This window comes from Amphiura filiformis, chromosome 11 (genome assembly GCF_039555335.1).
Source record: "Amphiura filiformis chromosome 11, Afil_fr2py, whole genome shotgun sequence".
NCBI classification, from domain to species: domain Eukaryota; kingdom Metazoa; phylum Echinodermata; class Ophiuroidea; order Amphilepidida; family Amphiuridae; genus Amphiura; species Amphiura filiformis.
Genome location: NC_092638.1, coordinates 43832827 through 43904915, shown reverse-complemented (window position 1 = coordinate 43904915; position 72089 = coordinate 43832827). Strand labels below are relative to the sequence as shown.

General features: G+C 37.4%; 3 protein-coding genes and 1 non-coding gene across 4 annotated transcripts in view; 2 read left to right on the top strand and 2 right to left on the bottom strand.

The window, feature by feature from the left end:
- Positions 1-10875: 10875 nt before the first annotated feature.
- On the bottom strand, positions 10876-12201 carry LOC140163702 (uncharacterized). Its single transcript, XM_072187018.1, has one exon. It carries the CDS (start codon positions 12199-12201, stop codon positions 10876-10878), a length of 1326 nt encoding a protein of 441 aa, XP_072043119.1.
- Positions 12202-20300: 8099 nt separating this feature from the next.
- On the top strand, positions 20301-50004 carry LOC140164878 (uncharacterized). The gene is made up of 18 exons (XM_072188255.1): positions 20301-20801; positions 25369-25601; positions 26292-26468; positions 27894-28032; positions 30628-30778; positions 31096-31233; positions 32944-33026; positions 35012-35200; positions 35563-35747; positions 36289-36421; positions 37814-38050; positions 38581-38715; positions 38983-39173; positions 40285-40390; positions 40960-41151; positions 43243-43433; positions 44518-44695; positions 44965-50004. Exons 1-18 carry the CDS (start codon positions 20723-20725, stop codon positions 45063-45065), a joined length of 2838 nt encoding a protein of 945 aa, XP_072044356.1. The 5' UTR covers positions 20301-20722; the 3' UTR covers positions 45066-50004.
- Positions 48793-48865, bottom strand: Trnav-uac (transfer RNA valine (anticodon UAC)). Its single transcript has one exon. It is a non-coding gene; the product is annotated as a tRNA-Val (tRNA).
- Positions 50005-71371: 21367 nt separating the features above from the next.
- The window catches only part of LOC140164877 (uncharacterized), a 36508-nt gene continuing 35790 nt past the window's right edge, over positions 71372-72089 (top strand). The window contains exon 1 of the mRNA XM_072188254.1: positions 71372-71520. Within this exon, the coding sequence (XP_072044355.1) occupies positions 71513-71520 (8 nt within the window). The 5' untranslated portion in view covers positions 71372-71512. The remainder of the gene's footprint in view (positions 71521-72089) is intronic.

Below are 72089 nucleotides of genomic sequence, written 5' to 3'. Positions count from 1 at the left end.
TATCCTGCTAGGATGCTGAATGACCTGGATTTTGCTGACGATATTGCCCTGTTGGAATCTTCCACAGCCCGGGCCCAGTCGCAGCTTACTAGGACTGCAACTGCAGCAGCAGATCTAGGCCTTGTCATCAGCGCACCTAAGACAGAATATATGACTGCAAACTGTAATGCCCAACCAGCACTTGAAGTTTATGGTAGTACCATCAACCATGTCACAGACTTTAAGTACTTGGGTTCCAAGATGGGCTCTAGTGCTGGAGACCTAAAAAGAAGAAAAGCACTAGCCTGGGCAGCTTTCTGGAAACTGGAACGCCTTTGGAGAAGCCCATCCCTGCCAATCGGAACAAAAATCAAGCTGTTTGAGACAACTTGTGTTACTGTCTTTCTGTACGGGTGTGAGTCATGGGTAATCACCAAGGACATGGAAAACAAAATCAATGCCTTTGCAACATCTTGCTACAGAGTCATGTTAAACATCAAGCGTGTGGATCGGATTCCAAATGAAACCATCTACAATCTGACCAACACCACTCCACTGGTTGCCAGAGTCAGGATTCATCAACTCAAATTTCTCGGCCATATACTGCGTCTTGAAGACGACGAGCCTGTGAAAGAATATGCCCTTTATATACCAACACATGGGAAGAGGAACTGTACTTACAGTATGTCCAGCACCTCCTGGGAGATACTGAAGGGATGTTGCAGCCAAACAAAATCGTTTCGCTTGCCCAAGATCGCAATAGTTGGAGAAAGCTTGTAGTCGCCTGCTCCGCAGCCGACTGATGATGATGATATTTCGTGTACCAGTTGGTTATAACAAAAAATTAGAATCATATTAAATATATTAAGTGTATAAACTTTGAAATTTACATGAATTTGAAGAGCAGAGCTTCGAAATCTAGCTAAGTCAGGTGATGTGAAATTCTTCTGCGTGACCCCCTCTGCGTGGTAGAATTATATTCATAAAACATTGAATTTTACAGATACCATGGGCAGCCAACCACGATTTATCAGCATTTAAGATATATGTTAATTAACAAAGATAAATAATAAAGAGTACAAATGGCAATTAACTAGTAAACAAGCCTGAAATCTTAAAATGTTGCCACGTGATTTCCCGAACACATGATATTCAACATGTGACCACTATTCAGATTTACCGTAAATATTTGGAGTATTGTTGCACGGCTTGCATAGTCGTATAGTCAACTGTGCATTTCTTTACCTCCGTATAAAATCAATAATTCATGCTGGGAGCCAAGTAACATTCTGTCTGCTTACTGCAGATTGGTGTTTTATTTTACTTGAGAGCATAATAGAAATACATAAGACGAATAAGGCGCCATGATGGAAGGTCAGGTCGGGTATCAAAGGTTATTATAACTTCAAATACTACTTGTATTTCACACCTTGCCTCTGTCACATATTTCCTTCATATTATTGACAGCAAGTCCTAATTTTGACTTTGCTATTGCAAAATGTCATTTCATATCAAAATAGTAGACTTTCTTTGAAAAAACATATCACTGGTGCCTGATGGGAATACCCGTCCGCCATTTCATTAAACTGGATCGTTTTCGCCTGGTTTGTGCCCAGATGTATTGAGGGCGCGCTATACTCTCATTGAACAGGCAAAGTTCGCAAAACTAACAACGTTGTTATTTGCCAATATCAATTAACATGATCCAAGGGGTCGAACATGAATTATTCATAACGGATCGATAACTGGCCTCACTTTCTACCTAGTAAACCAGCTGAATTTTTCATAGGTTTTGCGTTGCTAATAGAATAACCGTGAATTTAGTGTCACCCCCTTGAAGCAAGTATAACACACCTACGCAAGCAACAAAAGGACTAAAGTACACTACAGTACCAAACACAGGTCAATCATACTGGTGTATCTGTCAATAAAGGCGGGATAAGACAAGATTATGACTTAATATTGCACATTCTTGGGCACCCGAGTATTGAAAGCAACACCAGTGTCTGTTATTGCACATTATTGGGCACCCGGCCGTTAAAAACAAAGCAACACTAGTATTGCACATTCTTGGGCACTTGGGTATTGGAAACCCAACACTAGTATATCAAATTTGTACATTGTTAGGCATCCGGTATTGGAAAAACAACACCAGTATCTGTTATTACACATATTATACATTATTGGGCATCCGGGTATTGGAAAAACAACACTAGTATCTAATATTATATATTCTTGGACACCCGGGTATGGAAAACAACACTATTATTAGGCATATCACCTCAAATATAAGCGCAGCAGAAACACGTTATATAATGATTCTACATTATTGGGCTTTATTAAGGGCTGGGGTATGAACGTTTGGACAGTATTTATTTTGGGACATTAGAGCACATCAGACATATCGAATTGCATTCTGAATACGAAGAATGTCATTCTGATATCAAATAATTTTGATTTTTGAAATTCGCAATTTAATACACATTTTATGGCAAATCATTAAAATTGATATTTTGATATTTAACAGTACTTGAAGTAAACTTTATAAATCTGATGATTTATACTTAAAGTGTATGTAGGTGGGATGAAAAGCCGACGATCAATTGAAAATTTTGACCTTTCGTATTGAAGATATAGATTTTTTCCCAAAAACACCAAAAAAATTAGGTCTTTTTGGGAAAAAATCCATATCTTCAATATGAAAGGTCAAAATTTTCAATTGACCGTCGGCTTTTCCTCCCTGCTACATACACTTTAAGAATATATCATTAGATTTATATAATTTACTTCGAGGACTGTTATATATCAAAAATTTGAAAAATATCAAATTTTTATAATTTGTCATAAAATTTGTATTATATTGTGATTTTCAAAAATGAAAATTATTTGGTATCAGAAAGACATGCTTCGTATTCAGAATGCAATTCGATAGGTCTGAGGTGCTCTCATGTCCCACAAAAAATACTGTCGAAACGCAATAAACGCTCATTTTAGATCCCTTAAAGCATCAAAAATCAAAAAATAGAATTGAAATCGGTCAATGCATTGTGATGTAGTGTCAATTTAAAGATGCTCGTAGATGGAATGAAATCCTGCCACAGATGGCTGTAATGACAAAATTGGCACATTTCGAGATTTTGAAGGTTTATTTGGATGCTTGCTTGAAAAAGCAGCGTTAATTTAAATTTCACATGTTAAATGCCTATCTTTCCTGACTTCAATAAAGAAAACAAAATTAAAAAATATATCACTGAATAATTATAATAAATTAACCAAATATACAATTTTAGCAATTTCAGCCAATCTGCAGACAAATTAAACCTGAAATAATGACTAAGTTCAGCTAATTAATATGCAAAATTGATGCCAATAGAAAACCGTACATGATAAAGGTGCGGTTTTTTTTGCACACATATGTATACAAAGTTCTTTCAATTGATAAGAAAAAATACACAAAAAGTAATTAATTATGCAAATTAGGTCATTACAGCTAATTATGTATTCATGATATTATTATGCAAATTAGAAATGAGTAATATTTTGTTTTTTCAATATTTAATGAACGTCTATTCATTCATCATAAATTTGTCAAGTATGAACCTGTTATAAGATTGAATAAATGAACTGCAGTTAATTACTTTAAAATAATACAAAAAAATACAAAGTTTGCCATTTTGACGGTGTCTGGAATAGAATTTTTATTTTTACTGTAAACATGGTATGTGTCACCATTACTCAAAGCCAAATCCGAAAAGTAAAAATAAAAATTCAGTTGCAATGAGACTTTAAATTAACATTTTGTTATCTGGATTAACATGGGAGGACAATCGGTAAAAGCAACCGCGATTACGCTGTACCGCGTATACAAAAATAGCGTGGCCTTGGGCACACACAATGGCTTACAGCAATTGTGGTTTGAAAAACTACTCCCTGCGAAATATTTTTGATAATGTTTTGTTTCAAGCATTTTTCCTCAAGTGCTTCATTCGTTGTCGACTGAAATAATTTACATGCTAAAAAAGATTAGTATTTCAGCTAAATGGTGGTAGGTCAGACTATTTCAAGTCGTAAATCGGTTTCTGCCAGGTCGACCGTAAATTTAATATCTAATATTTAAGAAAATAAAAGGGTAATGCATTATCCTTTACACCCAAATAATGTGTCCGAGGCAGTAAAAACGTAAATAATGGGTGAGGCGCAGCCGAACCCATTATTTAAACGTGTTTACTGCCGAGGACACATTATTGCGTATAAAGGATAATGCTGCACCCTTTATTTCTATTCTATTACCAGAAAATAGTGCAATTTAAAGAGAAAATGTCATTTTTTGGCACAAATATTTTGAGTTGTTTACTTCAAGGTGGAGCGCGTACGCGTAAGTGACAGCTATAGGCCTAACCCTAACATCCACGTAACAATTCAACATTGATTTTTAAGCGGATTTAATCTACCCATTTGGGCAGTAATAACACCAGTTTGGTGCAGTCGGGACCCAATAATGGCCGAGTGAATCCTGACCATGATTTGGCTTGTTGGATTCGTCTATAGTTACATTATTTTTTTGTTTCTGATTCTCTGACGTGACATGTCCTGACATAAAATCCGACGTGTCAATTTGTCATCACTGAGCTATTTAAAATATGACTACATGTACAATGACTGAAATTTACCCAATATTGAGAAATTGGTAATTGCTTTCTATTAAGGGTATGATTTTTCGGAGTTTAAGTATACCACATCTACTCCAAGTAGATAATCAAACATCAAAATAGCATTAAAAATGCTTAGGACACTCATTTTAGAGATAAAATTTGGCCAAAAGGACCAGAAATGTAGTAATAGTTCCTTACTAGTTTGTTAGTAATTTGTTTCTGACTCACTGGCGTAGCCTGGTGAACATGATGAAGTTTTGAGCTTTGGATATATTGAGAAATATCACCTATTACCAAAAACTACTCAAATTGAATTTAAATTGACAATATAATAATACAATCATATTGCCTTCAATGTTTTTCTCGTTTCGGTGTCACAATTTACTCTTTGTAGATACCAGTCGATAAATGACATTAACATGTTTACAAAATCCTCTTTTGGGGCACCAAAATGACCAAAAATAACCCAAAAGACATAATAGTTAAAAATGTATTTTTAAATAGTAATTTAAATAGTAATTTAATTTTTAAAAAACAGTCATGTAAGATGGTTGTATTTGTTACTTTTTTTCCGGCCTACGCTACTTAAAATTTATATCATTCCCAGTAACTAGTAGCCATCAACATTAAACGGCTTATGAGAATAATTTTAGGGCCAAAAATTTGTAAACAAAATCCAAAATGTGTAATCGTTAATTTTGATTTTTAAAAGGTTATAATCGCTAGTATCGTTGCAATTCCTTTGTTGGTCCTGATCCTCTGACACTGTCTTAGAATGAAATTCTGGACCTTGACTCGCTTGTCATCATTGAGTAATTTCAAAGCCTACCAAAACACTGTGAAATGGGCGTAACATTTTTAAAATGGAAAAGCAGAAGGCTGTGTATTTGTTACATAGTTCAACGGTTGCAATATGTAGTCACCGAGTCGAAATATCTCTAAAATAAGCAAATTTAACCCATATCTCGGCAAATAGATATATTGACAAATCCAACGAGCCAAGTGAAGGTCAGAATTCAATCGGCCATTACTGGGTCCCGTCTGCACAAAACTTGTGTTCTTACTGCCCAATAATTGGGTGTATTAAATCCGCTTAAAAATCGATGCTGAATTGTATTACGTGTAACACGGGTGATGGGTGATGCAGCTTAATATCCCCGCCAAGGCCACATCATTTCACATTTTAGGTGGAATAGACCTAAGGGGGCCAGCTATGGCTGCAATTGAGGTGTAGGAATTCGTGAAATTGGATTCGTCTCAGTGAGACATTGGTAAAATGTTTTGAAAACGTTCTAAACATATGCTATAAACGCGTTTTGGTTTTGGTCAAAACTTTTTAATAGCATCTAGATTTTTAAGATGGCTGATATAAAAAAATAATCAAGAAAAGCGAAAAAAAATTGAAACTAGGCCTATACTCCAATTCCAGGTTCCCGACCAAATCTAATGTTCCCAATCCCGACTATATGGTTTGACATAGTTTAACAATATTTAAGCAGTAAAGCCATTTAGACCATGTTGAATAAACTAAACAATTTTAAAGAAAATAATGGTGTGAAAAAACAGCCTAACGCCTTGAACCAAGGCTAAAAGTAGGTTACCTGTGGTTTCTTTTCAGGATCTAGATCTTTTGTGCACAAATCCATGTATTCTTCCGTGATATGACTATGCGTGGTTTGGAAACAAAATAGTGGGGATTATGTTGTCAGTAATAAACACCTCAACAGAAGAAAGTTCTTACTGTTTGAGTGAATAAAATAATTTTTAACTCAATGAATTAAACCAAATTATTGTCTACACTCACCGAAAAATAAGTAAATATCGTATGATATGATCAACTTGTAAATCTCGAAGGCGTTATTAAACGACTTCAAGAAAACGCTTTCCAAGTTAATCATGAAAACTTAATAAAACATGATGCATCATGTCTACAGTAGAATTCACCTCGACCTTTGCAGGACTTAACCCCCATTAAAAGCTATTAAACCAAGATAACACTCATTGAAAACAGCTCGACTGATTAAATCATATCTTATCTGGTTAAATACACACAACATATGTTTCTGCTTTACACGTACAATGGAGCAATGAGCTGGGATTATATTTTCAGTTGGGTGAACGATTATAAAGCGAGCGCTAGAGAACAATTCTGTGTGGTCTTTGTTTACGAAATGAGACAATACGTGCTTATTGTTAACCAGCGTTCTTGAAAATGAGAAGCATGGTGGTTTGCAGACTTAACACGGTTTGGAAATAATTTCTTCATATTTTTTGGTGTTATCTGTCGTTTACATATCCTTCCTAAAACACCAAAGTACGCATATTTCAAAACATTTAAATTAGCTAAAATTTAGGACATGTTACAAAACTATATTTTCTAGAATTTTAGAAGAGTACTTTTAATATTGGCCGGTTATTTTTCACACAGCGACGTTAACTAGGCAAATCCCCATACTTTTAACGTATAGGCTATTTGTAGAGGTCACGCGTCAATGGTAAGAGCACTGTGTATTGTGTATAGGAAAACGGACAGTAACTACAGTATGAAAGGCCTTTAAAAAACTCGTGAGCTTGAGACTCTACTCCTTGCCCCAGCAAGGGGCTTTGACGATGGATTCCACCAAAGGATCTAAGGTGGATCCTTGGACCCCACCCGTTTGAGCTAATAACATTGATAACTTGCCAGTAAAAATAGTCCTAAACGCCCTACAAGTGAGAAAAGCGTTTGACTGCAGTATTTTCCCCTCTAAAATCAATATGTTAGACCTTCGGCCAAGTTGCTTTTTTATTCAAATTTTATTCAGACCTGTTTTGCACTTTTGTTTGCAGATTAAGTATTGCTATATAATGAGTGTCAAGTGTCCAATCAGGTAAAGTCAAAAATGACTAAAATGCATGATTTTTAAAAATCGCCAAAGCTGGAGAGGGACTAGCCCTCCACCCCTCCCCGTAAGCTCGTCACAGCTGGTTGATCATCGAGACTTTACATTTGCCAACGTGCAGTGACTTTTTTCTCCAAAAATAGCCCCTGCTATAATAGGCCTAACCCTAACATCCACGTAACATCATGAATGCAAAGTGAGTGTAACCTTAATGCAACATCATTCAATACAGGGTAGGTACACTTCAGACACTTAAATATACAAAACAAAATTACATTTTAAAAGCAAATACATAGAGGAAAAAATATAGTAACACTACTAATTTAGACATCAAAAAGTTTTAACCCAAAGACAAACATAGCGAAGTATAGGAAGAATACAATTATTATAATTATTAAATATACTCAACATTGCAATATAAAGTCAAAAATCTCTTATTTTTTTAAACACAATATGTACGAAGGTTTGATTGGAAATTATTAACTTTGGAACTCCTCTAATTTCAATATGTGAATGAGAAAAATAAGGTCTTTCATTTGATATCAATTATTACATGATCAGGATGCTATAATCATTAATAGAAATACTGAAGACTGTCGGACATAGTCGTCAAAAAAACGTGAATGAATGCTCATTACTGGTCGAACACGATAGGATTTCGGTTAATAATAAATGGACGGTTTTCTGATAGCGCTCTCATAGGTCTTTGAACCTGTCTGCAGCCCTCTAGCTTTTGATTCAACAAGTTACTTTTTTTTTTTTTTTTGGGGGGGGCGGTGTACAACCTTCAAGTAATTATTTTGTGTAAACTAACCATAAGCCTATTCATAACCCTAATCCTAACCCTAACTCTAACCCTCATCCTAACCCTAAACTAAGCCTAACCAATCAATGACAGTGGCTGTTTCAAGTCTATAAGTCTCCATGCATGATCGCCTGTCGAATTCAACTACCTGCCTCGACCGGAGACTAAGTTCAAACCCCGGGCCTATTGGGTAGCCGTGTTAAGGCGCCTAAGACTGAAATCCTATCGTATTCGACCAGTAATGCGGCGGCGACAGGAATGGAAGAAGATGGCTATGCCGGTCAGCATGATCTTGTTTGCATTTTGGCAACCAGTGTTTATCTGTTATCGATGATGGATCGATTGATAATCGATAATCAATATTCAGTCAATATAATCGATATCAATCAAGATTAGGTCTACTATTCAAATAGCATTAAAAATGATGTGGAGGGGGGGGTGATTTTCAAATCAGGCTTTTTCCTTACGTACTGTCTATTTGTATGGAGGTGTCAATCAACAATCGATAATCGATAATCGATAATCAATAATCGATTATCAATTATCAATATCAATCATGATTGGGCCCGCTATTCAAATAGCATTAAAAATGATGTGGAGGGGGGGGTGATTTTCAAATCAGGCTTTTTCCTTACGTACTGTCTATTTGTATGGAGGTGTCAATCAACAATCGATAATCAATAATCGATAATCAATAATCGATAATCAATAATCGATTATCAATAATCAATTATCAATATCAATCATGATTGGGCCCGCTATTCAAATAGCATTAAAAATGATTGGGGTGATTTTCAAATCATTCCTTTTTTCCTTACGTAGGCCTACTGGCTATTTGTATGAGGTGTCAATCAATAATTGATTATCGAAAATCAATAATCGATTATCGATTATCAATAATCGATTATCAGTAATCGATTATCAATCAAGATAATCTCAATTTTCAGAATGCTAAAGAAATCATTTAAAAAAAAATATTGAAAAAAATTTGAACTTTTTTAAAAATTTCTAAAATTCCCATTTTCACCTTCATGCGTATAAAATGAACATTTTGTGCAAAATTTTGTTCAAATATTTGTTCTGAACTCGAAAATTGCAGGGCTTGTATGGAGCACATTCCAGTGTTGAAAAAGGGTCAATGCCAGTTTCAATTATATCAATCTCCATGACAACACCCACGTGATCGCAGATTTTCAAGGGTGAAATACATTCGGTTTAGGAGAAACATCAAATTGAAGTTTGCATATAATACAGCATTGAATAGGGATTTCTTTCATAAAATTGCGATTATCTCCAAAACTGTGTCAACAACAAGCAATGAATTTTTGTTAAATTTATTTTTTGAAAGCGTAATATGTGGTTCTCAACTTAAAAAAAAAAAAAAAAAAAAAAAAAAGAAGGAAAGAAAATAGAGCTTTGACAAGCGGATAATTTGTTACATTAGAATCCTATGAACACATGATTAGTAATTAAAACGATCAAAATGAAACAAAAGAGGAGAGAAAGGGCCCGCTATGTGGGCCTAGCATGATCTTCTCTGTATATCATTACTGGTCGAACACGATAGGATTTCGGTTAATAATAAATGGACGGTTTTCTGATAGCGCTCTCATAGGTCTTTGAACCTGTCTGCAGCCCTCTAGCTTTTGATTCAACAAGTTACTTTTTTTTTGGGGGGGGGGCGGTGTACAACCTTCAAGTAATTATTTTGTGTAAACTAACCATAAGCCTATTCATAACCCTAATCCTAACCCTAACTCTAACCCTCATCCTAACCCTAAACTAAGCCTAACCAATCAATGACAGTGGCTGTTTCAAGTCTATAAGTCTCCATGCATGATCGCCTGTCGAATTCAACTACCTGCCTCGACCGGAGACTAAGTTCAAACCCCGGGCCTATTGGGTAGCCGTGTTAAGGCGCCTAAGACTGAAATCCTATCGTATTCGACCAGTAATGCTTGAAGTTGAAAGGGACGATGTTTTATACGTAAGTTTGATTCGATTTTCCAAATAGTTAGTTAAATATACACAAAGACCAGATGGAAAATGTCTTGTGCTTTCACCAGCGAGATCATCAATTGATTGCCACCTGTCTTGGGGAGTTTCGGCCCTCTTATAATCAAGACTCCCTCGAGGTGGGGGCCGGCAGTGAAAGAAACACCACCTCCCGCTGGTGAGCTACTAAATAAAAATAAAACTCTGCTTCTAGCATCTGTTGCTAAATAAACAATCTGCTTCTCAGAAAATAAAACCGGCACAGGCCAGCTAACCAAAATAGAAGATCAAGCACCAGTTAGCACCCACACTATGTCAGCATGACAAAGCAAGACGCTTTGCCCATCACCGTCAAAAGGGGGATCTGTGTATATGTACCCCCAGATGACCAAACTAGTGTGTAGTAAGCAGACGGGATAAGGCGCCTCTAACCCTACCATGCAGCTGGAATCACTTAACCCTAGCTAACTGGAGTTGATATGAAGGAATGAGAACAAGTAAAAGATATGGCTAGCTGGTCTGCCTGCTCTGGCTGAGGATACTGATGTACTTCACTTCCAGATTATCTACTCCTCTGAATGTACTTAGACCACACCCACGACGATCCTGATTCTGCAGCCTCTGACGCTGCCCTGCTAACTGACTTTAGCTCTCTCCTGTTGAAGCCTAAATCTCGCAGCCACTTCTGCAAAGAGTGTGCAACAAAACCACGGCAGCCGACTTCGAAGGGGTAGCAAGAAGCCTTCCAACCTCTATCCTTGCATTCTGCTCTCAATTCTGAATACTTGGTCAATTTTCTCTCATGAGCTTCATCAATATTGTCTTCCCATGGAACAGTCAGCTCTCCGATGATCACTTCTTTTCGAGCTTCTGACCATATGACAATATCTGGACGCAGTGTGGTGATCAATATCTCTCTTGGAAATCCTCCTTTGCCATCCAGATCAGCTCTAATGCACCAGTCGTCTGCTGAAGAAAGGATGCTCGATCTTGAACTGGAACTATATGACCTGGACTGAGAGCCCTCCTTCACAAATGATATGTAATGCTTGGTATTGGTTGGAGCTTGTGAAACATTATTTTGATCAACTTGCAGCTTGACTGCCTCCACTAACACTCCAAGAACGTTATTGTGCCTCCAGGTGTACATACCACTCGCAAGAGCAGGTGTACATGCACTCAGAATATGCTGCAAAGTTCCCTTCTTTCCACACGCATTGCAACAATCCGTCTTGTCCTCATACCAGACGCTCAGGTTGGCTGGTGTTGGTAATAGGTCATATGTTGACCTGCACAGAAATGAGATGCGAAGAGGTTCCATCTGCCAGAGCACGCTCCAAGACATGTTGCGTTGTTCAACATTCTCCCACCGTGTCCAAGCGCCTTGCTTAGCTTGACCTACTGCTGTAGCCAGTCTCTTCTCCTCTTCTGCCTCTCTGATCTCCTGCGAAACCAGCTTGCGACGTTCCTTCAGGTTGGCTGGTGTTGGTAATAGGTCATATGTTGACCTGCACAGAAATGAGATGCGAAGAGGTTCCATCTGCCAGAGCACGCTCCAAGACATGTTGCGTTGTTCAACATTCTCCCACCGTGTCCAAGCGCCTTGCTTAGCTTGACCTACTGCTGTAGCCAGTCTCTTCTCCTCTTCTGCCTCTCTGATCTCCTGCGAAACCAGCTTGCGACGTTCCTTGTCAGAGGAAGATGACCACCATTTGTGCGTAGTCCAACCAAGCCCCTGACGGCCTAGCTGGGTAGCGCCAACCATCTCCTTGTGCTTCAGTCTTGACTCTGCCTCCTCAACTGCCAAGTTCGCTGTCCACTTTCTCCCTGACCTAACATCCGGCTGGGTGTTCTTGATTACCGGGTCCTTTGAGTCTCTCAGGGTCATAAATGATCTTGCCTTGGCCACCTTCAACTCTTCAACAAGGGAACGCACTGGAAAAGTCAACTTAGTCCGGCTGCTATGGATTGCGATGTTTGTTAAGCTGCGTGGAGCTCCAAGCCACTTTTTTGACAAAATTGTTGATCTTCCGCTCCATTGCCTCTACATGGGTTATTGCTACCTCATAGACTGTGAGTGGCCACATAATCCGTGGCATGAGACCATATTGCAAGCACCACAGCTTCAACTTCCCGGGCAAGCCGCACTGGTCAATGGCTTCAAGACCTTCGTTGACTTGCCGTGCTGTCTCCTTGACTCTTCTTGTATCCTTCAGATCCTCTGTGTACCAGCGCCCGAGGCTCCTCACTGGTTGTTCCTGAATAGTTGGGATTTCCTCTCCACAAAGGGTGAAGTGAAAGTCTGTCAACTTTCCTCGTCTGAGTACAAGACTCCTCGACTTCTTGGTCTTAAACTTCATCCTACCCCACTCCATCAACTGCTCAAGCTTACATAGAATTGCTTCAACTGCCTCTGTACTTGGATTAAGGAGGGTAAGGTCATCCATGAAAGCTGGTATTGGGGGTAATTCCTCTGCACCTCCCAATTCTACACCTGGTCCTGCTTTTTCCGCAGCTCTAATGACAACTTCCATTGCTAGCACAAACAGGATTGGAGAAATTGCACAGCCCATTGGTATTCCAACTTCCAGCCTCTGCCACGTGGTTGTGTACTGTGTTGTTGAAAACCGCATACGGAAATCACTGTAGTACTGCATGATGAAGCTTCTCACCTTCTCAGGAATCCACATGAATTCCATGGCAAACTCAATCAGTGCATGTGGAACAGAACCATAAGCATTTGCCAGATCGAGCCATACAACACTCATATCCTTTCTCATCTTCTTAGATTCCTGTATGGTATGCCATATCATACTGGTGTGTTCTAGGCACCCTGGGAACCCTGGTATTCCAGCCTTTTGCACAGATGTATTAACGAAACCGTTCTCAAGCACAAATGATGAAATTCTCTCTGCTAGGATTCCAAACATGATCTTTCCTTCGACATTCAGCAGCGAAATAGGACGGAACTGGCTCAATGTATTAGAGCATTCCTCCTTTGGGATGTATACGCCTTCCGCTGTACTCCATGACAGAGGGACCACATCCTGCCTCCATACAACTCTCAGCAACCGCCACAGGAATTTCCTTAGCTCACCACACTTCTTATAGACTTTGTATGGAACTCCATTTGGGCCAGGTGCAGAAGCCGATCTAGCTTTGTTGACGAACTTCTCAACTTCAGCAAGTTTTGGTTGCGCAAGTTCAAACTGCACGCCTGGTTGAGTTGGCTTCACTAAACCTGCGATGTTAGGCATTGGTACCTGACGTTGCTGGTTCGAATAGGTTTCCTTCAAATGGTCCTCTCTCTCTTCCTGTGGGACACTAAGCTCTCCACTCTTGCTTTGCTCGAAGAGCTTCTTCGTAAAATGGTGAGGATTCATGAAGAAAGATCTCCTGGACTGTTCTCTTTTCTTCCTCTTCTTCCTTTGTGATTCTGCACGCCGGAGTGACATGAGTTTGGTTCTTGCTTGCTCACGGAATTGTGCCAGTCCTGGTTTTTCTTCTGGCCCAGCTTTATTCCATTGATGCTTAAGTGCTCGTAACTCCTTCCTCAGCCTACTGATCTCCTTTTGGCGCCTGTTCGGTGTTGGTTCAGGACGCTGCTGCCGCGATTCCACTTTTCCAAATCTCACCTTTCCAAAGTCATAAATCAGATCGCCCATCACTTCTAACTTCCTCTTTGATGTTCCTTTCAGAGTATTTTCCAGCATCATGCTGATATCTTCATCAAATTCACGCCAAGCTTTCTCATCTGCCATTGTTGGCCACTTGACCTTCTTCTTCCTCTCAACCACTTCCTCGCTACTTTCTTGCGGGGATCTACCTGCGTACTGTGGTCTGAAACCTGACCTTGGTTATCTCTCGTCTGACCTGGAGACTGTTGACTTCCTCCAGAGCGATCCGCTTCGGATAGCAAATTATCTGTGCTTGATGAAGGTGAAGAACTCTCCTCTGCTGCTTCAGAAACAGCATAACACTTCATTCTTGCTTGGTGAATTCGTATGCCTCTGATGCTGCTAAATATTCTGCCACACCAACAGATGGGACACTCAGAAACGCTAGTTCGTGGTCGAAGCCGTTTCCGGTAGTTATCCTTGTTGTCCGTCCCTTCGGGTCTATCATCCTCCCCTCCTCTCGGAAGACCCTGGGGTATGGTTCCTTATAGTTACTACAAGCAATATGAAATGGGTGCTCTGATTATCAGAGCTGGTGCCCGAACCGCCAATCCCGGCACCCCCTGTTACTAGTCTTTCCTAGTTGTCCGCTGTCTTTCCAAGCTGTCACCAGTCTATTCCTGGTTTGCCAGCCAGACTATTCCTGACAGTCACTGGTGTCCAGAAAAAACAAGTTAAATATACACAAAGACCAGATGGAAAATGTCTTGTGCTTTCACCAGCGAGATCATCAGTTGATTGCCACCTGTCTTGGGGAGTTTCGGCCCTCTTATAATCAAGACTCCCTCGAGTCTTGAAATATAAATTACATCAGGTCAAATTTTGAGGTTCCCCATCTACAAACCTTTTTGCTGAACCATGAAATGGTATCAGCCTATATCATATGTTACTAGCTTACTAGCTTACTTACTAGCTTATTAACTGACTAACCATTTGGTCTGAAATGGACATATCTCTAAATACCACAAAGGTATGACCAATGAGTGGTGTCATATGAAAGAGGAAAACATAAAGAATATAATAAAAATATTTCCACAGCCGGGGGTGCCACTCATCATAAGTCCCGGGTCAATATTCATATGGGTCCTTTTTATATCTCAAAATGTCAAGAAGGTATAACCCCCCCCCCCCGAGTGGTGTCAAAAGAAAGGGAAATGACACCGGGGATGACACTCTTCATAAGATCTGGGTCAATATTCATATTTTGGGTCCTTTCCATATATCTCAAAATGCCAAAAAAGGTATGACCCCCTGAGTGGTGTCAAACGAAAGAGAATAAAGTAAAGAATATAATAAAAATAATTTCCCCACCGGGGGTGACAGTCCACATAAGATATGGGTCAATATTCATATTTTGGGTCCTTTTCATATCTCAAAATTCCAAGAAGGTATGACCCCCAGAGTGGTGTCAAAGAAAGCGAATAAAGTAAAATATATAACAAAAATCATTTCCCCACCAGGGGTGACACTCCTCATAAGACCTGGGTCAACATTCATGTTTTGGATCCTTGTCATATCTTAAAATGCCAAGAAGTTATGATCCCCAAATGGTGTAAAATGAAAGGGAAAGAAGTATTAAGAATGTTTCATGATATAAAACAAATATTACATGCCAATATTCGTGTAATAGTAAAAATATATCATTTGGTCGAATTTTGACTGATCTATTTCACTCGGCTACGCCTCGTGAAATAGAAAAGTCAAAATTTGACCTCATGATATATTTTGTACTATCACACTCATAGGCATGTAATATTTGTATACTATAAATTATTATATTGTACATTGTTATGCACCCGGTGTTGGAAAACAACACTAGTACACTAATATTGCGCATTGTTAGGCATCCGGCTGATGGAAAAACAACACTAGTATCTAATATTTTACATTGTTAGGCATCCGGCTGTTGGAAAAACAACACTAGTGTCTAATATTTTACATTGTTAGGCACCCGGCTGTTGGAAAAACAACACTAGTACACTAATATTGTGCATTGTTAGGCATCCGGCTGATGGAAAAACAACACTAGTGTCTAATATTTTACATTGTTAGGCACCCGGCTGTTGGAAAAACAACACTAGTGTCTAATATTTTACATTGTTAGGCACCCGGCTGAAGGAAAAACAACACTAGTGTCTAATATTTTACATTGTTAGGCATCCGGCTGTTGGAAAAACAACACTAGTGTCTAATATTTTACATTGTTAGGCACCCGGCTGTTGGAAAAACAACACTAGTGTCTAATATTGTGCATTGTTAGGCATCCGGCTGTTGGAAAAACAACACTAGTGTCTAATAGTGTGCATTGTTAGGCATCCGGCTGATGGAAAAACAACACTAGTATCTAATATTGTAGATTTTTGGACACCCGGTGTTGGGAAAACAACACCAATATCTAATATTCTATATTCTTGTACATTGTTAGGCATCCGGCTGTTGGAAAAACAACACTAGTATCTAAAATTGTAGATTTTTGGACACCCGGTGTTGGGAAAACAACATCAATATCTAATATTCTATATTCTTGTACATTGTTAGGCACCCGGCTGTTGGAAAAACAACACAAGTGTCTAATATTTTGCATTGTTAGGCACCCGGCTGTTGGCTAATATTTTACATTGTTAGGCACCCGGCTGTTGGAAAAACAATACTAGTATAGTACATTCTTGGGCGGCCTGGTATTGGGAAAACAACACTAACTTCTATTTTCCACATTCTTGTACATTGTTAGGTACCTGGCTGTTAGCAAAACAACACTATAACCCTAACATCCATGTAACATCATGAATGCAAAGTGAGTGTAACCTTAATGCAACATCATTCAATACAGGGTAGGTACACTAAAAATATACAAAACAAAATTACATTTTAAAAGCAAATACATATAGGAAAAAATATAGTAACACTACTAATTTAGACATCAAAAAGTTTTAACCCAAAGACAAACATAGCGAAGTATAGGAAGAATACAATTATTATAATTATTAAATATACTCAACATTGCAATATAAAGTCAAAAATCTCTTATTTTTTATGCCTCCACCGCGAGGCATACTGGTTTTGCAATGTCCGTCCATCCGTGCTTCCGTGCCTCCGTCCTTCCGTCCGGATGCGATATCTCGGGCATGGATGGGCGGATTGACTTCAGATTTTCAGGATAGGTGGGTCATGGTCAAAAACTCTGGCCACTTTTGTTTGGGTGAGATGTCAAGGTCATATACTGAGGTAAAAGGTCATTTGAGGTCAGAGGGCCCATTTTCCTTATTTACCTCTTTTCTCGGAGACTGGGGGTCGCACGTTCCTCAAACTTGGTGGGTGGGTGCATCTTGACCCCAGACAGAACAAGTTTTTATTGGTTAGTGGGTCAAGGTCTCCTGAGGTCATGCAGGGGGTCATCTGAGGTCAAATTAGCAAAAATAGTCATATGGCCATGAAACTTGGTAGGTACAGTCAACATTTAGAGCCAAATTTTGGAAGGTCATTTTGGGGTCATCTGGGGTCACCCAGGGTCATCTGAGGTCAAATTAGTAAAACTGTCGTATGGGCATGAAACTTGGTAGGTACAGTCAACATTCAGAGCCTAATTTTTTGAAGGTCATTTTGGGGTCATCCAGGGTCACCCAGGGGTCATATGAGGTCAAATTAGTAAAAACTGTCGTATGGGCATGAAATTTGGTGGGTATAGTCAATATTCAGAGCCAAATTTTGGAAGGTCATTTTGGGGTCATCTGAGGTCATCCAGGGGTCATCTGAGGTCAAATTAGTAAAAACTGTCGTATGGGCATGAAACTTGGTGGGTACAGTCAACATTAGAACCAATTTTTTGGAAGGTAATTTTGGGGTCACCAGGGGTCATCTGAGGTCAAATTTGTAAAAACTATCATATGGGCATGAAACTTGGTGGGTACAGTTAACATTTAGAGCCAAATTTTTGGAAGGTCATTTTGGGGTCACCATGGGGTCATCTGAGGTCAAATTAGTATAATTACTATATGGGCATGAAACTTGGTGGGTACAGCTAACCTTTAGAGCCAAATTTTGGGCAGTCATTTTGGGGTCACCCCTCATCATTGAAAGGTTGTTTTGGGGTCATCCAGGTGTCATCTAAGGTCAAATTCAGTCTCCTCTTTTAGGCTTGAAGCTTTGTATCAACTTGTGAATTCCACATCACTCCCTTTGGTGGAGGCATCACGGTCGACGCTGTGCGTCGAAAACCGCGACATCCGAGAACCGCGGTCCATCTAGTTTAAACACAATATGTACGAAGGTTTGATTGGAAATTATTAACATTGGAACTCCTCTAATTTCAATATGTGAATGAGAAAAATAAGGTCTTTCATTTGATATCAATTATTACATGATCAGGATGCTATAATCATTAATAGAAATACTGAAGACTGCCGGGCATAGTTCGTCAAAAAAACACGTGAATGAATGCTTGAAGTTGCAAGGGACGATGTTTTACGTAAGTTTAATTCGATTTTCCAAATATAAATTACATCAGGTCAAATTTTGAGGTTCCCATCTACAAACCTTTTTGCTGAACCATGAAATGGTATCAGCCTATATCAGTGTATGTTACTAGCTTACTTACTAGCTTACTAACTGACTAACCATTTGGTCTGAAATGGACATATCTCTAAATGCCACGAAGGTATGACCCATGAGTGGTGTCATATGAAAGAGGAAAACATAAAGAATATAATAAAAACAGCCAGGGGTGCCACTCATCATAAGTCCCGGGTCATCATATGGGTCCTTTTCATATCTCAAAATGCCAAGAAGGTATAACCCCCCCCGAGTGGTGTCAAAAGAAAGGAAATGACACCGGGGATGACACTCCTCATAAGATCTTGGTCAATATTCATATTTTGGGTCCTTTTCATATAGGCCTATCTCAAAATGCCAAAAAAGGTATGACCCCCTGAGTGGTGTCAAATGAAAGAGAATAAAGTAAAGAATATAATAAAAATAATTTCCCCACCGGGGGTGACACTCCACATAAGATATGGGTCAATATTCATATTTTGGGTCCTTTTCATATCTCAAAATTCCAAGAAGGTATGACCCCCAGATGTCAAAGAAAGCGAATAAAGTAAAATATATAATAAAAATCATTTCCCTACCAGGGGTGACACTCCTCATAAGACCTAGGTCAACATTCATGTTTTGGATCCTTGTCATATCTTAAAATGCCAAGAAGTTATGATCCCCAAATGGTGTAAAATGAAAGGGAAAGAAGTAAAGAATGTATTAAAGTCATTTTGACACCCCTCAGAAAACCAGGGTCAATATTTCTATTTTGGGTCCTTTTCAAAATCCGAAGAAGCTATGACCCGCCCAGTGTCAAATGAAAGAGAAAAAAGTAAAAATATAATCCAAATAATTTCCCCATCGGGGTGCTACTCCTCATAAAACTCTGGTAAATATTCATATTTTGGGTCTCTATCTTGAAATGCCAAGAAGGTGTGTCCCCCGGGTGACAGTGGTATAGGCCTAACACATACTACCAAAGCCACATGGTTCAGCTATGGTGCGGTTATGGCTCTAGTTTTTAATGGTGATTATGATGTGAGCATAGCGAGCAGGAAATTTTGCATATTTAAACGTTTCTGTACTGTTTCCCCTAAGCCTTTTTAGAGCGTGTTAGGGGCTGTGTAATAATTATGTGTACCCCTAGGGTGGTGAATTCTCAAAATGGTCTGCCAAAAATTGCTTGCACCCTCCCTTTGGTCGTGCCAAAATCTGTGCCCCCCCTTTACTTGCCAAAAAGCTTGCCCCCCATAATTCACCACCCCGGGGTACACATAATTATCCCTTATTTACATGTTGCCCCGTAGATGTATATGCCAAAATTGCTCCCCCTCCCCAACCTCGGCTGGCTAAAAAATCTTTGCCCCCCCCCCAATTAAAACAAAGTATCATGAGAGGGTAACCTTCCAACTCACCTCTAACTGCATTGTTTCGTTGTGCATTTATTCTCAGCCATTTGAGAGCAGCACAGTATTGGAAGGAGGGAGGGGTGAGATTCCTTAAACAAAAAGGTGCCAAAACTTCACAACCCGGCTTCACAATCATGTGAATCAGAAGTGAACCGAGCTTCATATACTAGCTTATACTGATAAGCTAAACAAGTTTTCAAGAATTTTGAAATAAGCTTTTGACATGAATATAACTTGTTTGTAGGCCTATTATATTCGCCTATATTCACAATTGTACGATTGTACGCCCTCTTTCCAAATTTCATGCTATTTCCCCAAAGTGCAAGAGTAGTTCACTAAGCGACTGGACTACTACAGTAAATGTTGTATGCGGAAGTGTAAAACATTTCGTGATCAACAACAATCATTCGGCAATTTTAGGGATCGTGCATGATTAGGTTGCAGATTCGGTCAGCACCTACCTGTCACCATGCTTTGATGAAAAAGTACCTCCTAGCTGGATTTCGAATTCCTTCACCATCTAGACAAATGCTAGATGTGAAAGTTTACCAAAAGAGTCAAAGCTCAAGTTGTGCGCTAGTGGTAGTAGTACTAGTAGGCATAGGCCTATCATACAGTCAGTTGCGTCAGTTACATTCATGCTAGCAAGGCTCAGGCTGAACACAGTGTCAAGCTTCGCATGCTTCATTCATTGCAGCGGGAACTTGTAAACTTCCACTGCATGAACACCCCGGCATGAACACTTGAATTTTAACCCGGAATTTTATCTTGAATCAGGCTAACCGAGTAAATGGCTTTCTCAACAGCCTTGGCAACATGGTGGTTGTGTGCAGTGATTTGCAGTTTGACAGGAGTGTGGTCCCAATCAGGTAAAATATCACCTTCATTCGCTAAGAACTTCCGAGAAGTTATTATTATGGCCTAAATGAAAGGCGACGTACTGTTTCCCATAACATTTTATTTTCACATCAAAATGAGGGAACTATTTCATTATTCATTATTTTCCAACATTTCATTATTTACAAAATTGTGGCCATTTCAGGCTCAAAACGTCAATATTGTGTTTAAAAAAATGCAGCCTAAATCAAGGTGGCCTACATGCTACACAGATTTGTATTAATTTTATTAAAATATCTTTCACCACCAGGTATTTATTACATATTTATACCAGGATTTTATATAAGGCCATAAATTGTTAAATGCCTGTTATAATGGTAATGAACTGACCACATTATTGATCCCAAAGTACCGGTAGCCCATGGGGGTGGGCACTTACACAAATGACCATACATGTATGTTTCCATGGAAAGACCCCACTTTTTGGATTTCGCAACTCCAAAAGACCCCCTATACTTGACTAAAATAGAGCTCTGAAAGACCCTTGATCATTTGATAATTTCAGCTCTAAAGACCCCAAATTGCTCATTCCTTGTATGTTTTATTTTTTTCAGGCAATTTTCAACCAGAAAGCCAAGAAATGCCCTTGATTTTGACTGTTCACAGCTCCAAAAGTCCCCATTTTACTTGTTCGCAGCTCCAAAAGACCCCCTTTTACTGGTACGCCATCAGCTCCCAAAGACCCACCACCTCAAAATTCCGGGGGAACATACCCACCAAAATTGTTTGATGTGCAACCCCCCCCCCAGAAACTCGGCCCAGTGAAAAATCCAAACACCGGCAGGTTAATACAGGGAAACATATTAACATCCACTTACATTAGCTTAGTACTTTATCATATTTATTATTTATCAGGCTCAGTAATACATGTATACGAGGGGCATTCAAAAAGTTCTACCTCCACTTTTATAACTTTGGTTCTGTAAATGCTAGCTTCTTTAAACTTGGCATAATTATAGGCCTACATTGGAATGTCACCTACACTTGGAGCTACTTGGTTGCAAATCTATATTGATACTTTTTCCAGTTTTTCCAGATTCCAAAATAAGATTGATATATACTGTACACCGGAAATGGTAAAAAGTTGTAAAACAATTGAATCATCGGTCACAACACATATATATATAGTGGCCATTAGCGCTAATCTGGAAGGAACTGTGGAGGGCAATTGGCCTGAATTGTCAAAAAGTGGCTGAAAAGAACAAAAAGTGGGTCATTTTGCCGAAAGGAAACACATCCCCCCTGTCCCTCACCCCCACTGGATTGATGCCCATGATAGTGGCGTAGGGTGATTTTGGTCATTTTTATGAAATTTGGCCCAACAGTTTTAAATATCAAGTTCTTCAAGTACACCAAATAAGAAAGCTCAACTGTAAATTAATAACTTAGATTAATCAAATCAAATCAAAAAGTGCAAATTTTTGTGCGTTTCGTGGACATTTATTCCACTTTTGCACCATATTTCATCAGTTTAGCTTCAAAATAGCAAAACATTTCACGCGTGATGTCGCCAAAAGGTGCTGGATTCAAGAATTTTTTCCAACCCCATCCCCCCATGTCAAAAAGAAATCTACGCCACTGGAAGGCAATAATATTCACATAAAACATAAAATATAATAACAATAAAATCCATATATAAATCTGAAAAGCCATTATGCACTGACAAGTTCATACCTGTATTGTATTTATGTAATCAGTATCAGTTACTTATGAACAGCAGCATGGGGGGAAGCCAAATTTCACTCCCCATTTCAATATTTTGTCCCATTTTTAGCCATTTTAATGACACTTTACTCTTTGCCATCCCCATTTTATTGCCCAGCCTCCCCCACTATGCCACTGATAATGAATGTATCAAACTGTTCATGTGCAAACTGCATGCTTGAAACTATTATTACTGGTAGTCAATTTATCAGTGCAAGTTTACAAAAATAAGTTTGTGGTATTTTATATCTAGTTTCAGTTTTAGAATTTCAGACAGCAATGTTACACTTATTCACTCTACACATTAAGCTCTGATCCCGGATCTAATCCTGAGTCAAGATGACAGGCCAGTTCTTTTGGGGGGTGCATTTTTGAAAAAGTGGACCTTTTTTCCAGGAGGGGGAAAAAGTTGTGAAAAGTGGACCTTCTTCACAAAATGTGGATTTTTTTGACCAAAGAACCTGATTTTTTGGCTTGATACACTTGCAAAATTGGGATTTTGGGGGATTTTTTTTATACTTTTGCAAAGTTCATAAATCTAATGATATGCATTTAAGTTGAAAAATGAATTTTCAAAGGGATTCAAATTGCAAATTGCCGCTGACCTACTATCAAAATGGTTTTACTGAGACAAATGCACAAATGTTTGTCAATTTTCTATCGATAATTGGAGCCGGGGACACATCTTCCCTCTTCCGACAGTCAGTATGATATGTTACAGTAGTAGGTCGATCACTGACAATAATGAATGGTGCGTTGCATGTTGACAATATTGCATACCGGTACAAGAATTTAGCTCTATGTTGATTTCATACAACCAGTGGCAGCACCACGGATGAGGGGGCAAATTCCCTCAGTCAGAACTCTTTCCCCCTGTTTCCCCCTAGTAAAAACACAACATTATGAAAGTTTCATCTTTTTGCGGTAATTTTGCACAAAATTGGTTGATTTTGCCCCCGGAAAAAAAATTCCTGGCACCGCCACTGCATACAACCATGATTGCCATCCATAACATCCTTCATAGAATAGATAATAACTGTTCTTCTTCATCTGACTCATTAGCTCAGTTGGTAGAGCCAAAGGTCCCAGGTCATGCATGGTCAGTGAAATTTTCTCACCGGCTGCCATTATGTGGAGACTTAATGTGTTAGAAAACCTTTCTCCAAATTGAATATAATATAATTTGTTGTGTAATAAATGGGAACTTCTTTGATGTATTTATTATCGTTAATATATAATGTAAATAATAGGGGTCCAAGAATTTACCCTCGTGGTAGACCTGAGCTTATATTTTAAAATGGTAGGTTTCATATAAAATGTCAATCCACTTCTTGAAAGTACACGTCCATGTCTGGTTCACTAATGTATTTCATTAATTCATTTAATTGAATTGTCATTAATTTTATTTACCTACAGCTCCATGAAATTACACACTAGGATCATTAATGTCATTAAGTTTAAGCATAAATTTAGTATTATCTTCAAACAATGCTAATCAGAATTCAAAAATGAATACAAACTCTGCAAAAATGCATAAAATGCACACAGGTGCCTACAATTGCAAGAAATTAATATCTGTAAAATGTAATAATAATAAAAAAAACCGTTTTGATTTACTTAGAAGGGTAGTTTTCATTTAAAATGTCATTCCATTTAATTGAATAATAATTTTTTTCATCGGTGAAATTACACAGAACCTCTTTATTAAATGTTGAATGAAATATCACAATGTCCCTATATACCATCTCTTAACCTGTCTCACAGTAGCGTAAAATTCTAAAAATGTGATAAGATTTCTACAACTTTGCAAAGGTGCATAAGTTGTTGGCAAATTGTATAAAAAAGTTGCATACAAATTTCATTGTAAACAAAAGATTAAACACATTCTTCATGAAAAGTGGGCTTAGGTGGGGGGGGGATTTTGAAAAAGTGGACTTTTTTGACCCAATAGGCATAAAAAACCTCTCATTTTTCTTTCGCTACACTTGCAAATAAAACTTTTTACATCCGCCCTCCCCCCTAGTTATGGACCTGTTTAATAAAATCATGCAAAATATTATGATTTGTATCAGAGGTAGGTAGGCCTATATCCCGGGGGTATATCAAGATTGCGGCAGAACTTTTTAAATGACCCTCATACCAACTATCTATTCTATGAGCTGACAAGGTTGCTATACATACATCCTTATTATCCCAGTTATTGCTACAGTGTCACATAGTGGTCAATGGGAAGGAAATAATGTAGACAATAAACCTTGTTACTGTCCTGAATTTTATTTGTCTGTGTGGATAGGGCATATTTTACTTTTTACAATTAAAAGCCTCTATTCAGTGATTTTCTCATCAAATTTGTGCACCTTTCTTAGTAGCATAGATCACAGACCATACTAACATATAGCTGCTTGTGGTTAAGCCAAAAGTCAAATTGCTTTCTGCTGTTTTAGGGTATAGTAAACTCAACTAAAATATGTGTACTGTAATCCTACATTGAATGACTTTTAAAGTACCAAAATTGATCAACAAAATATTACTCATTATGGGGTAAGTAACAGATAGTATTTGTGTGACATCTAGTCATTCTGAATGCTTCAGAACATGAAGATAAGGTGTTAAATCATTAAAAACATGTTTTTTTCTGGCAAAGCACACATCCAGGTAACAGATAGATACATTGTTTTTGTATCTGTATAAAGGAGGTCTTGATGAGAGAGGTTGGACTGTGTGAGTGTGATATCTACCTCAGATTACAAGTGCCCACACCCCACGCGAGGTTCTAAGCATTGGCCTAACCACTGTAATACTACAAATGTTCTTTCTCATCTTCTTTCTGTTCAGAGATGATAGCATTCCCAAGTGGCATCCGTTACCCAACAGTTGACCCAGATAACACCAGGACTCCTAAAGATGCCTATTTGTTTGATGCAACAGATGTAGAGAATAAGAAGTTATCATTGAGTTTCAAAGTTGGCCAATTCAAGCATGGCTCACAGAGTCAATTCCGAGCTGATCCAGTGCTCTTTACTTGCATACAAAAGGTGCAAAATGCTATGCAAAAAGAGAATGAAAGGGTAAGCTGTGGTTGGGCTATTCTAATTGAAATCCATGCCCCCTATGGAAAACTTGATCTTAATTCTGAATGGAGTCACCTATTCAGGTAACCCAATTTAAAATACACACTCCCTGCATGAAGGATGGATTTCAACTGGATTAGCCCATTTTTATTATAAAGTATTTGGAGTGCCAACCAAACAGTATTACAATTTTTTTGAAATTTATCTCAAAATGTACTCACTGTGAATTATCATCATTTTCACAGCGAAATCCACTGATGCATCATATGTGCATTAACTGTTGTAGTCGCAGTAACTTATGCGATGATTTTGTCAGTTGATGGTACATGTACACCGCCAGTATACACAAAAATGTATACCCCCACCAAATGTATAAACATGTTATGAACATGTTAAAACTTATTTTTGGTCAAAACATTTTAATAACATTTAAATGTCAGGGTATATAAAGTTCATGGAAAACATTTTTTAAATTTCGAATTTTCCGTAAAATATTTTGTGTTTGCTGGCTAACACTGGTGTCCCACACAGTGATGGACAGGCATTGTTTATCACACAAAATAAATCCATGAATTAACATAATTTTGTGACTGACCAACTCTACTTTTTGACCAACAGAATCCTAACCAAATAATTATTATCTTTTTTCTGACCTACACTATATGCTATATTTTGTCTCTGTTTTAGGTGGAGATTGTTTCTGGTTATGTGCCAGCATCTTCAATGACCCCTACTACCACTCATGATGATTACCAAAGCACAGGTAGAGCCATCAGAATAAGGATCAAAGCTGGGGGCTCAGGAACAAAGACCAAAAATGACTTGATTATAGCAGCAGCTAAATATTGTGTGCCTGTTTTGGAGGTTAGTAAAATTTCATGTATCAATTAATTTTGTGAAAGTATGCTTTATAAATTCAGTTTCAGTTTGTTTTCTAATTGCTGATAAAATGTTGACACCAAAATATGTTTTATTTTGATATTCAATAAATGGCACATTTTTCACCAAAAGACCCTTTTTATTTACGTCATTTATAAACATTGTCATCAACAAAGCAGCTTGAACAGTTGTTTGACACCAGTAGGGGAGAGTGGGGTAAGTTGAGCCAGGGGGTAAGTTGAGCCACCCCCTCTAGAAAGAAAAAAATTAAAATTTATCTTACTTTGCAGTTCCACTTATTTGTATATGACATAACAGAGGCTTCTCATGTGTAATATGGAATCACTTGCACATAGGGTAAGAAAGCTGCATTAGAAAGTTCATTTTTCGCACTTTTATTGAACTTTTGGCAAAAACCAATTTTTTTCATGTTTCACCCAGAAAGAAAAAGGCTAAAATGATAGCATTCTGTGTATTGAGGATGTGATATATGAACACTATTTTAGAAAACTATTTACAACTGTAATAAGTTTTAGTCAGGTGGGAGGCTTGGTTGTTGACAAAAAGGGTCACATGGGGTAAGTTGAGCCACAGGCCATGGGGCAAGTTGAGCATAGGAAAAACCTGCAGAAATTTCCCCGATTTATTTATTCCAAGTTAAATCTTGTCAGAAATTACTTGTATGCAATATTTAGATCAAACTACTTATATATCAAACTATTTTTCGAAATAAAGACCTGAAAACAACAATTTAAAAAAAGGCAAAATTGAATTTCACAGCTATGGCATATACTGTGCATTTCTATGGTGGCTCAACTTGCCCCCGGGACTGGCTCAACTTACCCCACCGTTGGGGTAAGTTGAGCCAATTTGCAAATGATTTTTGGCGTCTCACTATGCGAAAGTGCAAAATATTGATTACAATTTTGTGGTATCATAACCAAGTAAACATACATATGTTTCATTTGTAACACTGCATTTGGGTCCTGCTTTATTTATTTGAGCGTAGTGAAAGTAAATGTAAAAAGTGGCTCAACTTACCCCACTCTCCCCTACTGATCAAATGTCTGTGACTTTTCTCATGGCATGACAAGTTAGGCAAAATTGACAAACATGAAGCTTTTCTTGCCATGCCAATCCATGCGGACACCATTTGCAAGGCAAATATGTTACAGTTAAGATCAGGTGCAAATGTGTGGTATCAAAGTTAAATTTGTGTGAACCGTCATGTACAATTGACACACAAGACATTTGCCCACATGTTCCATGCAAAACTTATTGAAGAACATTATTCAGCACTCTACTAATGTGACAGTATATATCCACCTATCTTTTGGACATGTTGGAAAATGCATATTGCACATTTTGACCCATTGAGAATTTTGTCTATTTTCTCCATTCTCATTTCAGCAAATCAATCGTGATATTGGAATCACTGATTTAGGAGATCACATTCAAATCCACATTCAGGGGCCAGATGAATCGGGACCATTTTACTCTCCAGCGACAGTTGCCACACTTGCCATGACAGGAATTGATCAAGCTTATGGTATGTTTTTTTTTTGGGGGGGGGGTGTTTTTTTCTTTTTTTTCTGTTTATTCTGTTTGCTTGTTTGTGGGATTTTGTTCAGCCTTTTGTTTTGAACAATGAATATAATGAAGTCCATTGACCTTTTGGAAACTAGCAAATAAAAATTTAATTTTGTTTTTAGTATCCACTAGTGCTATCATCATAGCCTGGCGTCATAGAGTAGGTCCATTATTTTGATATGGTGGTACTAGTTTTGAACTATTTAGCATGGTTCAGTAATCATAGACTGTAATGTAAATGGTTTCCTTCAATACACACATGCAATACCAGTTTTTTGTATCAATAGTATTGACAAAAAAACTGTGTCTCCACAGTTGGATAGCCTGAGTAAAATCTCAATAGGGTTGGTCAAATGTCGATGATCATGGTTGCTGGTATTAAACATACTGGTGTGTGTGTGTACTTTTATTTTGTTCATTGGCTTTTTATTGATACCTTTAGGAATATATTTTCTAATCTCACTCAAAAATACACAAATTATATGAAACTTGTTGTTGTTAGTTTCACACAAACAACAATTAACCAACTACCAACAAGAATACATACAAGAGTGCAGATAATCCCCCAACAAAAAACAGATTCTAACTTTTACCTGAGTTAAATAGGTCATCATCAGCTACTTTAGAATTCCTATGTCAGTTATTTCAGACCTCATCAATCATGATGATTTACCACAAGTCCTTGTTAATTAAATTAAATATTTTTATTTTATTTATTTCCTTATTGGCCTACTGTTCAAAACATTGACATCTCAGTAGTGTATTGTTTCAATATTTGATCAAAGGGAATAATTCTGGAATACCCTGCATACTTCGAACCCTAATCCTAACCCTAACCCTAATTATAACCCAAACCCTAAAACACAGGGTGCACAGGGTATATCGCTCATTCTACAAAATCCGGTGCCAATCCACTGTAAAAATTGAAAAAAATAAAGTTGTTCAAAAAGACCTGCTTTTTGTGTTTTTTTAAGAGCAAATATATCACTACTTTCAGATGTAAAAGATTGTCAACACCACTTGTATATTTTTCTTTCAGGACTTCATGATGTTTTTTAACACTAAAACTCAATGTAATGTGAGCAACGTTACCGGCTACAAAATGGACTGGTTTTACTTAATCCAATGTCATAAAAAGCAAACGAAAGATCACTTGAGTGAAATGTAACACCGATTTCACCATTTCATAGAAGTTTTGAAGATGCATAAATGAGTGCGTAACGTAGCTCACAGTAACGTAGTTCACGGGTTTTTTTGTTTTTGATGTGATTTGCGAACGTTAGAATGTTATGTCGGTTAATTCTAATATAAATGGGGTTCGATCACTGGTACCTATCACATATTATTAGGAAGTACTTGTTATACAAGTGCATACTATGGAATTCTGGTAACGTAGCTCACCAATCTTAACATGGTCGGTCGAAATTTCAATGTTTACAACATTTCTATGCCAAAAATGCTACAGCATCACGATTTTTACTGTTATTTTTTAAAACCTATAAGTGTTTCCTTTCAAAAACCGTAAACTACGTTGATACCTCTGTTTTACGTCTTTCCAATAACGTGTGTTAAAAAGGGGTAACGTAGCTCACAGCGTTTTCGTGGAAAGTGCAATTTATTTTAGAATTACACAAAGACGTTTTAATCACTAAAAATAATGTTGATATGCAATATGATGACGCCTTATCTAATTAAAAACAACAAATATGTAAAGATATCGCATTTATTCAAAGAAAATATTAAGGATCAGATTTGACACTTGAGCAGTGGAAACGCAAATTTTAGCGATTTTCGAGCCTTTGCAAGGGTTAATCAGGCTGAAGAAAGCATTTAAAGTATGGACAACTATATATGTCCGTGTAGATCTCGTTTAGTTCTACCAGAAAAACAACATATTTGATGCCCTAAATGCTCGACAAAGTATTTGTGGACCAAAGAATGGAAAAAGGGCTATTGGCACCGGATTTTGTAGAATGAGCGATATATCAGCATTATAACAATTAAATATAGCACCTAATTGTCCATATTTTATGTGTTGGGGGTTGCAAGCTCATAGGAGGGGGATGGAGGGTTGAGAAGCTAAACTGTTGCCAAAATAGTTTTGGGTATACACCCAGGGGATTCAGCCCTACCCCAGACATATACACCTGTATTAGAATTGTCAGCCCGCCCCTTTCCCCACGCATGCATATCTGTAAGAAGTTTCACCCATCCCCCAGGTATATGCAGTCTGTACATGTGTATAAACCACTTGACATCATTGTTTATCAACAAAGGCGAGGGACTGGTCTATCGATATGCTGAAACGAACCGCTTTAACTGTTCAATGACTTTCTTGTACTTTATGAAATGTGGTAGGCGATTTAAAATGCACATGCCCTGAGCAAACTGTGATGCGTATATATACACACACTGCAGGGCAAAGAACAATGGAAATTGCCATAATTTGCGCACATACTGCCGGGCAATTACGTCACATGTCAAATGGTCTATAAGAATTAAGTTATCTGCATAAGAAGTTTTAACTTGTTTATCAATACACATCTATTGTCAGATGTGGTTGGTGCAGCTTTATGCCCTGCAGCTGAGTCACCAATACTGAGTACAGCTGGTGATATCTTCCCTGACAGTGTTAGCACATTACAAGAAGCTGTTGGTGGTTTGGAAGAACCAATATCAAGAGATAATGTGGAAGACTTTGGCAAGTAAGTATTAGTATATAGGTTATAGGATCTTAAGTTATACTGACATTCCAATATTACTAACGGGTTTTAATAAATGCTTCAAACAAGAAAGTCCAGACTTGTTTGAGCAGGCCTGGGCATAGTTCTAATATATTTTGTGTTAGCTGTAGTATGATACCTCACTCAACAATTTATGATTGGATGGAATTTGGTGAACTTTGTGTATTCTGAATTTGCTAATTTTTCAAGTCACCAATTTTTAAACATTTCCTGATGCTTTTTGTTTGTTTGGATGGACTTTTTTTCTGAGATATTGTTTACTTGTTATTTCTGTGCAGACTTGCCCACTACCCAGCTAGTCACCTAGTATTTCAAGATACAGAAAGCAGCAGTTCCTGGTGTGGAAAAGAAGGTAATCCTTGCTCCAGTTGTGCTGCTATAGTAGGATTTACTCCCGCATCTACTCTCAACTTAAGGTAACAACTTTTGTTAATGATACTTCATCAATGTTTATATCAAGACATCCAGTGGCCTAGCATCATAGGGGCATGGGGGCATGTGCTCCCCATCAATCTGAAAATTTAGAAAATCCCATAGGAAAATAGTCGAAAAATGGCTTGTGCTCCCCCCCCATCATACCTGGTGCCCCCCAAATCATGGTCGGTGCCCCCCCAATATGATGACCCACGCTATGCCACTGAAGACATCTCTTCATTGGTTAATTGGACTAGCATGCACACTCATGCCATGCAACTCTCTATTCAAGCAGAAAGGCAGGTCAAATGGCTAAAAAGTCACCCAATTTTTCTCTTAACTATTGGTTTCTATGGGACAGAAAACTACCAAAAGTAGTTGGAGTCACTGTTGATATGAAAAGAAAGTCACCCAAATTGTTGGTTAACTATTGGTTGTTGTAGGACAGGAAGTCAAGTGGAGGAAATGTTCAAAGGTCACCCAATTGGGCTACCAAATCACAGATTTGGCAACCCTGCTTCAAGTTGAAGTTTGGAATATGTACTGATATGTGTTTTGACAGGTTATAGATTATATTCCAATTGAACCGATGGTGGGACTTTCCCTAATTGCCTATCAACATACTACATTGGTTTACAATATAAGAACAAATACTTCCTGGTATCAGCATGGATATCTGAATAGGCTACTTTACTTGTATCCATTCATGGTTTATGTGTTAACTAGAGTTCATATGCTTCAAGCATAAATAGGTTTTATTAATTATTAAATGAAACAAAATTAATTAATTATAATTAATTAAAACATGTACAGGGTGTCCCAGAAAAAATTAGCAGGTGAATCAATTTGGACTTAACTCGGGATATAGGCATCGGAATCCAAAAACAGTTTGCAGTTCATCTTGTTCTGCATCTTATACGGTAATTTAACTTGAATCGGTTGACTGACTGCAAAGAATTAAATTAGCAATAACATAACACATGTATCAATTCACTTCATTCCAAGTTTGAAAGAAAGATCATTCAACACAATGTGCACTAGTGCTTAACATGTCACTTTATATTTTGTTTGGTGAAATCCTTTTTGTCCTTCGTAAAAAATTTATTTCTTGCAAACATTTAATTACATTTTGTTCAAATTTGAAAATAACTGCAGGATGTTAAAAATGAAAGCTTGCACGAAAAATGATGCTTGGTACTTACATTTAATATAATGTTAGTATAATTATTGCATAAAAAATTATTGCATATCAATTCCAGCTGGCTAAAAAGTTACAGTTTTCTCGCACATTAATGTTTTTAGAATATTTCCAAGAAATGGTAGTGCAAAAATTAAATCAAAATAATGTTGCATGATAGCAAAAATCACATGTAAAGCTGTAAGCATATCATTGTCAATTGTCATTCTTGGCTCAAATGTTATTTTGAAAGTTAAAATGTAGCATGTATGTCATTCTAATCAGGCAGAGCATGGAATTAAGGTTTTTATCAAAAGATGCATGTCATTTGATTGCTTGATGCAACATAGATATTCTAAGCATTCAGAGCATGAAATTAAGGTGTCAAATTATCAAAAACATGTTTTCCTGTGAAGATTTCACAGTCGGATAACAGAAAAATTTATATAATAGAGGTCTGGATAAGAGAAGTTGGACTGTATAGTTGTACAACTCCAATGACTTCACTCGATCTCCATCTTGTGGTTCCTTTCAGATGTGCAGATAGAACAATGACCTATCGTCTCATGAAATTTCTAAGAAGTCTTGGCAAAGCAGTATCGTTGGAATGGTCAGGAGGTAGGAACATGGGATGCAAAATGCATGGCTATATGTCATTTGAAATGTGCATGATTTTAAAAGGGCATTTCGTGATCCACAGCATCATCCACTCACTTTTCTCAAAAAAAGTTGAGATTTTTATACCACTGGAAAGCTCTGGCTACATAATGTACCAAAAAGTTCTTACAGATTAATTCGTTTAGCAAAAATATCATCAAATTTGAATATCATTCTGGTGTACCAAAACGAAATTACAACAGTGGCCTATGGAGCAGTGTAATATACATAATCATGCATAACTCGCAAACGCAAAATCAGAATCAACTGAAATTTTGGGAGTAAGCTTTTTTCATGGATATCTACTGAAAAATGTCATAAAAAGAGGATGCTATAGGATCACGAAATCTTCCTTTAAGAAACAGATTGTAGAGGTACTATATTTTTCAAATGGAATTGACCATAGTTAATTATTTTGAAACTCTCAAGTTACTCCCCATATGGCTTTATTGGCTTAATCTATTATATTACACAACTAGAGTGAAGTTTCAAATGGAAGGTTCCCAATTCAGTGTCTATTCCATTTGAAGTTCATACTCCCTCTGTAGGATAAATCTTCTACATGGGGTGTGGATTTCAAATGGAATAGCCCAATATTTGTTTGTTTGTTATTTTTATGCATTTTTACACTGCATTTTATTATCTCCCCAAGGCAGGAGACAATGCAATCACTTTTCCTGTGTGGCTAAATGTATTTGCTGTCATAGTCATTACATCATCACCTCGGATTAAGACATCCATGCATACAATTTGAAGTGTTTTGGTTCAAGCACACTTCAAGATCAGTCCCCTGTTTGCCATGTTTACCCAGCATGGCCATTGACCAATTGGATTTTTGGAAACCAACCAATCAGTATAAAAAAGAAGATAATAAATTCTGACAAAACTGTAGGTTTTGATATATGCAAATGATGTAAAATTCTTTTTTTCAACACAAAGTCAATAGGAACCGTGCATGAATGGGAACATGTCCTTGAACCAAAGTTGGCATACTGGCTGTATTATGACATATCACATCCCCGATCACATCATTTAATGGCAGTGAATTTGCCAACAAACGAGGACACACACACACTCACACATTTAAACCATGGACCACTATACAATGGGTGACTGTCTTCAGTTCATGGAAGTCTGCAAACGACTGTAATTGCATAATATGCAACATATTGTGTCAATGGCATTTGTTAAATACGCCTTCTATTGTACATGAGATATAATGTCTGCAGTTCTGGATAAAATTCCATACACACAAAAATACACAAACCAACTAGAGAAAAGTGTCTGCGTTTGGAGGCGATTCACAGAATTCTAATATACACAAGAACCGGTAATCCCTATACCGATGCGTGGCAAACGTAACCGTCCCGGCTGAAAAATGAATCAAAAAAGGTACGGCAAGAATTTTTCGCATCACGCACGTCGAAGTTCACATTTCAATGTGCAAACTGTAGTTAGGATAATGAAAACGACTGGTAAGCAAGTCTACTAAACGACCTCAAAATCTGAAGGGAAAAAAATGGTGAACCGTCGCCGGACCCTTTGCAGAACTAATACAGCATATTTAGTTAGCCATTGTCAACATGGGGTCATCGCCAGGAATATTTTCCTTAAATAAAAACTAACACCTCCGCTATATATGTGGTATTTCACGATATAACGTTAATGGAAAGGAAAGGGCAAATGTTTTTGTGTTTCAATCTTTATTTTGTATATTCGCTGTCGTAGTGCACGTTAGAATATGACCGTTGCTAGGTCAACTGGCTCACGCTTTCTTTGTTACGAACCACTGATCAAAATGATCACAACACAAAGCCTATGGCATATCAAAATTCGGAACAGGTGTATGAGCCCAGGCTTGAACCAGTAACCAATGGTTACTAACATGCACTACGACAGCGAATAAGCTACTGTTTGATTATTTTCTGTACTTTACCTACTTGCAGTCAAACTTCAAGTATTAGAAGCATGGGATGAACCACACTCAGCCAGTCCAACTGGTGATCAACCTGAAGGCTCACTGCACTATGAGGGTAGAGCTGCAAAGGTAACCACTGATGATAATGATGCAGGGAAATTATCTCGTCTCTCCCAACTAGCGATATGTGCTGGAGTAGATGCTGCACTCTTGCAGGGTAGGTACAGGCCTGTAACCAGGATTTATTTACCAGGGGGCTGATTTTGGACCTTTTTAAAACAAATTGACCTTTTTTGACAAAAAAGGCATACAAAAACCTCACTTTTTTTAGCTTGCTATACTCACAAATGGGACTTATTGGGTTAAAAGGGGACTTTTTTGGCTTTTGTTGATGGGGGGGCATTCCCCACAGGTTCGGGCCTGGGTAGGTATCTCAACTAGCAATATTAGGACTGACAGGATCATGATGCAGGTATAATTATACCAATAGCAACAATTGTAATGAAATGTTGCATTAATACCATTCATCCTTTTCATCCTTTTGGAAGTTTTTTAACCACTTATATATTTCCTCTCCAGCTGATCATCTTGTCATTGCAGCATTGAAGCAGAAAGGTACTGAGACCAGAACTGTGACCTTTGGTGACAGCCAGGAATTAGTAGAGTGTGAACCACCTGCAGCAAATGGACATATGTATAAGCTGAGAGATGAATTCAGTGAGACAGAGGCAAAGGAATATCCATTGTTTGACAGTGCTAATAGAGTAAGTGTACACCTGCAGCAGAGGGGGGTTGTCATTAACCAGTGGCCTATCACCCACGAACAGGGACTTTCAAAAGTACCCAAAGCAAGTATCTTTCATATAAAGTGTGAAATGGACCCACAACAATTATTACGCAGTTGTTTTCCTACCCTAAACAAATATTTTTACTGTTATCAGTTATGAGTCGCAATGAACACACCTTAAACCACCGGTAATGACAGTCAACATGGTCAAGATGCTTGAAAAAAACCCTACGAAAAAGCACATGTTTTGAGGAGTACAATGTCACTCAGAATTAATTTTAACTCATTTTAGTCAACATCTTGGTGCCGAGTTTAGCTACCCTTTTTGAGTAACATATGTGTGATTAAGGTACCCTTTTCCCCCATTTTTGCTGTTTTTGACACCATTTCTTAAGCGACCATCAAGATCTGAAATGGCCATTATTCTGTGTCAAATTTGCTAAGAAATTGTATGAATAAAGGAAATAAAATGACTTCAAAACTATATTTCTAAATTTGATATTGTTGTCCTGTCACAGCATGACTACAAACTGGGACAAGAAGTAACTTTGGGAATGTTTGTGCCACGTGATGGTCGTTACCTGCGGCTGTCCCCTCACATTGTTAGCTGCTTCCAATCTATTGTCATAGCTGAAAGGAAGCATGGAATAGGTAAGTGGGGAATTGCAAGCGGTGTTTGCAGGTTCACACCAAGACAGTTAAGCGAATGCCCTGGTGCCGTGTGTCATTACCGCTCATGCACTGATCAACCACATGATAAAAAGATTTGGGAAGCACCATAAGAAAACTAGGCAAGTGGTGGCAATAAAGTTTCGCACCACGTACGTCGAAGTTCACTTTTCAAAGGGCGAACTGTTGTTACGAAAATCAAAAACGACTGGTCTACTAAATGACCTCAAAGGTCAAATCTTCTCATTTCGTCTGTGAAAAATAAAATGACGAAATTGCAACAGTGACTGTCACCCTTACGAGTGAAAATACAGCTTATTTAGCCAGTGTCAACATGGGGTCATCAGTTTGAATATTTTCCTAACATATTGGACTAACTCCACAGCTATATGTTTTTTCACAATATAACAGTAATGGAAAGAAAACTGAAATTGTTCGTCATTTTTCGGCACAAAAATTTTTGGCAAAAAATGATGTCACGAACATAAACAACAATCTCCTAATTAGCATAATGGTCGCAATTCCTCCAGCTAGCTCGTCCTGTGATTGGTCCTTTAGTTATCTAGTTTTTATTCTATATATATCGCTGGTTCACACAGCGTCACTCTAAATGGGAAATTTTAGACATTTTCAGAAAGGAAATGAAGCAAAAAATCCATCTAGAATGTCAGATTTCTAAAAAATGAGCAGTGTTTGAGAAAAGTGCCAAATTTGATTTTCCATGCCATTTTTTTTTCGTTCACCATAACAACTGACCTTAAATTTCAAAATTGATAAAAACTGCAAATATGTGTTCTAAGGACACAAAATTAGAAAAAGTTTTCTCAAATTTAGAATTTTTTGTTCGTTTTAAAAATAATCAGCATTTTCAACTCACTCCCCTATAACAAAATGAGTTGTATTCCCTATAAATATTTCATATAACATTTCACCAATGTTTTGGTTTCTTCCCAATTCTTCCATCAATCAATTGTAACTTTTCACACTTTATTCTAATATTTTCATTCACACTTTATTCCAACCTTTTCATTCACACTTTATCCCAACCTTTTCATTCACTTTAATCCAACCTTTTCATTCATACTTTATTCCAACCTTTTACACACTTTATTCCAACATTTTCATTCACACTTTATTCCAACTTCTCTTCTTCTTTCCGTTACTGTGCATAAACCTCCTAGGAGTATACTCGCACCAACCTTTTCATTCACACTTTAATCCAACCTTTTCATTTATACTTTATTCCAACCTTTTCATTCACACTTTATTCCAACCTTTTCATTCACACTTTATTCTAACCTTTTCATTCACTTTATTCCAACCTTTTCATTCACACTTTATTTGAAACTTTTCATTCACTCTTTACATCAACAGATCCACCTCTTCAAGTTTGCAGATCTTATTACAACCAAATGGAAATTGACTCAGAGATTGACATCTTTGATAAGAGGTATCCTTCCAGTGGCTTAGGCCTATCCATGGAGCTGAGTTTTGATTGCAACAGTACATCAGATCACTCCTCCCCACTGGACCTCTATGACCAGATGCAGATGGTTATACAGCAGTGTGCACCTATATTTTATAGGGCAGATGGAAAATCTATGGGCATTGGTAAGTTGGTTGCTTTTGCAATTTGTAGTGCTTTTTATTATTTTTATTGATGTCAAGGCTAATACTGGCATGAATAACAAACTTTTATTTGTATTATTATTTTGACAACATGGCACCAGCATCACAATTCTCATCCCTCTTAACCATAACTTGGAACGCCCCCAAGTTTTTTTTGCTATTGCAAGGGAAAGAAGATCAAAATGAAAAAAGAGAGAAGATGAACAAAGAAGCCCCTTGGTACCCCGGGATTCGAACCTTAGACCCTTCGCGTCCCAACCACATGATCGCCGACCGGTCGCCATAGGAGTTTCCATTCATGACTTAGGGTGATTGCGTCATGGCATCACATGAGATGTATACATGCTCAACAGGTTTTCTTTGTTGGATAGGGTTAGGGTTATAGGTATATGTGTATTACCCCATCCCCCCATGTCAAAAAGAAATCTACACCACTGTACTTTCCATGTACTATAGAACTAGAATGCCTCCTCACCTCATTTAACCAATACTATTTTTGTCTTACCTTGCAGGTTTATATAGCAATTTCATTGCAGTAGACATGCGGCCAACTTTTAAAGCATGGGCAAGTCATGAAGACCTTCTTGAGGGTGCCTCAGCAGCAGAGTTCCAGGAATATTTTCAGAGATGGGCTAATAGAGCTATCCGTACGTTTAGTATATGTGCGACATACAGCTAGTGTATGGGAGGAGTATAATGTGACATGATCAAGCTAAATGAGTTATTTGTTGCTAATATTGATTATGAGATAAAGCCAATAATAGTATTCAACTTCCTTTGTATTTCATTGTTCTGAGTAACTCTAAAATGACCATATCTCTGGAACCATAAGTCCATTGGGGATGGGTATATTTTACAAAAGCTCTCTTCATGTCCATTTAAACATTCATTATTTTCTGTCTTATTTGTCACAGAGGGCCGCATCGTTGATCCAGATGATCCAGAGCAAGTGTGCAAAACAACTACCAAACCCGGTAGACAAGATATCAATTTTAAGCACGCTTTCCCAGAAAAAACATTTATTGATAATACTGATCCAAACCGATGCATTCCCAACAGTAATACAGCATTTTGCACAGACACCTACTCACACAGACTTAAGGAGGCAAGTGCATTTTGGCAAAATACTGTTACTCTTTAAAAGGCGTAAAAGGGCTATTCCAGTTGAAATCCATATACCCCCTATGGAAGACATGACCTTATTCTCTCATACAGGGAGTGTAGATTTCAAATCAGTCACTCATTCTGGTATTAACCCCATTTGAAATTCACGCTCCTTGTGAGGAAGATTAAGGTCATATCTTCTTCATTTTTTGCCACAACCATAAGGTTGTCTATCCTTCCATTCATTCCATCTGAGCATGCGAGTGCAATTTGTCAGAATTGGTAAGGCATACCGTGATGTGATTTTATTAGGTTTTATCGCAAAATATGCTTAATTAAAAAAAAAATTTACCCCCAGCTCCAAGTGAAATCGCCCTAGTTAAAATGATGTGTGTAGCTTTGGGTCAAGATCTGCATAACCTGAGAACCGTGAATTTCTAGGTTTTTTTTCTAATTTGGACTTCTTTGGACATATTTACCTTGTTTTAAAACTGAAAAGTGGACTCTTTTGCAGAGAGACTTTTTTTTGGGGGGGGGGGGTGGGTGGGTGCAGCAGCAACCATTCTCTGCATATGGGGCTGCTATATGTATATAAATTAGCATCTAAATCCCCCACTCAACACAAAAGTTGGTAACCAAATAGCGCGGAAAATAGGTAATTTTTTACCAGTAGCGTAGACCGCGAAATTGGCAAAATAGGAGGTATTTAATTTGCACTGTCCGTGAAATTTGAATGTGAAAGCAGCAAAGTAAGGGGTATTTAATTTGCACCTTGAAATTTGGATAAAAAGGGTACTTGGGAAAATCCAGTAATTTTATGTTAACATTAAGCGTTATTGAAAAGGGGTGTTTGAAATTCTAGTCATTGAAAAAGTGGTGTTTGAAATTCTAGTCATTGAAAACCACAAAAAACGGGTTGTTTTGGGCCAAATTTGAAAAAAGAGGGTAAATTTGATGAAAAATCATTGCAAAGGGGTGTTTGAAAAATTTGGTAACTCACATGGTTGCCAACTTTTGTGGTGAGTTTGGGGCTGGGATCTAAATTCAGCCATGAGTGGTAAGAAGAATATAAGTTACTGAATCAGCAAACAAACCTTTATGTTTGATTACAGGTCAACAGGATCTTTACTGAAGTGAAACGCAAGCATGTGTTACGTGAGAGTGGTTTAAAGAGTGCATTAGAAGCATGTATGAAGAGTTGTGATGCTTGTCAACAAGGTAATACTATATGTCATTCATGTGTGTCGATACAATCATTCCTGTCTGTCTACCTGTCTGTTGTCTTAGATAGACAGACAGACATAATGTTGGCTATTTATTATACTGGGGTCTTTAAATATGCTGCACAAGGATGTGCCACACAAACTTTTGCAAGTCATCAGTAGAGTAATTGTTCACATAAGTATGTGCCCAAATGAGCCCAATGAATTGGTCTTCATTTAAAACCCACCCATCAATATACCAAAGTGGCTGAAAAGGTACTCCATAGTACATCCCGTACACCTTCAACCAGGTAGAACCCTGGGGGTAGAACCTGCTCTAGATTTATTATATTCCTTTTTCATGTGCTACACTTTTTCCTTGAATTTTGTGATACATTAAATTAATTACTTGGCTCCAAATTTGCATCATTTGGACTTCTTTCTGGGGGGAATGGGGGAGGGGAAAAGTGAAATCTTGGGCAGATGTGAACATGTGTCTAAAATTTGTCAATTTTTGCTTGAAACTATGATTTTCAGTGATAGTTTTTGTTATGATCTTGCTGATGATATATCTTTATCATGCAGGTGAAATTTGGAACATCAAGGTTGAAGGTTGCAACAATTTCCTTCACTGGGTGCAATTTGGGTTCCTGAATGACTACACTGAGGAAACACCAGGAGATGATGTCAGTCTCTACTTGCAGGAGAGTGTGGATCTCAAGCATTATGCATGTCATGGACACTGTCTTAATAAATCACCTCTATTCTCCCTCATGGGTAAGTTTAGTTTAGTTTAGTTTAGTTTAGTTTAGTTTAGTCAGTCTACCTCCAGGAGAGTGTGGATCTCAAGCATTATGCATGTCATGGACACTGTTTTAACAAATCAACTTTATTTTCCCTCATGAGTAAGTCCAGTTTAGTTTAGTTTAGTTATGGGTACTGGCTTTGGTGCTTATGCTGGGAAGGTGAACAGACTTGTTGTATGGGAGGAGTGGTGGATTCACCCCCCCCCCCCCCATCAGCATGGGCGTCAATCCTGGGGGGCACATCCCCCACCTTTAGGCAAAATGGCCAGTTTTTGTACTTTTCAGCCACTTTTTGACAATCAGACCGACTGTCCCCCCACACTTTAAGCCGGAATGGCATTAAACCCCCAAGCTACATTATATACAAGGAATCGTCTGACCTCAAAAGAGAGATGACACTGGCCTGTGAACACAGGCATTAACCTATACGTTTAGCAGGCATTAACCTATACGTTACGTTACGTTACGTTACGTTACGTTACGTTACGTTACGTTACGTTACATTTAGTTTAGTTTAGTTTAGTTTAGTTTAGTTTAGTTTAGTTTAGTTTAGTTTAGTTTAGTTTAGTTTAGTTTAGTTCAGTTCAGTATGTATTCAGTTAACTAAGATATAAGACAAAATGACCCCATGATGTTCTTATTCTGTTTTGAATAAGTATAAATGTGACACAACCTGGTCACAATTTTGAAAATTTGAAATTGAGATAAAAGGCAAAAATATGGAGTAAAAAAACAATAAAATACATAAGAAAATAAACATTTCAAAACTTTAGAACTTTAGAACCAAGTATGCTAGACCTTTCAGTAATGTTTGTATAAGGTAATAATTATGTAACTCAATTGTGTCACAAATAGCTGTGGTGTATTCATCCCATTACCATATTACTGGAGGAATTCTTGTATAGGCCTAGCCACAAACAAATGGTGGCAACTCATGCATGTTAACCAATCAGAGCATTTGTAATAAACATATCTGTCATCTGGCAACAAGTGAAAAATTAGGGGTTCATTCATATATTTTCATGACTAAACGATTGTTTATGCCCGAGGGCATAAACAACGTTTAGTCATGAAAATATATGAATGAACCCCCGCTCATACATACGCAACATTCTGCTTGCTGTTATTTCCTCCAAAACTAAAAATACCATCATTTTAAACTAAAACTACCAGTTCCTTATCATTTTTAACAGTTTCTCCATCGCTAATTGTAAGAAAACGCTTTCTTGCTCAGTCCATCGTGCTTGGACGCCAGCGAACATCGCAGTACATCACTCGCGCTTTGCGTAAATAGCACGCGAACATAGACGCATAATATCCTACTCGCGAAGCGTCCATCAGTTCTCATGCGGCTTGTTTATGATCGAACGCCGGGCATAAACGTTGTTTATGCCCGCCTATCGACCAATCACGCATGCTGTTATATAGCGAGTATGTATGAACATTAAATAACTGATAGGAAAAACAAGTCTTTCAGATTTCACACCACCAAATAGTATTATACGGTTGTGCGCCCTCAATGCATTTCTCAGCCTAAAGTAAGCATTAAAATGAGCAGAGATTTGCATAACTTTGGCTAAATTTGGATTGGTCATGATTAGTAATATCAAATCCTGCAAGTGTACCACAGATGGGAGAGATCGAGTATTTTTTAATGATTTTAAGCAGTCGTTTCTGTACAGAAACACTGTCATGATTTTGGGGGTAAATTAGGTAATTCCCGAACATCATAGACTTTGAGGGCCAGTCGTAAAAAATAATGACGGTCAACCTATATTTTAATCCAGTCAGAGGAATCAGGCTAGGGCTAATTTCAACCATCATAGCTGTCGCTAAGAACTGAGTCGCTCCTGCGAAGAAAAAATGACGTTTTCTGGAGGCGAATTTAGTACATATCTTTATGGGGATTTATTTGGTGGTGTGATATCTGCAGCATGAACGGTGCATTTTGCATCTTGGCTAAAGCACATCTGGATGGACAATAAGAAAAAACAAGAGAAATATTATACATTCTTCAGCAAATATAATAAGTTCTTTCTTAATGTAATGCTTGTTTTATCAGTTCCATCAACGGAGAAGCGGTACCGACCCAACCCAGATGAGAGCATTGAAGAACGTCTGTACTCTACCGCTAACAACCCACTACCTGTCATGGAATTAATGCACCAAATATACGCCATGTCTGCCAAAGGTATCGTCAAGGTCTGGGTTACTAATGAGAAGGAACTTATCACCCTTAAGGACCCTCTAAAGGTAAGCTTCGTCAGTGAAATCCAGGATTTGAACATGGGCCTTTTGGTTGTAGAGAGCTATGAAAACTCATTTCCCCCAATTGTTGGCTAAAGAGCTACAATTTTGGGAGTTTTACTCAATTGAATCTAATAAAGTGGAGCATGATCCTCAACTGGGGAGCTTTGGAACTGCCGGAGGGCCTGAAAAAGGGACTCTGACTGCCGCATATACCCATACCATCACCGTACAGCCCAAGTATTGTGTCCTTGGAAAGGCAGGTATACATGTATGTGTGCATGCATCTGTGGGTGCTCTCATATACAGTAAAGGGAACAATCATGTGTTCATATTCACAGGCCGAATTAACTGCCCATAATTTCTTTCAAAGCGATTAGACCAGGATTTTTTCCAGGGGCATGGGGAGATTAAGGCAAAGTGAATTTCAGGGGGTTCAAATCCAACAAATTTTGCGCAAAAATGATTGCAAAATGTGGAAAATGTTGTGATTTTTTTTTCATTTGACTGGGGTGGGCCAAGGGGGGGGGCAAGCATGAGTTCTGACTAGGGGCATCCCCCTCCATGGCTCCACCACTGGCCAGACTCCACCATGTAATGCTGCTGCGGGGGAATCGCTACACCTCCACAACGAGTCTGTTACCTTCCCATCCCAGCAATGAATAAAGCTCCATTTGTACACCTGGGTGGAAAGAAGCAATAGGGTGAAGAGCCGTACCTAAGTACACAACACATTGACACCACAGGGATTTGAACCCACAGCCTCAAGCTACCTCACGATAATGAGTTGAAGTCTTATAGTCCGTATACCTTCTAAGAGTCAGTAAAGTAAAATCTAAATTTTGAGATTTTCTCAAAAACTGTTAATTTTTGCAGGAATCTGTTAGTGTTATGCTAGTTGGATTCCTAGCATCATTTCCTTTCTGAAAATGTAGGCTATACTTTTATATACTTCTCATCATTACATTTAGAGATAAAATAAAAAACAATATCTAGATTACTGACTCAAGGAAGGTATACAGACTATAGGCAGCTGTGCAATAATGATAATTCTATATATCTTAAATCTTGATTGTTTTTCTTTTTCCAGCATGTTTGCTTGTACAACAAGAACATTACCAAGGTTGAGATCTATGTGGGTCAATCATCCAACAAAGGGACAGTATCAGGTGTTATGCAGACTTTCTATGCTGAATGGGTCAAACAAGGATGCCCACAGAATGCACGCAAGTTCCTTCCACCATTCACTGTGGCAGATCTTCCACCTCGTAAGTTTGTTTTGTTGTTGTTTGTTCATCAGTTGATTGGCCAATTGAGTAGTCAATCATTTGATAAGTACTCATTCTCTCTAGAGTATTCTCTCTCTCTCCCTCCCTCCCTCCCTCCCTCCCAAACCTATAGTTGTGAGGAGCTCAAACAAATAAACTAGTTCTTTGGGGATTTAAGTTTGTTACTAAATCATGATTAATCAATACTATGAATTTGTGAAATTAATTTGTATTAAGAGCTGTTTTGATGGTTTTGTTTTTTCTATTAGATATGTCAAAGAGGAGCGCTGAGTTTGACATGCGTGAGCAGATGCTGCATCATCATCGTAACTGGGAGAACCGTTGGCTCAATGGCCACCCACTGATTTAAACTCTGACCTATGAACGTATATATGAATGAGATTAAAGGTTGTATGTCATATGTGTTGATTTTACCTTAAATAAACTTAATATGATACAAAAATTGAATTTGAATATGTAAAATTATTAATCAAATAAAATAATTTTATATTAAATAATATATTCACATGAATAAAATCTAATGTAGTTAAACACTGTCTTTCATTAAATCATAACATTCTAACTAAATATTTGAGATCATTTAAGGTCTTATTATACTCAGTCTAAAATCACTCAGTGTAAAGGTGTAAATGATTTTGGGTTTTTATGGTTTTGTCAAGCAAAGAAAGTAGAAATCAGCTTGGTTATGTACCATGGCTCAATGCCCGTAGCCAGAATATTTTTGTGGGGTGCGGATTTTCCAAATACAAACCTTTTCAAGAAAAATCGTCAGATGCAGATTTATGGGGGTGGTATTGCCCCACTGCACCCCCAGCTACCGGCCTATGTGACACCTTTATGCCATACTATATCGAGTTAGATCCATCATAATCAGCAATGGCACAAACTTCACTTCTTGTAAGTCACAAAGAAAACATTAATGTTTAGTATATTTTATTTTCTTAAAATTACCGCAGCTTATGATATGGTTTACTATAGTTAAAACTTCACTTGTTGCCAGTCACAAAAAAACATAACTGTTTATATTTTATTTACAAATGCTTGCTGCAGCTTTTAATGTGATTTACTGTAGTTTCAAGTTTAAAAAAAGATGATGTTTATATTTTATTTTATTTTCTTACGCTTAACTTATAATGTCATATGAGTTATTAAAATTTTATTCAGCAACAAAGAATATATCAAGGAAATATTGAAAGACAAGTTTATTTGTGCTGGGATAGCTTATCAAGCTATGACCCCCCTAAATTATGTAATACAATAATGTAATTTACAAAACCAGCAAATTGGGAACAGGGCAAAATATGAAAGGAAGATGGTAAAGCCGACTATGCCAATTTTCAGCCTGTTGTGGCAGTGATATCAACACGGTGTGGGCTGTGGCAACTGCTTCACAAGCGCATCTATGCAGCGTCTTTAAGCGTGTGTAACTGCGCCCAATGAAATGCGCACTGATGTCACTGCCACATCAAAACTAAAACAAATAAGACTAAACTATTAATATGTAAATGTGATTTACTGTGTTTCAACTATTCTATTTTCGTACATTTACTGCAGCTTAGGCCCTATTAATTTGAAAGTTTGTCTCAGAGCTCCTCTGATGTTCAATATCTAATGCAAAATACAATAATATTTTGTTTTTAATTTCCATTATAGATATATGTGACTCGGCATGAGTAAATGAGACACTTTCAGGGAAATATCAAAATTGAGATATTAATATTTTTGTAATCTGTATTAAATATTGAACATTTTGATACCAAAATTAACATACTACAGTATTCCTATCAAAAGTTATGAATGATTAAAGATCATTTTGTTGCCAACATTTATAAATTTTGACCTTGTTTCACATTTATGCTTATATATCAAAATGACTTTTTGCGCATTCCGCCTCATTTACTTATACTGGGTCACATATATATCAAAATGGTGTTTAAAATTTAAATTGTCATTTCGGTTGCGGGGGGGTGTCGGACAGGGGGAGTCATATGAAGCTTCGTCGCTGAAGCTAAGAAACGTAAAGTTACTCATTTTCAGTACAACTGACTGAGTATGGAGCTATGCCACTCAGCTAAACCAGTTTCATCTATCGTGGAATCAGTTTACAATTGCCTATTATGACTCAACGCAGTTCAATCTTACGCTATCATGTACATAATCCGCGACAAACCTGCCGAATTTGGCACTATGAAATAATCACCGCGACAAGTTTGGAGATGAAACCTGTCAAAAATCGGCTTTCAAACTACTCGATATAGACTCGATAACGCTCACCTGCAGATTACCTGTATGATGAAAAAGTGATCCTTATTTTTAGCTACAAAGCATGGCAAAAACGCTCCTTTTAATCTCCAACAAAATTTTGTTTTTCTCAAAGTCTTGGGCACCGAGGGGGAGGGCAGTGTTTGCTGAGTTTTGAAATGAAAAATATTGGCACTACTTTTTCAAATGATACGTGATTTTTGCGATTAGTCCGCTAAAACAGATTTAAAATCGTTTTTCTGCATATAATTTTGTCGAAACCATCTGAGGTTTAATATAGCATCAAAGAAACATATCTTGGACACATATTGGCTGAAAAATAAAACAAATATGCTCAATTTCGATGTTTTACAGGGACTATAATGACCTGCACCTTTTGATCGCGGAATCTACACTTCAACAAGGGACAGTGCTTCGGCAAAAAATCGCCAGACAGTGTCTGACCATGTGATGATCGTTTTGTAACTTTTATTTGCAAAAATCATTACTTAAAGAGCAGGGGGTGACTTGCAACATAAATAATAGGCCTACTTTTTTTTTAAAGATTTTGGCAAATATTATGTGACCCAGCATGAGTAAATGAGGCGGAATGAGGGAAATTACACAATTGAGATATTCATATTTTTGTAATCTGTATTAAATAATGAACATTTTGATACCAAAATCAACATACTACAGTATTCCTATCAAAAATTATGAATGATTAAAGATCATTTTGCTGTCAACATTTTATCAATTTTGACCTTGTTTCACATTTGTGCTTAAATATCAAAATGACTTTTTGCGCGAAGTGTCTCATTTACTAAAATCGGGTCACATATTTGATCTAAGACTTACTGTAACCTGGTTTGATTGTAATACTGCAAATAATGCAACAAAATAAAATCACATGTACCAAAATGTATGATTAGAGTGTTGTGTTCTTTAGTTTATGCTGTCAAGACACACAAATCACCAATTTAGGCACATGTAACCTAATAATATTCTGAATTTTTTATCTGTCAACTGCAAATCACATCTTTATTTCATTAAGGTAAAATTGAAAAATAAAATTGTTTCTTGACAATTCAGGCATGACTAAAGTGCACACATTTTCTGATGAGCATGGGAGCTTTGAGACAACTTTATGGGACCTTATTTGATTTACAGTAGTTTCAACTTCACTTGTTGCCAGCCACAAAAACTGTTTATATTTTCTTTTCTTATGATTACTAATACTACTATTATACTTATAATATGCTGTACAGTAGTAAACAGCTAGAGTGGAATGCAATGTATAATGTCTGTATGATAGCCTCTTGCTTAGCCAAATACAAAGTGCATATAGTATACTCAGTACTGGTAATTCTATATTTGGATAATTGAGTAGCTTTCTCCTTGAATTGAAACGTGTGACACTTTTGGTGTAAGTATCTCTGTTTTGTTTTCATTTCGGGATGTCAAATTTTAAATATATTTTGTAATTGACTGTATATTAAAATATAACATTAAAAAAAAGTTAATAGTTTATGTAAAACTATAGAAGCACCAAAGTATCGCTACAGAGATGTAATTTACTTTGGAACCAGGCAGTGGTGAAGCCAGGGGTTCAGCTGTACTCCCTGTTGAACTAACATCTTGCCTCCTCTCCTCCCCTCCCTGTCAGCCACCCCTCCCTGTCAGCCACCCCAATTATATTTTAGATTTACAGGCCTTTGTTGACCATTTTTTACCACTTTCATCCAATTTCAAAATACCCCCAGCCCCTTCTGGTAAGGTAATGGAAACATAACATGCATAGGCAGATATACCAGAGAAAAAACTCTGGACATACCTGCCTGTGCGGGGACTTGAACCTCAGACCTCTCGCTTGTAGGGCGAGCGCTCTAACCACTGAGCTACACAGACTGTCCCTGATAAACAGGACTCAAGTCTGGTACTTATGGATATGAGCAGTCAAGGGTGAACAGTACAAACAACACATTACAAACAACACATTAGGCAAAAAAAAAAAAAAAAAGGTTTGTCTCAAAGCTTGCATGTGCGTTTGTAAAATCGCACGATTTGACAAAAAAGAAATGCAGAAATTTTTTTTATTTCAAAATTTTTAGTTTTTTTAGTTTTTTCCAGGAAAAATCGGCAAAAATCAGACTTTTTTTTCTCAAAATACCATGAAAAAAGTCAGGAATAAGGAATTAAAAAAAAATCGCATTTCGCATTTGTTTTGAAATTTCTTGTGAGCTTTGAGACAAACCTTTTTTTTTTTGGCCTTACACACCAGTGTTCTCTGGTATATCTGCCTATGCATGTTATGTTTTTTAAATGTGCTAGTTATTTTCTTATGTATTGGATCAGGTGTTTTGGTGGGGTTTTTTTCATCCTCTTTTTTATAACAGTTTATTTTATACTAATTTTGTACACAAAATGCTTATTTTAAATTGGTTGCAGCTTATATTGTCAGTCAGAATTAATAGGTAAATTTTCACGGGAAAATTTTCTGGACACGTGACACCCATGGGTGCAGACATATTAGCATTATGGAATTATCCTCATTTGATGCAAAATAAGTTACTTGTCGCAAGTTAATAATATTATGGTAAGAGTTTCCGTAGATAAATATTTTTTCCGTAGATAGATAGTTTTGAAATTACGTTTTGATGATATTGTGAAGAAATTAAGATCACATAATATTTAATAAATTTGCAATGCACTAATTTCTATCAAAATTGCGGTCAAAAATACTATTCCAATTCAAAATTACTAAGACTTGAATAGCGAGGTCACCGCCGGGGTCAGAGATCAGGCTCGAGGTTACACTCACATTGATACGCATTGGTCACATGTCCAGAAAATTTTCCCGTGAAAATTTACCTATTAATCTTGACTGATTGTGTAGCTGAATTTAAGATAATTAGACTGGTATAAAATATGAAATTAAAAAGTAGAAGATCATGAAACTTGTATCATGAAATGTATCATGGTTTGTACTCAGTGTGTGAAAACACTAAACCAACAGTGTCTGGAAAGAAGCATTAAAAGAACAAAAAGTATCCAAGACTATTTCTTCTTTGTGTCTACCATATGACAATAGATTATTGACTCTTTGGGTTCTTGTGCTTGTACGAATATTCATTTATGACTTCATGAATATCTATTTGTAACTCGTGCATTTTCAATCATTATTATTCATTAGTAACATCAGGGCCGTTCCTAGGGATTTTGGCGCCCTAGGCAAAATCTCTCCCTGCCGCCCAACCAAAGCACACCAAAAGGTGTTTAGGGGGTTACCCCTTGAAAACTCATCAGTTTTGACCTATTTTTATACGACCATTTACGACCGTTTTCCTCAGTGGCATAGATTGCTTTTTGACATTGAGGGATGGGGTTTAGCAGCAGAACGCAGGCCAGCATGTGCAAGGCATTGCAGGGAAACACAATCAGAAAGGTACACAGGAACTCTCTTGAAGAGGGATTTTTAAAACCACAGTGACTAAAACTTTGAAAGTAATGCACTCTTCAATATTCATAAGTGACATCATGAATATTCAAATACCTTATGAATAGTCACGCATTATATATTAAATTGTTGCTTTCTTCAGTAGATAGTATATCTGGCTACATATAGGCATTTATTGCTGTCTTCAGTAGCCAACATCTGGCTGTATGTAGGCATTGCTGTCTTCTGTAGATATCATCTGACTGTATATAGTCATTCATTGCTGTCGTCAGTAGATAGCATGTGGCTGTATGTAGGCATTTATTGCTGTCTTGAGTAGATAGCATCTGGATGTATGTAGTCATTTATTACTGTCTTCTGTAGATAGCATATGGCTGTATTCAGGCATTTATTGCTGTCTTCAGTAGATAGCATCTGGCTGTATGTAGTTATTTATTGCTGTCTTCAGTAGATAGCATCTGGCTGTATGTAGGCATTTATTGCTGTCTTGAGTAGATAACATTTGGCTGTATGTAGTCATTTATTGCTGTCATCAGTAGATAGCATCTAGATGTATGTAGGCATTTATTTCTATCTTTAGTAGATAGCACCTGGCTGTATGTAGTCATTTGTTGCTATCTTTAGTAGATAGCACCTGGCTGTATGTAGTCATTTGTTGCTATCTTCAGTAGATAGCACCTGGCTGTATGTAGTCATTTATTGCTGTCTTCAGTAGATAGCATGTGGCTGTATGAAGTCATTCATTGCTGTCGTCAGTAGATAGCATGTGGCTGTATGTAGGCATTTATTGCTGTCTTGAGTAGATAGCATCTGGCTGTATGTAGTCATTTATTGCTGTCTTCAGTAGATAGCATGTGGCTGTATATAGTCATTTATTGCTGTCTTCAGTAGATAGCATCTGGCTGTATCATGATGCAGTCATGGTCCATGGCAAAGGCGATTCGACCTTTGTGGCATTAAACCCAGTTAACAGGAAATTAATCCAGTAAATCGATTCAGTAAAGCAAATAAGCTCATGCATTCGATCACTAACGGCAACAAGCTTCGGTCGATTACCCCAGCTGCAGCGTGTGTAAACTCTAATTTGCATAGAGGCTGTACGTGAAATTATTGATTGGCTCCAAACAAAGGATTTGAACCGGTGCACGTAATCATGGCGCAGTGCAGTCCATTCAATCAAATGTTGTCATCAACCTATTTGATCGCAGTGCATTGTTATGTGTGTGAGACGAACTGTCGCGGTTGATTGCAATCAAACAAACAATGTCTTATGTATTACTTTGTTCCGTGATGAAAATCGTGATGTTTTATTCAATCACTCTTGAAAAATGTATTTCCTTTGTAGGCCTATTACTTTGTTTTGTGATGAAAATCGTGATGTTTTATTTCATCACGCTCTAAACAATAATTATAGTTACATGCATTTCAAGAAAAAATCTTATTAAAACGGTAGGCCCTATGTTGTTTAGAAAAAATGTAGAAAGTGATGATGATGATGATGTCGATGATGATGATGATGATGATGATGATGATGATGATGATGATGATGTCTCCAAAAGTATCCCGGTTTGTTTTTCTTGCCCTAAATCGTGCGTATCTATTAATAAGGCACTTCAATAATCAATAATCAGTCACGTGACGGCCTCCACTAACTAGCTACTAACTTGGGTTTATGGGCGCTGATATTTCATGTTCACTGTCACTTATTTATCAGAAAAGTGCGACCATTTGTCAATCACCTACAGTACCCAATTTCGGCATACTATATCAGAAACTCATCATGATGATTGCCAGAGAATAGTTAAAATGTAGCTTGTACCGTTTTTTGTGGCATCCTTCAGAAGTGAGCGGTCCGATACCAATATTTTCGGTCAAATCTCCATTCAATTAACACGGGGAGTTGGCTAGCTATGCCTTGCCCTCACTCATATTTTACAAAAGTGCGACTATTTCTGAACATCTAACCTAGCTGTAATTTTAGGTCATGTTAGAGAAATATATTTGCTAGAAGTTTGGAGAATACCTAACATATTGACTGGTTATTTTTCACACAGTGATGTTAACTAGCCAAGTGCCCATTCTTCCAACGTAGATCATTTGTAGGGGTCACGCGTCAATGGTGAGAGCACTGTGTATTGTGTATAGGAAAACGGACAGTAACTGCAGTATGTGTAGTCATTTATTGCTGTCTTCAGTAGATAGCATGTGGCTGTATGTAGTCATTTATTGCTGTCTTCAGTAGATAGCATGTGGCTGTATGAAGTCATTAATGCTGTCTTGAGTAGATAACATTTGGCTGTATGTAGGCATTTATTGCTGTCGTCAGTAGATAGCATCTGGATGTATGTAGTCACTCATTGCTGTCTTCAGTAGATAGCATGTGGCTGTATGAAGTCATTAATGCTGTCTTGAGTAGATAACATTTGGCTGTATGTAGGCATTTATTGCTGTCGTCAGTAGATAGCATCTGGATGTATGTAGTCACTCATTGCTGTCTTCAGTAGATAGCAAGCATATGGCTGTATGTAGTCATTTATTGCTGTCTTCAGTAGATAGCATCTGGATGTATGTAGTCATTCATTGCTGTCTTCAGTAGATAGCACCTTGCTGTATGTAGTCATTTATTGCTGTCTTCAGTAGATAGCATCTGGCTGTATGTAGTCATTTATTGCTGTCTTCAGTAGATAGCACCTTGCTGTATGTAGTCATTTATTGCTGTCGTCAGTAGATAACATTTGGCTGTATGTAGTCATTTATTGCTGTCTTCAGTAGATAGCATCTGGATGTATGAAGTCATTTATTGCTGTCTTCAGTAGATAGCATCTGGCTGTATGTAGTCATTTATTGCTGTCTTCAGTAGATAGCATCTGGCTGTATGTAGTCATTTATTGCTGTCGTCAGTAGATAGCATGTGGTTGTATGAAGTCATTCATTGCTGTCTTGAGTAGATAGCATCTAGCTGTATGTAGTCATTTATTGCTGGCTTCAGTAGATAGCATCTGGCTGTATGAATTCATTTATTGCTGTCTTCAGTAGATAGCATCTGGCTGTATGTAGTCATTTATTGCTGTCTTCAGTAGATAGCATCTAGCTGTATGAATTCATTTATTGCTGTCTTCGGTACATAGCATCTGGCTGTATGTAGTCATTTATTGCTGTCTTCAGTAGATAGCATTTGGCTGTATGTAGTCATTTATTGCTGTCTTCAGTAGATAGCATCTGGCTGTATGTAGTCATTTATTGCTGTCTTCAGTAGATAGCATCTGGCTGTATGTAGTCATTTATTGCTGTCTTCAGTAGATAGCATCTGGCTGTATGTAGTCATTTATTGCTGTCTTCAGTAGATAGCATTTGGCTCTATGTAGTCATTTATTGCTGTCTTCAGTAGATAGCATCTGGCTGTATGTAGTCATTTATTGCTGTCTTCAGTAGATAGCATCTGGCTGTATGTAGTCATTTATTGCTGTCTTCAGTAGATAGCATCTGGCTGTATGTAGTCATTTATTGCTGTCTTCAGTAGATAGCATCTGGCTGTATGTAGTCATTTATTGCTGTCTTCAGTAGATAGCATCTGGCTGTATGTAGTGATTTGTTGCTATCTTCAGTAGATAGCATGTGGCTGTATGAAGTCATTAATGCTGTTTTCAGTAGATAGCACCTGGCTGTATGTAGTCATTTATTGCTGTCTTCAGTAGATAGCATCTAGCTGTATGTAGTCATTTATTGCTGTCTTCAGTAGATAGCATCTAGCTGTATGTAGTCATTTATTGCTGTCTTCAGTAGATAGCATCTGGCTGTATGAATTCATTTATTGCTGTCTTCAGTAGATAGCATCTGGCTGTATGTAGTCATTTATTGCTGTCTTCAGTAGATAGCATTTGGCTGTATGTAGTCATTTATTGCTGTCTTCAGTAGATAGCATCTGGCTGTATGTAGTCATTTATTGCTGTCTTCAGTAGATAGCATCTGGCTGTATGTAGTCATTTATTGCTGTCTTCAGTAGATAGCATCTGGCTGTATGTAGTCATTTATTGCTATCTTCAGTAGATAGCATCTGGCTGTATGTAGTCATTTATTGCTGTCTTCAGTAGATAGCATCTAGCTGTATGTAGTCATTCATTGCTGTCTTCAGTAGATAGCATCTGGCTGTATGTAGTAATTTACTGCTGTCTGGCAGTAGATAGCATCTGGCTGTATGTAGTCATTTATTGCTGTCTTCAGTAGATAGCATCTGGATGTATGTAGTCATTTATTACTGTAGTCCTGTATTCAGGCATTTATTGCTGTCTTCAGTAGATAGCATCTGGCTGTATGTAGTTATTTATTGCTGTCTTCAGTAGATAGCTTCTGGCTGTATGTAGGCATTTATTGCTGTCTTGAGTAGATAACATTTGGCTGTATGTAGTCATTTATTGCTGTCATCAGTAGATAGCATCTAGATGTATGTAGGAATTTATTTCTATCTTTAGTAGATAGCACCTGGCTGTATGTAGTCATTTGTTGCTATCTTCAGTAGATAGCACCTGGCTGTATGTAGTCATTTGTTGCTATCTTCAGTAGATAGCATCTGGCTGTATGTAGTCATTTGTTGCTATCTTCAATATATAGCATGTGACTGTATGTAGTCATTTGTTGCTATCTTCAATATAGAGCATGTGACTGTATGTAGTCATTTATTGCTGTCGTCAGTAGATAGCATCTGGCTGTATGTAGGCATTTATTTCTATCTTTAGTAGATAGCACCTGGCTGTATGTAGTTATTTATTGCTGTCTTCAGTAGATAGCATCTGGCTGTATGAAGTCATTTATTAATGTCTTCAGTAAATAGCATGTGTCTGTATGTAGTCATTTGCTGTCTTCAGTTGATAGCATTTGGCTGTATATAGTAATTTATTGCTGTCTTCAGTAGATAGCATCTGGCTGTATGTAGTCATTTATTGCTGTCTTCAGTTGATAGCATCTGGCTGTATGTAGTCATTCATTGCTGTCTTCAGTAGATAGCATCTGGCTGTATGTAGTCATTTATTGCTGTCTTCAGTAGATAGCATCTGGCTGTATGTAGTCATTTATTGCTGTCTTCAGTAGATAACATTTGGCTGTATGTAGTCATTTATTGCTGTCTTCAGTAGATAGCATCTGGCTGTATGTAGTCATTTATTGCTGTCTTCAGTAGATAGCATCTGGCTGTATGTAGTAATTTACTGCTGTCTTCAGTAGATAGCATCTGGATGTATGAAGTCATTAATGCTGTCTTCAGTAGATAGCACCTGGCTGAATGTAGTAATTTACTGCTGTCTTCAGTAAATAGCATCTGGATGTATGAAGTCATTTATTGCTGTCTTCAGTAGATAGCATCTGGCGGTATGTAATAATTTGTTGCTATCTTCGGTACATAGCATCTGGCTGTATAAAATGTAGTCATTTATTGCTCTTTAGTAGATAGAATCTGACTGTGTAGTCATATGTTGCTGTTTTTAGTAGATAGCATGTGGCTGTATATAGTTATTTACTGCTGTCTTCTGTAGATATCATCTGACTGTATGCATTCATTTATTGCTGTCTTTAGAAGATAGCATCTGACTGTGTAGTAATTTATTGCTGTCTTCAGTAGATAGCATTTGACGTTATGTAGGCATTTGTTGCTGTCTTTAGTAGAGAGCATCTGGCTGTATATAGTCATTTATTGCTGTATTCAATAGAGAGCATGTGGCTGTATGTAGTCATTTATTGCTGTCTTCAGTAGATAGCATCTGGCTGTATGAATTCATTTATTGCTGTCTTCAGTAGATAGCATGTGGCTGTATATAGTCATTTATTGCTGTATTCAATAGAGAGCATGTGGCTCTATGTATGCATTTATTGCTGTCTTCAGTAGATAGCATCTGGCTGTATGAATTCATTTATTGCTGTCTTCAGTAGATAGCATCTGGCTGTATGTAGTATTTTGTTGCTATCTTCAGTAGATAGCATCTGGCTGTATGTAGGCATTTATTGCTGTCTTCAATAGATATCATCTGACTGTATGTAGTCATTTATTGCTGTCTTCAGTAGATAGCATGTGGCTGTATATAGTAATTTATTGCTGTATTCAATAGAGAGCATGTGGCTGTATGTAGGCATTTATTGCTGTCTTCAGTAGATAGCATGTGGCTGTATATAGTCATTTATTGCTGTCTTCAGTAGATAGCATCTGGTTGTATGAAGTCATTAATGCTGTCTTCAGTAGATAGCATCTGGCTGTATGTAGTAATTTATTGCTGTATTCAATAGAGAGCATGTGGCTGTATGAAGTCATTTATTGCTGTCTTCGGTAGATAGCATCTGGCTGTATGTAGTCATTTATTGCTGTCTTCAGTAGATAGCATCTGGCTGTATGAATTCATTTATTGCTGTCTTCAGTAGATAGCATATGGCTGTACGTAGTGATTTGTTGCTATCTTCAGTAGATAGCATGTGGCTGTATGAAGTCATTAATGCTGTCTTCAGTAGATAGCACCTGGCTGTATGTAGTCATTTATTGCTGTCTTCAGTAGATAGCATCTAGCTGTATGTAGTCATTTATTGCTGTCTTCAGTAGATAGCATCTAGCTGTATGTAGTCATTTATTGCTGTCTTCAGTAGATAGCATCTGGCTGTATGAATTCATTTATTGCTGTCTTCAGTAGATAGCATCTGGCTGTATGTAGTCATTTATTGCTGTCTTCAGTAGATAGCATCTGGCTGTATGTAGTCATTTATTGCTGTCTTCAGTAGATAGCATTTGGCTGTATGTAGTCATTTATTGCTGTCTTCAGTAGATAGCATCTGGCTGTATGTAGTCATTTATTGCTGTCTTCAGTAGATAAAATCTGGCTGTATGTAGTCATTTATTGCTGTCTTCAGTAGATAGCATCTGGCTGTATGTAGTCATTTATTGCTGTCTTCAGTAGATAGCATCTGGCTGTATGAAGTCATTTATTAATGTCTTCAGTAAATAGCATGTGTCTGTATGTAGTCATTTGCTGTCTTCAGTAGATAGCATTTGGCTGTATATAGTAATTTATTGCTGTCTTCAGTAGATAGCATCTGGCTGTATGTAGTCATTTATTGCTGTCTTCAGTTGATAGCATCTGGCTGTATGTAGTCATTCATTGCTGTCTTCAGTAGATAGCATCTGGCTGTATGTAGTCATTTATTGCTGTCTTCAGTAGATAGCATCTGGCTGTATGTAGTCATTTATTGCTGTCTTCAGTAGATAACATTTGGCTGTATGTAGTCATTTATTGCTGTCTTCAGTAGATAGCATCTGGCTGTATGTAGTCATTTATTGCTGTCTTCAGTAGATAGCATCTGGCTGTATGTAGTCATTTATTGCTGTCTTCAGTAGATAGCATCTGGCTGTACGTAGTGATTTGTTGCTATCTTCAGTAGATAGCATGTGGCTGTATGAAGTCATTTATTGCTGTCTTCAGTAGATAGCATCTGGCTGTATGTAGTCATTTATTGCTGTCTTCAGTAGATAGCATCTGGCTGTATGTAGATCATTTATTGCTGTCGTCAGTAGATAGCATCAGGCTGTATGTAGTCATTTATTGCTGTCTTCAGTAGATAGCATCTGGCTGTATGTAGTCATTTATTGCTGTCTTTAGTAGATAGCACCTGGCTGTATGTAGTCAGTTATTGCTGTATTCAATAGAGAGCATCTAGCTGTATGTAGTCATTCATTGCTGTCTTGAGTAGATAACATTTGGCTGTATGTAGGCATTTATTGCTGTCGTCAGTAGATAGCATCTGGCTGTATGTAGTCATTTATTGCTGTCTTCAGTAGATAGCACCTGGCTGTATGTAGTCATTTATTGCTGTCTTCAGTAGATAGCACCTGGCTGTATGTAGTCATTTGTTGCTATCTTCAGTAGATAGCACCTGGCTGTATATAGTCATTTATTGCTGTCTTCAGTAGATAGCATCTGGCTGTATGTAGTCATTTATTGCTGTCTTCAGTAGATAGCATCTGGCTGTATGTAGTCATTTATTGCTGTCTTCAGTAGATAGCATCTGGATGTATGTAGTCATTTATTGCTGTCTTCAGTAGATAGCATCTGGTTGTATGTTGTCATTCATTGCTGTCTTCAGTAGATAGCATCTGGCTGTATGTAGGCATTTATTTCTATCTTTAGTAGATAGCACCTGGCTGTATGTAGGCATTTATTGCTGTCGTCAGTAGATAGCATCTGGATGTATGTAGTCATTTATTGCTGTCTTCAGTAGATAGCATCTGGCTGTATGTAGGCATTTATTTCTATCTTTAGTAGATAGCACCTTGCTGTATGTAGACATTTATTGCTATCTTCAGTAGATAGCATCTGGCTGTATGTAGGCATTTATTGCTGTCTTCAATAGATATCATCTGACTGTATGTAGTCATTTATTGCTGTCTTCAGTAGATAGCATCTGGCTGTACGTAGTGATTTGTTGCTATCTTCAGTAGATAGCATGTGGCTGTATGAAGTCATTAATGCTGTTTTCAGTAGATAGCACCTGGCTGTATGTAGTCATTTATTGCTGTCTTCAGTAGATAGCATCTAGCTGTATGTAGTCATTTATTGCTGTCTTCAGTAGATAGCATCTGGCTGTATGAATTCATTTATTGCTGTCTTCAGTAGATAGCATCTGGCTGTATGTAGTCATTTATTGCTGTCTTCAGTAGATAGCATTTGGCTGTATGTAGTCATTTATTGCTGTCTTCAGTAGATAGCATCTGGCTGTATGTAGTCATTTATTGCTGTCTTCAGTAGATAGCATCTGGCTGTATGTAGTCATTTATTGCTGTCTTCAGTAGATAGCATCTGGCTGTATGTAGTCATTTATTGCTATCTTCAGTAGATAGCATCTGGCTGTATGTAGTCATTTATTGCTGTCTTCAGTAGATAGCATCTAGCTGTATGTAGTCATTCATTGCTGTCTTCAGTAGATAGCATCTGGCTGTATGTAGTAATTTACTGCTGTCTGGCAGTAGATAGCATCTGGCTGTATGTAGTCATTTATTGCTGTCTTCAGTAGATAGCATCTGGATGTATGTAGTCATTTATTACTGTCTTCTGTAGATAGCATATGGCTGTATTCAGGCATTTATTGCTGTCTTCAGTAGATAGCATCTGGCTGTATGTAGTTATTTATTGCTGTCTTCAGTAGATAGCTTCTGGCTGTATGTAGGCATTTATTGCTGTCTTGAGTAGATAACATTTGGCTGTATGTAGTCATTTATTGCTGTCATCAGTAGATAGCATCTAGATGTATGTAGGAATTTATTTCTATCTTTAGTAGATAGCACCTGGCTGTATGTAGTCATTTGTTGCTATCTTCAGTAGATAGCACCTGGCTGTATGTAGTCATTTGTTGCTATCTTCAGTAGATAGCATCTGGCTGTATGTAGTCATTTGTTGCTATCTTCAATATATAGCATGTGACTGTATGTAGTCATTTGTTGCTATCTTCAATATAGAGCATGTGACTGTATGTAGTCATTTATTGCTGTCGTCAGTAGATAGCATCTGGCTGTATGTAGGCATTTATTTCTATCTTTAGTAGATAGCACTTGGCTGTATGTAGTTATTTATTGCTGTCTTCAGTAGATAGCATCTGGCTGTATGAAGTCATTTATTAATGTCTTCAGTAAATAGCATGTGTCTGTATGTAGTCATTTGCTGTCTTCAGTAGATAGCATTTGGCTGTATATAGTAATTTATTGCTGTCTTCAGTAGATAGCATCTGGCTGTATGTAGTCATTTATTGCTGTCTTCAGTTGATAGCATCTGGCTGTATGTAGTCATTCATTGCTGTCTTCAGTAGATAGCATCTGGCTGTATGTAGTCATTTATTGCTGTCTTCAGTAGATAGCATCTGGCTGTATGTAGTCATTTATTGCTGTCTTCAGTAGATAACATTTGGCTGTATGTAGTCATTTATTGCTGTCTTCAGTAGATAGCATCTGGCTGTATGTAGTCATTTATTGCTGTCTTCAGTAGATAGCATCTGGCTGTATGTAGTAATTTACTGCTGTCTTCAGTAGATAGCATCTGGATGTATGAAGTCATTAATGCTGTCTTCAGTAGATAGCACCTGGCTGTATGTAGTAATTTACTGCTGTCTTCAGTAAATAGCATCTGGATGTATGAAGTCATTTATTGCTGTCTTCAGTAGATAGCATCTGGCGGTATGTAATAATTTGTTGCTATCTTCGGTACATAGCATCTGGCTGTATAAAATGTAGTCATTTATTGCTCTTTAGTAGATAGAATCTGACTGTGTAGTCATATGTTGCTGTTTTTAGTAGATAGCATGTGGCTGTATATAGTTATTTACTGCTGTCTTCTGTAGATATCATCTGACTGTATGCATTCATTTATTGCTGTCTTTAGAAGATAGCATCTGACTGTGTAGTAATTTATTGCTGTCTTCAGTAGATAGCATTTGACGTTATGTAGGCATTTGTTGCTGTCTTTAGTAGAGAGCATCTGGCTGTATATAGTCATTTATTGCTGTATTCAATAGAGAGCATGTGGCTGTATGTAGTCATTTATTGCTGTCTTCAGTAGATAGCATCTGGCTGTATGAATTCATTTATTGCTGTCTTCAGTAGATAGCATGTGGCTGTATATAGTCATTTATTGCTGTATTCAATAGAGAGCATGTGGCTCTATGTATGCATTTATTGCTGTCTTCAGTAGATAGCATCTGGCTGTATGAATTCATTTATTGCTGTCTTCAGTAGATAGCATCTGGCTGTATGTAGTATTTTGTTGCTATCTTCAGTAGATAGCATCTGGCTGTATGTAGGCATTTATTGCTGTCTTCAATAGATATCATCTGACTGTATGTAGTCATTTATTGCTGTCTTCAGTAGATAGCATGTGGCTGTATATAGTAATTTATTGCTGTATTCAATAGAGAGCATGTGGCTGTATGTAGGCATTTATTGCTGTCTTCAGTAGATAGCATGTGGCTGTATATAGTCATTTATTGCTGTCTTCAGTAGATAGCATCTGGTTGTATGAAGTCATTAATGCTGTCTTCAGTAGATAGCATCTGGCTGTATGTAGTAATTTATTGCTGTATTCAATAGAGAGCATGTGGCTGTATGAAGTCATTTATTGCTGTCTTCGGTAGATAGCATCTGGCTGTATGTAGTCATTTATTGCTGTCTTCAGTAGATAGCATCTGGCTGTATGAATTCATTTATTGCTGTCTTCAGTAGATAGCATATGGCTGTACGTAGTGATTTGTTGCTATCTTCAGTAGATAGCATGTGGCTGTATGAAGTCATTAATGCTGTCTTCAGTAGATAGCACCTGGCTGTATGTAGTCATTTATTGCTGTCTTCAGTAGATAGCATCTAGCTGTATGTAGTCATTTATTGCTGTCTTCAGTAGATAGCATCTAGCTGTATGTAGTCATTTATTGCTGTCTTCAGTAGATAGCATCTGGCTGTATGAATTCATTTATTGCTGTCTTCAGTAGATAGCATCTGGCTGTATGTAGTCATTTATTGCTGTCTTCAGTAGATAGCATCTGGCTGTATGTAGTCATTTATTGCTGTCTTCAGTAGATAGCATTTGGCTGTATGTAGTCATTTATTGCTGTCTTCAGTAGATAGCATCTGGCTGTATGTAGTCATTTATTGCTGTCTTCAGTAGATAAAATCTGGCTGTATGTAGTCATTTATTGCTGTCTTCAGTAGATAGCATCTGGCTGTATGTAGTCATTTATTGCTGTCTTCAGTAGATAGCATCTGGCTGTATGAAGTCATTTATTAATGTCTTCAGTAAATAGCATGTGTCTGTATGTAGTCATTTGCTGTCTTCAGTAGATAGCATTTGGCTGTATATAGTAATTTATTGCTGTCTTCAGTAGATAGCATCTGGCTGTATGTAGTCATTTATTGCTGTCTTCAGTTGATAGCATCTGGCTGTATGTAGTCATTCATTGCTGTCTTCAGTAGATAGCATCTGGCTGTATGTAGTCATTTATTGCTGTCTTCAGTAGATAGCATCTGGCTGTATGTAGTCATTTATTGCTGTCTTCAGTAGATAACATTTGGCTGTATGTAGTCATTTATTGCTGTCTTCAGTAGATAGCATCTGGCTGTATGTAGTCATTTATTGCTGTCTTCAGTAGATAGCATCTGGCTGTATGTAGTCATTTATTGCTGTCTTCAGTAGATAGCATCTGGCTGTACGTAGTGATTTGTTGCTATCTTCAGTAGATAGCATGTGGCTGTATGAAGTCATTTATTGCTGTCTTCAGTAGATAGCATCTGGCTGTATGTAGTCATTTATTGCTGTCTTCAGTAGATAGCATCTGGCTGTATGTAGATCATTTATTGCTGTCGTCAGTAGATAGCATCAGGCTGTATGTAGTCATTTATTGCTGTCTTCAGTAGATAGCATCTGGCTGTATGTAGTCATTTATTGCTGTCTTTAGTAGATAGCACCTGGCTGTATGTAGTCAGTTATTGCTGTATTCAATAGAGAGCATCTAGCTGTATGTAGTCATTCATTGCTGTCTTGAGTAGATAACATTTGGCTGTATGTAGGCATTTATTGCTGTCGTCAGTAGATAGCATCTGGCTGTATGTAGTCATTTATTGCTGTCTTCAGTAGATAGCACCTGGCTGTATGTAGTCATTTATTGCTGTCTTCAGTAGATAGCACCTGGCTGTATGTAGTCATTTGTTGCTATCTTCAGTAGATAGCACCTGGCTGTATATAGTCATTTATTGCTGTCTTCAGTAGATAGCATCTGGCTGTATGTAGTCATTTATTGCTGTCTTCAGTAGATAGCATCTGGCTGTATGTAGTCATTTATTGCTGTCTTCAGTAGATAGCATCTGGATGTATGTAGTCATTTATTGCTGTCTTCAGTAGATAGCATCTGGTTGTATGTTGTCATTCATTGCTGTCTTCAGTAGATAGCATCTGGCTGTATGTAGGCATTTATTTCTATCTTTAGTAGATAGCACCTGGCTGTATGTAGGCATTTATTGCTGTCGTCAGTAGATAGCATCTGGATGTATGTAGTCATTTATTGCTGTCTTCAGTAGATAGCATCTGGCTGTATGTAGGCATTTATTTCTATCTTTAGTAGATAGCACCTTGCTGTATGTAGACATTTATTGCTATCTTCAGTAGATAGCATCTGGCTGTATGTAGGCATTTATTGCTGTCTTCAATAGATATCATCTGACTGTATGTAGTCATTTATTGCTGTCTTCAGTAGATAGCATCTGGCTGTACGTAGTGATTTGTTGCTATCTTCAGTAGATAGCATGTGGCTGTATGAAGTCATTAATGCTGTTTTCAGTAGATAGCACCTGGCTGTATGTAGTCATTTATTGCTGTCTTCAGTAGATAGCATCTAGCTGTATGTAGTCATTTATTGCTGTCTTCAGTAGATAGCATCTGGCTGTATGAATTCATTTATTGCTGTCTTCAGTAGATAGCATCTGGCTGTATGTAGTCATTTATTGCTGTCTTCAGTAGATAGCATTTGGCTGTATGTAGTCATTTATTGCTGTCTTCAGTAGATAGCATCTGGCTGTATGTAGTCATTTATTGCTGTCTTCAGTAGATAGCATCTGGCTGTATGTAGTCATTTATTGCTGTCTTCAGTAGATAGCATCTGGCTGTATGTAGTCATTTATTGCTATCTTCAGTAGATAGCATCTGGCTGTATGTAGTCATTTATTGCTGTCTTCAGTAGATAGCATCTAGCTGTATGTAGTCATTCATTGCTGTCTTCAGTAGATAGCATCTGGCTGTATGTAGTAATTTACTGCTGTCTGGCAGTAGATAGCATCTGGCTGTATGTAGTCATTTATTGCTGTCTTCAGTAGATAGCATCTGGATGTATGTAGTCATTTATTACTGTCTTCTGTAGATAGCATATGGCTGTATTCAGGCATTTATTGCTGTCTTCAGTAGATAGCATCTGGCTGTATGTAGTTATTTATTGCTGTCTTCAGTAGATAGCTTCTGGCTGTATGTAGGCATTTATTGCTGTCTTGAGTAGATAACATTTGGCTGTATGTAGTCATTTATTGCTGTCATCAGTAGATAGCATCTAGATGTATGTAGGAATTTATTTCTATCTTTAGTAGATAGCACCTGGCTGTATGTAGTCATTTGTTGCTATCTTCAGTAGATAGCACCTGGCTGTATGTAGTCATTTGTTGCTATCTTCAGTAGATAGCATCTGGCTGTATGTAGTCATTTGTTGCTATCTTCAATATATAGCATGTGACTGTATGTAGTCATTTGTTGCTATCTTCAATATAGAGCATGTGACTGTATGTAGTCATTTATTGCTGTCGTCAGTAGATAGCATCTGGCTGTATGTAGGCATTTATTTCTATCTTTAGTAGATAGCACTTGGCTGTATGTAGTTATTTATTGCTGTCTTCAGTAGATAGCATCTGGCTGTATGAAGTCATTTATTAATGTCTTCAGTAAATAGCATGTGTCTGTATGTAGTCATTTGCTGTCTTCAGTAGATAGCATTTGGCTGTATATAGTAATTTATTGCTGTCTTCAGTAGATAGCATCTGGCTGTATGTAGTCATTTATTGCTGTCTTCAGTTGATAGCATCTGGCTGTATGTAGTCATTCATTGCTGTCTTCAGTAGATAGCATCTGGCTGTATGTAGTCATTTATTGCTGTCTTCAGTAGATAGCATCTGGCTGTATGTAGTCATTTATTGCTGTCTTCAGTAGATAACATTTGGCTGTATGTAGTCATTTATTGCTGTCTTCAGTAGATAGCATCTGGCTGTATGTAGTCATTTATTGCTGTCTTCAGTAGATAGCATCTGGCTGTATGTAGTAATTTACTGCTGTCTTCAGTAGATAGCATCTGGATGTATGAAGTCATTAATGCTGTCTTCAGTAGATAGCACCTGGCTGTATGTAGTAATTTACTGCTGTCTTCAGTAAATAGCATCTGGATGTATGAAGTCATTTATTGCTGTCTTCAGTAGATAGCATCTGGCGGTATGTAATAATTTGTTGCTATCTTCGGTACATAGCATCTGGCTGTATAAAATGTAGTCATTTATTGCTCTTTAGTAGATAGAATCTGACTGTGTAGTCATATGTTGCTGTTTTTAGTAGATAGCATGTGGCTGTATATAGTTATTTACTGCTGTCTTCTGTAGATATCATCTGACTGTATGCATTCATTTATTGCTGTCTTTAGAAGATAGCATCTGACTGTGTAGTAATTTATTGCTGTCTTCAGTAGATAGCATTTGACGTTATGTAGGCATTTGTTGCTGTCTTTAGTAGAGAGCATCTGGCTGTATATAGTCATTTATTGCTGTATTCAATAGAGAGCATGTGGCTGTATGTAGTCATTTATTGCTGTCTTCAGTAGATAGCATCTGGCTGTATGAATTCATTTATTGCTGTCTTCAGTAGATAGCATGTGGCTGTATATAGTCATTTATTGCTGTATTCAATAGAGAGCATGTGGCTCTATGTATGCATTTATTGCTGTCTTCAGTAGATAGCATCTGGCTGTATGAATTCATTTATTGCTGTCTTCAGTAGATAGCATCTGGCTGTATGTAGTATTTTGTTGCTATCTTCAGTAGATAGCATCTGGCTGTATGTAGGCATTTATTGCTGTCTTCAATAGATATCATCTGACTGTATGTAGTCATTTATTGCTGTCTTCAGTAGATAGCATGTGGCTGTATATAGTAATTTATTGCTGTATTCAATAGAGAGCATGTGGCTGTATGTAGGCATTTATTGCTGTCTTCAGTAGATAGCATGTGGCTGTATATAGTCATTTATTGCTGTCTTCAGTAGATAGCATCTGGTTGTATGAAGTCATTAATGCTGTCTTCAGTAGATAGCATCTGGCTGTATGTAGTAATTTATTGCTGTATTCAATAGAGAGCATGTGGCTGTATGAAGTCATTTATTGCTGTCTTCGGTAGATAGCATCTGGCTGTATGTAGTCATTTATTGCTGTCTTCAGTAGATAGCATCTGGCTGTATGAATTCATTTATTGCTGTCTTCAGTAGATAGCATATGGCTGTACGTAGTGATTTGTTGCTATCTTCAGTAGATAGCATGTGGCTGTATGAAGTCATTAATGCTGTCTTCAGTAGATAGCACCTGGCTGTATGTAGTCATTTATTGCTGTCTTCAGTAGATAGCATCTAGCTGTATGTAGTCATTTATTGCTGTCTTCAGTAGATAGCATCTAGCTGTATGTAGTCATTTATTGCTGTCTTCAGTAGATAGCATCTGGCTGTATGAATTCATTTATTGCTGTCTTCAGTAGATAGCATCTGGCTGTATGTAGTCATTTATTGCTGTCTTCAGTAGATAGCATCTGGCTGTATGTAGTCATTTATTGCTGTCTTCAGTAGATAGCATTTGGCTGTATGTAGTCATTTATTGCTGTCTTCAGTAGATAGCATCTGGCTGTATGTAGTCATTTATTGCTGTCTTCAGTAGATAAAATCTGGCTGTATGTAGTCATTTATTGCTGTCTTCAGTAGATAGCATCTGGCTGTATGTAGTCATTTATTGCTGTCTTCAGTAGATAGCATCTGGCTGTATGAAGTCATTTATTAATGTCTTCAGTAAATAGCATGTGTCTGTATGTAGTCATTTGCTGTCTTCAGTAGATAGCATTTGGCTGTATATAGTAATTTATTGCTGTCTTCAGTAGATAGCATCTGGATGTATGTAGTCATTTATTGCTGTCTTCAGTTGATAGCATCTGGCTGTAGTTCATTGAGTAGATAGCATCTGGCTGTATGTAGTCATTTATTGCTGTCTTCAGTAGATAGCATCTGGCTGTATGTAGTCATTTATTGCTGTCTTCAGTAGATAACATTTGGCTGTATGTAGTCATTTATTGCTGTCTTCAGTAGATAGCATCTGGCTGTATGTAGTCATTTATTGCTGTCTTCAGTAGATAGCATCTGGCTGTATGTAGTCATTTATTGCTGTCTTCAGTAGATAGCATCTGGCTGTACGTAGTGATTTGTTGCTATCTTCAGTAGATAGCATGTGGCTGTATGAAGTCATTTATTGCTGTCTTCAGTAGATAGCATCTGGCTGTATGTAGTCATTTATTGCTGTCTTCAGTAGATAGCATCTGGCTGTATGTAGATCATTTATTGCTGTCGTCAGTAGATAGCATCAGGCTGTATGTAGTCATTTATTGCTGTCTTCAGTAGATAGCATCTGGCTGTATGTAGTCATTTATTGCTGTCTTTAGTAGATAGCACCTGGCTGTATGTAGTCATTTATTGCTGTATTCAATAGAGAGCATCTAGCTGTATGTAGTCATTCATTGCTGTCTTGAGTAGATAACATTTGGCTGTATGTAGGCATTTATTGCTGTCGTCAGTAGATAGCATCTGGCTGTATGTAGTCATTTATTGCTGTCTTCAGTAGATAGCACCTGGCTGTATGTAGTCATTTATTGCTGTCTTCAGTAGATAGCACCTGGCTGTATGTAGTCATTTGTTGCTATCTTCAGTAGATAGCACCTGGCTGTATATAGTCATTTATTGCTGTCTTCAGTAGATAGCATCTGGCTGTATGTAGTCATTTATTGCTGTCTTCAGTAGATAGCATCTGGATGTATGTAGTCATTTATTGCTGTCTTCAGTAGATAGCATCTGGTTGTATGTTGTCATTCATTGCTGTCTTCAGTAGATAGCATCTGGCTGTATGTAGGCATTTATTTCTATCTTTAGTAGATAGCACCTGGCTGTATGTAGGCATTTATTGCTGTCGTCAGTAGATAGCATCTGGATGTATGTAGTCATTTATTGCTGTCTTCAGTAGATAGCATCTGGCTGTATGTAGGCATTTATTTCTATCTTTAGTAGATAGCACCTTGCTGTATGTAGACATTTATTGCTATCTTCAGTAGATAGCATCTGGCTGTATGTAGGCATTTATTGCTGTCTTCAATAGATATCATCTGACTGTATGTAGTCATTTATTGCTGTCTTCATTAGATAGCATGTGGCTGTATATAGTCATTTATTGCTGTCTTCAGTAGATAGCATCTGGTTGTATGTTGTCATTTGTTGCTGTTTTCAATAGATAGCATGTGGCTCTATGTAGTCATTTATCGCTGTCTTCAGTAGATAGCATCTGGATGTATGTAGTGTTTTGTTGCTATCTTCAGTAGATAGCATGTGGCTGTATGTAGTAATTTATTGCTGTCTTCAGTAGATAGCATCTGGATGTATGAAGTCATTAATGCTGTCTTCAGTAGATAGCATCTGGCTGTATGTAGTCATTTATTGCTGTCTTCAGTAGATAGCATCTGGATGTATGTAGTCATTTGTTGCTGTCTTGAATAGATAGCATATGGCTGTATATAGTAATTTTATAACATCTGGCTGTACGTAGACATTTATTGCTGTTTTCAGTAGATAGTATGTGGCTGTATGTAGCCATTACTTTATTGCTGTCTTCAGTAGATAGCATCTGGCTGTATGAATTCATTTATTGCTGTCTTCAGTAGATAGCATCTGGCTGTATGTAGTGATTTGTTGCTATCTTCAGTAGATAGCATGTGGCTGTATGAATTCATTCATTGCTGTCTTGAGTAGATAACATTTGGCTGTATGTAGGCATTTATTGCTGTCGTCAGTAGATAGCATCTGGCTGTATGTAGTAATTTATTGCTCTCTTTAGTAGATAGAATCTGACTGTGTGTAGTCATTTGTTGCTGTCTTTAGTAGGCAACATTTGGCTGTATATAGTCATTTGTTGCAGTCTTCAATAGAGAGCATGTGGCTGTATATAGTCATTTGTTGCTGTCTTCAATAGATAGCATCTGGCTGTAGTAATTTGTTCCTGTTTTCAGTAGATAGCATCTGGTTGTATGACAGCCACATATTATCTACTGATGGCAGCAACAAATGACAACATATATCCAGATGCTATCTACTGAAGATAGCAGCAAATGACAACATACATCCAGATGCTATCTACTGAAGATAGCAACAAATGACTACATACAACCAGATGCTATCTACTGAAGACAGCAATAAATGACTATATACAGCCACATGCTATCTAATGAAGACAGCAATAAATGACTACATACAGTCAGATGATATCTATTGAAGACAGCAATAAATGCCTACATACAGCCAGATGCTATCTACTGAAGATAGCAATAAATGCCTAAAATTGCCCCCCCCCCCCCTCTTACTGCTCTGGATCCGCCACTGGTATGTAATCATTTATTGCTGTCTTTCGTAGATAGGTGTTTATCTAGCCAGTTTTCATGGTCAGAGGCAAAAGATAAATTCCGGCCGGGGCAAAGACAAACAAAAAATAATTGCCTTTTGCATCATTTTGTCCCGGTATTTAATATCGGTGGGATACATACATAGTGATACCCTTTTCTTTTAGAGACTGAATCGGCTTCATGTAAAGTCTCCGAGCTTCTTAAAAGACTTTATTTAAAAAAAAATTGTATTTTATCATACTATTTGGCCCATGCTCGTGCAAACATTTTGTATGTCACATCGTACACTTATTTTGGCATTTTGGCCCATGATCAAGGTGAATTTTGGTGGAAAACGGCTTCCTTGTCCCTTTTCTTTTCCCTTCCGATTTTGTCCTTCATTTTTGTCAGGATGGCACGTTTCTCTTTCATTTTTTGTCATTTTCTGTCCCTATCCACTGGCTATGCTATATACATTAGACATTAGTTACATTCGAGTTTGTTTTTTAACATCAATCAAATTTTAAAAAAAAATTCTAGTCTTTATCTTGTGTGTTTTTACTATTGTTTTGAAACACCATGATTTTTATTTCTTGTTAAAAACTTTTTGCCCCCTCCCCTCTATAAGGAGCAAAAACATTTTTGACCCCGTTTTTGGAGACCTAAAACTTTTTTGACCTCTCTTCATTTTGCCCCCCCCCCCCCACCACCTCCAAAGTATTTATGAACACTCCTTTATATTGTTTCATAATTTTTGGCAAAGAATAACAAAATTACAACTGACCGAAATCGTTATTGGTCAGTGTGTTCTTTATTATGTTATTTGAGGGGGGTCAAATATTTGATATGTTCAGTGACGAAGGGGTCAGTTGTCTGAGGGGGTAAAGATTTTTTTTTTAAATCCCGATGGGATTTTGGTGCAAATATTCTGAATTTTTAACCATTTTAGCCCAAAGTATAAAGGTGGAATTTTGTGTTACCATATACTGAGCCAATTGTCAATCCCCAAGTAAAAGTGGCATTTTGTGTTTGATACCGAGCCAATTTAGCTCAAATTACTATGAAAATTGTTGTGTTTACTGGGCCCATTTTCGTATGTAAAAGAGGAGGGTAGGGGTTGACAGTGACTTTGCAAACCAGATCAGTTTCATTTCCATTTTCATTTCCATTTCCATTTCCATTTCCATTTCCATTTCCATTTCCATTTTCATTTTCATTTTCATTTTCATTTCAGAAAATGTTGTATGTTGTCCCACCTTGTCCGCTTTCAAGGCCGCAGTTAAAGTCCTCCAATAGTTGTCTTTTTTATCTTGTTTTTGCTTTATTTATTTTTGTTCGCTTTGTATGTAGGGCTTCCCTTTAATTTAATGCTCTTTGAGCACTATTGGGTATTGCCTGTGCTTTTTGCCAAATGTAATAAATAAATAAATAAATAAATAAATAAATAAATAAATAAATAAATAAATAAATAAATAATTAAATAATTAAATACATAAATAAATTAATAAATAAATTCACTCATTCATTCATTCATTCATTCATTTTCATTTAACAAATCAACTTTTATTTTCGATCATTCATTCATTTTCATCCACTCAACCATCCCAATTTTTCAAAAGGTAAGCCTCAGATTGTTCTTGTTTTGCTGGTGCTCTTTGTAAAATCGGAAATTCCTTTTACCAAAACAAATAGTGACGTCATATTTTACGCCAAAGTTGAGTGAAGTTGGACGGGATTTCCCGCTCGACGCCTGAAATATTGTCGATATGGCAGCATTTTCATGAAACATAGTTTGTAGAAGAGAAAAATCTGGGCTCGGAGAGTAAAAGCAACAAACAGAAATATGGAGTGGTAAGTGCTATTAGTTTAAGTGACTGACTGAAGTGAATGAGCACGTGAGGAAACGACCCATTCATTCGACATTTGCACACACGTACACAATCGAACACAATGATTGTGACAATCATGTCCACAATGATGAACATGATGAATGAATGAAACGAGTTCATTGCATTTAAATGTACGCCAATCTACCTACAGTACATGACTGCGATACGAAACTCATCTCATGTATTCCCATATGGTCATCATGTCGTCCCAAGCCCTGCATTTCACAAGGACAGACATCTGTGTTTTTAGAGACAATAAATTTTGGAATTTTGAAGGAAGCTTAAATTTAAAAAAACTCCTGCACATGGTCATGGGCATGCCTGGGTGACATGCTGAACTGACAACCTGAGAAGGCCGTCATGCATGCATGGACATACAATATTCATTGGACATGAACATGATGAACAAACAAGCAATATTAGCCCAGATTATGCACTTTCAGTTTCCCACACGTTTTTGAACAGGAATTATTTTGCCGCCCTAGGCTAAATTCCATCTGTTTGGGGAGCACATTAATTTCATTTCTTCAA

Coding starts and splice junctions, on each gene's coding strand:
- LOC140164878 (XM_072188255.1), top strand. CDS start 20,723: ATGGCTTTCTCAACAGCCTTGGCAACATGGTGGTTGTGTGCAGTGATT. Junction 36,422..37,813: donor TGAAAGGAAGCATGGAATAG/GTAAGTGGGGAA, acceptor TTACATCAACAG/ATCCACCTCTTCAAGTTTGC. Junction 39,174..40,284: donor ACTCACACAGACTTAAGGAG/GCAAGTGCATTT, acceptor GTTTGATTACAG/GTCAACAGGATCTTTACTGA.
- LOC140163702 (XM_072187018.1), bottom strand. CDS start 12,201: ATGACCCTGAGAGACTCAAAGGACCCGGTAATCAAGAACACCCAGCCG.